At 43.3% G+C, this 72,089-nt stretch overlaps 2 protein-coding genes and 1 pseudogene across 3 annotated transcripts; 2 read left to right on the plus strand and 1 right to left on the minus strand.

Moving 5' to 3' along the window:
- Nucleotides 1–3,060: 3,060 nt before the first annotated feature.
- On the plus strand, nucleotides 3,061–20,878 carry LOC115173564 (fermitin family homolog 1-like). 2 transcript variants are annotated; one of them, XM_029731821.1, is made up of 15 exons: nucleotides 3,061–3,164; nucleotides 6,364–6,522; nucleotides 9,007–9,240; nucleotides 9,778–9,915; nucleotides 10,749–10,935; nucleotides 11,098–11,200; nucleotides 11,336–11,443; nucleotides 12,618–12,746; nucleotides 12,956–13,005; nucleotides 13,308–13,539; nucleotides 13,662–13,738; nucleotides 13,830–13,977; nucleotides 14,224–14,348; nucleotides 14,563–14,704; nucleotides 20,087–20,878. In XM_029731821.1, exons 2-15 carry the CDS (start codon nucleotides 6,372–6,374, stop codon nucleotides 20,258–20,260), a joined length of 1,998 nt encoding a protein of 665 aa, XP_029587681.1. In that variant the 5' UTR covers nucleotides 3,061–3,164; nucleotides 6,364–6,371; the 3' UTR covers nucleotides 20,261–20,878. The 2 variants fall into 2 exon arrangements, with proteins under 2 accessions (XP_029587681.1, XP_029587760.1); XM_029731900.1 differs by lacking the exons at nucleotides 14,563–14,704; nucleotides 20,087–20,878 and having other exon boundaries at nucleotides 13,830–13,961; nucleotides 14,224–14,264.
- Nucleotides 20,879–21,309: 431 nt separating this feature from the next.
- Nucleotides 21,310–34,017, plus strand: LOC115201015 (tRNA (adenine(58)-N(1))-methyltransferase non-catalytic subunit TRM6-like; annotated as a pseudogene).
- Nucleotides 34,018–34,379: 362 nt separating this feature from the next.
- On the minus strand, nucleotides 34,380–43,802 carry chgb (chromogranin B). The gene is made up of 7 exons (XM_029732005.1): nucleotides 43,568–43,802; nucleotides 43,239–43,285; nucleotides 42,995–43,088; nucleotides 40,311–41,907; nucleotides 40,013–40,145; nucleotides 38,874–38,981; nucleotides 34,380–34,837 (listed from the first exon to the last, which is right to left on the minus strand). The coding sequence occupies exons 1-7, from the start codon at nucleotides 43,614–43,616 to the stop codon at nucleotides 34,754–34,756; spliced, it is 2,112 nt and encodes a 703-aa protein (XP_029587865.1). The 5' UTR covers nucleotides 43,617–43,802; the 3' UTR covers nucleotides 34,380–34,753.
- Between the last annotated feature and the right edge of the window lie 28,287 nt (nucleotides 43,803–72,089).

Consider the following 72,089-nt stretch of genomic DNA (forward strand, 5'->3'; position numbering starts at 1 on the left):
CCTACAAGGTCGCCTCCACACACCAGGTGTGAAAAATGCTACAAAAACATTGTCTTTCATGCCAGCCGCGTTGGTGACCAAAAAAGTGTCAGCATTTGCCCCCAAACTCATAATTTGACTTGAACTGTGCTGGGTTGGTTGCAGCTCTGCAAGCTGTTAAGTTTTTGATGTATCATTTTCAAGTGCACATGTTCCATGTTATCCTAGTCACTGTGGAGGAATGTGGAGTTAATGGACAATGAACTTATTGAAGAGAGAGAGAGAGGAGAGAGAGAGAGAGAGAGAGAGAGAGAGAGAGAGAGAGAGGGGAGAGAGAGAGAGAGAGAGAGAGAGAGGGGAGAGAGAGAGAGAGAGAGAGAGAGAGGGGAGAGAGAGAGAGAGAGAGAGAGAGAGAGAGAGAGAGAGAGAGAGAGAGAGAGAGAGAGAGAGAGAGAGAGAGAGAGAGAGTAAGTACTTTACCTATTTGCACATCGTTACAACACTGTAACGACATAATATGACATTTGAAATGTCTATATTCTTTTGGAACTTCTGTGAGTGTAATGTTTACTGTACATTTTTGTTGTTTATTTCACTTTTGTTTATTATCTACTTTATTTGCTTTGGCAATGTCAATATGTGTTTCCCATGCCAATAAAGCCCTTAAATTGAATTGAGAGCGAGAGAGAGCGAGAGAGAGAGAGCGAGAGAGAGAGAGAGCGAGAGAGAGAGCGAGAGAGAGAGCGAGAGAGAGAGAGAGAGAGAGAGAGAGAGAGAGAGAGAGAGAGAGAGAGAGAGAGAGAGAGAGAGAGAGAGCGCGAGAGAGGGCCTTCCTAGTTTGTTTCAGAATTATATAGTAGCTCCCTCTGCTGGTCACACCACCACATCGTAACATAATACTACATGGAACTCCTCACTTGAAAGCCTTGTTCTTTTTAGAGGATCAACCACATCACTCATGGCTTTGAACTGCTTATATTCACTAAGTAGTAGTTTGGACTGCCCGGCATGACTGACTGACTGACTCACTGCTTTATAAGTTTGAGGGGGAGAGAAACTCTTTGATCCACTCCCATTTAGGATCCTCCAACTCACTGATGGCTTTATAATATAGTGGTAAGTATTACATGGATGCCATCTGAGTGACTGTAGATTCTCAGCATGAGGCTTTTGCTCCAGCCCTGCTCTAACACATTTGATTCAGCTTATCACGGTCCAAATGTGCAGATGATTAGTAGTATCAGGTGTTTTAGAGGGGGCAGGAGCAAAAGCCTGCATTCCTCAGTAGTTCTGTAGGAGGAGGGTTGGCCACTCCTGTATGCTGTCAAGCCACCACAAGTATCCAGTGGATGGCAGGCTTGAGTCATTATTACCTATGTAGTCCTACTATTCAATTACTCTTCTGTGTTTCAATGACTGGAGTTTCTAAATGTGTATATTCTTACGTAACATGTTGGACAGTAACTTTAGTTTTGTGAATGGATGTGTAATGCCACTACATCAATCAATCAATCAATAAATAGGCTATATTACATATTGTAAGTGTAGTGTTATAACTCATACTGTACAGATTTACACATGGAGACAGGATGTTATTAAAGTAAGGGAAGATGCGCTGACTGTCTGATTTATAAAACTCAGACTAGCCTAAATAGGTAGGTTAGGCTACATGTGCTTCTTCCTCACACCTATTGCAAATTATAGTCAGCCTTTGAGAAGTAAACAAGATTATAAAATACACTATGGCCAAAAGTATGTGGACACCTGCTCGTCGAACATCTCATTCCAAAATCATGGGCATTAATAAGGAGTTGGTGCCCCCTTTGCTGCTATAACAGCCTCCACTCTTCTGGGAAGGCTTTCCACTTGATGTTGGTATATTACTCCGGGGACTTTCTTCCATCAGCCACAAGAGCATTAGTGAGGTCGGGCACTGATGTTGGGCGATTAGGCCTGGCTCGCAGTTGTCGTTCCAATTCATCCCAAAGGTGTTAGATGGAGTTGAGGTCAGGGCTGTGGGCAGGCCAGTCAAGTTCTTCCACACCAATCTCAACAAACCATTTCTGTATGGACCTTGCTTTGTGCACTGGTGCATTATCATGCTGAAACAGGAAAGGGCTTTCCCCAAACTGTTGTCACAAAGTTGGAAGCACAGAAGCATCTAGAATGTCATTGTATGCTGTAGCGTTAAGATTTCCCTTCACTGGAACTAAGGGGCCGAGCCCAAACCATGAAAAACAGACCCAGACCATTATTCCTCCTCCACCAAACTTTACAGTTGGCACTATGCATTTGGGCAGGTAGCGTTTTCCTGGCATCCTCCAAACACAGATTCGTCCCTGCGTACTGCCAGATGGCGAAGTGTGATTTATCACTCCAGAGAAGACATTTCCACTGCTCCAGGAGTCCAATGGCGGTGAGCTTTACACCACTCCAGCTGACGCTTGGCATTGCACATGGTAATCTTATGCTTGTGTGCGGCTGCTCTGCCATGGAAACCCTTTTCATGAAGCTCCCGACTGACAGTTCTTGTGCTGATGTTGCTTCCAGAGGCAGTTTGGAACACGGTAGTGAGTGTTGCAATCGAGAACAGACGATTTTTACACGCTTCAGCACTCGGTGGTCCCGTTCTGTGAGCTTGTGTGGCCTGATGTAAAAAGGGCTTTAAAATAAATTTGATTGTGGCCTACCACTTCACTGAGCCTTTGTTGCTCCTAGAGGTTTCCACTTCACAATAACAGTGCTTACAGTTGACCGGGGCAGCTTTAGTAGGGCATAAATTTGATGAACTGACTTGTTGGAAAGGTGGCATCCTTTGACGGTGCCACGTTGAAAGTCACTGAGTTCTTCAGTATCGGCCATTCTACTGCCAATGTTTGTCTATGGAGATTGCTGTGTGCTTGATTTTATACACCTGTCAGCAACAGGTGTGTGTGAAATAGCCGAATCCACTAATTTGAAGGGGTTGTGTAGTTGTTGGTAGTTTTAAGAGTAATACAGACAGCAGAACTTCATGCTACTGAGACATTTTACAAGACAAGGCTGAAACTTCTAGGCTAGCCTACTTCCTTAACTGTGTGTATGGGGCGGGTACCTGTCCTGAGCGAACGGGACAGCAGACCGCATAAGACCGCACCACACACCACAGAAAAAAAAGAGAGAAGAGGTTTCAAACTTTTATCAAGGTGAGTTTTCTAACATACCTGTGTTCTGTTACGGTTTTAGCACGAGAATAGAGATTGTAGCCTACACATGGCTGAGGTTTCGGTTGCGGCTCATTCGCAGTTGAGCCTTTGACTAGGTCAATCAGGTGAGCTAGTTCAGGGCTACAACAAAATTGTGAAACGTCTGGGGGTCCCGAGGAGGTTTGAGAAACAACTGGGCTAGTATACAATCTAGCCTTTCGTTTATAATGTAAGCCTTCATTACACATTTGTTATGGCATGTGCTACTGAATTTAACCTACTCTATTATAAATCGACATATGAGTCCTTGGATATATTTTTATTCATATTTCACCATAGATGTTTCTCAGAACAGTTTTATGAGAGCTAAATACGTTTTTTGTTCCAGATTTCCTCTTGCGAATAAAAATAAGACTTATTTAATAACCAGGTTTCCAACGAAACGTTTTATGCGCGTAAAGTAGATATCGGTAAAAAAAATATATATATATATGTAATGACAGGCCTGATGGAAACAGAAACTTTTTCGGTAAACTTTCCAAATATGCTAGACAAGGTGGGATCTTTTTGTGTCGGTAAAATGAATTATGCTCCCACTACGACGTCGGAAAAGCATGCAGTGTATTAGGCTACAGATGAAATAGATGATTAACTTTACACGGTGGTGGAAGTGCAAGGTGATGAGCGTGGTGATCCTTTCCAATAAATATCGAAGTTCTTATTCTGGTGACATGTTAATCGATGCTTGGCAAATAAAAACTCTTGCTCGTCCATAATAATAATCTCATCATGTATAAGTGCGCAGAGCACGGGCCATTACCAGTGGGCACACTCGCTATATAACGCAACATTTTTTGGTGAGAAAACCATCAGTATAGTTGAAAATGGGATGAAAATCCGTTTAACTTGTATTTTGTAGTTGGTACGTGGGTATTTTATGTGCCCAATGTCGTCGCGCACAACCTTTTACCGGCAACAAGTACAGTTGATGAAACATCTCTGGAGGGAAAATGCGCATATGTTTTATGCAGATTTTAAAATATGTCGACAACTGCATGGAAACCAAACTATTGGTGCTAAGCAAACATGAAATCTGGGTTAAATATTAATGTGGTATATTTGCGAAGTACACTGTATATCATAACTATGCAGCATCTTGGTTTAAAAAAAAAACTTGGTCGACCAAGTCGTCTGTTTTTTCAACCAATTGATTGGTCGACATTTTAAAACTTGTATTTTCCCATATATAAGTTGAGTTTGGACATTTTGTTACGTTACAGTCTGCGTTAACACTTTACAATGTAGAGCACTTTGAATTGAAGAAACTGCTGTATACAGTGCATTCAGAAAGTATTCAGACCCCTTGACTTTTCCACATTTTGTTACATTACAGCCTTACTCTAATTTAATTGTTTTTTTTCGCTCATCAATCTACACAATATATCATAATGACAAAGCAAAAACAGGTAGATTGTTTTGCAAATTTATGATAAAAAACAGAAATCACATTTCCATAAGTATTGTGACCCTTTACTCAGTACTTTGTTGAAGCACGTAAGGCAGTGGTTTACAGCCTCGAGTCTTCTTGTGTATGATGCTACAAGCTTGGCACACCTGTGTTTTGGGAGTTTTTCCCATTCTTCTCTGCATATCCTCGCAAGCTATGTCAGATTAGATGGGGAGCATCGCTGCACAGCTATTTTCAGGTCTCTCCAGAAATGTTTGATTGGACACTCAAAGACATTCAGAGACTTGTCCCAAAGCCACTCCTGCGTTGTCTTGGCTGTGTGCTTAGGGTCATTGTCCTGTTGGAAGGTGAACCTTCACCCCAGTTTGAGGTCCTGAGCACTCTGGAGTAGGTTTTCGTCAAGGATCTCTCTGTACTTTGCTCCGTTCGTTTTTCCCTCGATCCTGACTAGTCTCCCAGTCCCTGCCACTAAAAAACATCCCCACAACATGCTGCCACCACCATACTTCACCATAGGGATGGGGTCAGGTTTCCTCCAGACGTGACGCTTGGCATTCAGGCCAAAGAGTTCAATGTTGGTTTCATCAGACCAGAGAATCTTGTTTCTCATGGTCTGAGAGTCTTTAGGTGCCTTTTGGCAAACTCCAAGCGGGCTGTCATGTGCCTTTTACTGAGGAGTGGCTTCAGTCTAGCCACTCTACGATAAAGGCCTGATTGGTGGAGTGCTGCAGAGATGTTTGCCCTTCTGGAAGGTTTCTCCCATCTCCACAGAGGAACTCTGGAGCTCTTTCAGATTGACCATTGGGTTCTTGGTCACCTCCCTGACCAAGGCCCTTCCCCCCCGATTGCTCAGTTTGGCCAGGCGGCCAGCTCTAGGAGGAGCCTTGGTGGTTCCAAACGTCATCCATTTAAGAATGATGGAGGCCATTGGGTTCTTGGGGACCTTCAATGCTGCAGACATTTTTGGTACCCTTCCCCAGATCTGTGCCTCGACACAGTCCTGTCTTGGAGCTCTACAGACAATTCCTTCGACCTCATGGCTTGGTTTTTCCTCTGACATGCACTCTTAACTGTCGGACCTTATATAGACAGGTGTGTGCCTTTCCAAATCATATCCAATCAATTGAATTTACCACAGGTGGACTCCAATCAAGTAGTAGAAACATCTCAAGGATGATCAATGGAAACAGGATGCACCTGAGCTCAATTTCGAGTCTCAAAGCAAAGGGTCTGAATAAAATGTCTAAAAACCTGTTTCTGCTTTGACATTATGGGGTATTGTGTGTAGATTGATGGGGGGGGAATGTATTTAATCAATTTTAGAATACGGCTGTAACGTAACAACATTTCCAAAAGGGGAAAGGGTCTGAATACTTTCTGAAAGCACTGTATATAGTAGATTGTTTTTCACGTATGTTGTGTCTATATATGGAAAAATACACATTTAAAAAATTCAACCAATCGATGAACAGACAACTTTTGGTTGACCAAGATTTGTTTTAGTTGGGGACAGCCCTACTATATAGAGAATAGGGTGCTATATATATTTTAGTCAGTTAGTACTGCAGATGAGACTGAACATGCCATTTCGCTGACCTGTCTCTTCAGTCAGTGTTTTGGGGAAGCCACAGCAGGATCAGTCGCTCAATCATATTTTATTTATTCAACACTTTTCACAAATACAATTGTTAATAAGTCCTCTATCTCTCACCTAAACTCCCTGCCCTCCAGGCAGGGTCATGATAAACACGGCAGAGTATGGCAACATGTCGTGGGAGCTGTCAGTCCAGGTGGACCAGAGAGATGGAGATGAGGGTATGAGGTTTAAATTCAGAGTCAAGGGAGACCTGCACATTGGAGGACTCATGCTCAAACTGGTGGAGAAGATCAGTAAGTCTCTCTCTCTTTCATTCTCTTTTCCAACCCTCTCTGTCTCTCTCTCTCTCTCTGTCTCCCCCCTCTCTCAGACACAGTACTAGCCTGGAGAACACACCCTTGTTTGCCCTACATTCATCTATAGTGCTGAGTAGTATTGTTATCCCACAATGCTTCAGTACCACAGCCAGAGGGGCTGAAGTCCACCACTTTATCGCATGTTTATTCACCTGGGAGAAATCTCAAAAGACACCCTATTCTCTGTGTAGTGCGCTACCTTTGACAATTATTACATCTACAATATGAGTGTCCTACATGGAGAATAGGTTGTGATTTAAGACACACCCTGTCTTCATTCAGGAGGATTAGACACTATGGAATTCCCCTAGTGTAAGACAGTATGAAAGTGACCTAAGCCTTGGTTTATTTCACATAGATACAAGGAGGTAAGGGGGTGAATGACAACATGTACTTTATATGACTAAGCCATATACAGTTGAAGTCGGAAGTTTACATACACCTTAGCCAAATATATTTAAACTCAGTTTTTCACAATTCCTGACATTTAATCCTAGTAAAAGTTCCCTGTCCTAGGTCAGTTAGAATCACCACTTTATTTTAAGAATGTGAAATGTGAGAATAATAGTAGAGAGAATGATTTATTTCAGCTTTTATTTCTTTTATCACATTCCCAGTGGGTCAGAAGTTACATACACTCAATTAGTATATGGTAGCATTGTCTTTAAATTGTTTAACTTGGGTCAAACATTTTGGGTAGCCTTCCACAAGCTTCCCACAATAAGTTGGGTGAATTTTGGCCCAATTTTCCTGACAGAGCTGGTGTAACTGAGTCAGGTTTCCAGGCCTCCTTGCTCGCACACGCATTTTCAGTTCTGCCCACACATTTTCTATAGGATTGAGGTCAGGGCTTTGTGATGGCCACTCCAATACCTTGACTTTGTTGTCCTTAAGCCATTTTTCCACAACTTTGGAAGTATGCTTGGGGTCATTGTCCATTTGGAATACCCATTTGCGACCAAGCTTTAACTTCCTGACTGATATCTTGAGATGTTGCTTTAATATATCCACATAATTTTCTTCCTCATTTCCATTTCCTTCCTCATGATGCCATCTATTTTGTGAAGTGCACCAGTCCCTCTTGCAGCAAAGCACCCCCACAACATGATGCTGCCACCCCCGTGCTTCACGGTTGGGATGGTGTTCTTCGTCTTGCAAGCATCCCCCTTTTTCCTCCAAACATAACGATGGTCATTATGGCCAAACAGTTCTATTTTTGTTTCATCAGGCCAGAGGACATTTCTCCAAAAAGTACGATCTTTGTCCCCATGTGCAGTTGCAAACCGTAGTCTGGCTTTTTTATGGCGGTTTTGGAGCAGTGGCTTCTTCCTTGCTGAGAGGCCTTTCAGGTTATGTCGATATAGGACTCGTTTTACTGAGGATATAGATACTTTTGTACATGTTTCCTCCAGCATCTTCACAAGGTCCTTTGCTATTGTTCTGGGATTGATTAGCACTTTTCTCACCAAAGTACGTTCATCTCTATGCGACAGAACGCGTCTCCTTCCTGAGTGGTATGACTGCTGCGTGGTCCCATGGTGTTTACAGTTGCATACTATTGTTTGTACAGATAAATGTGGTACCTTTAGGCGTTTGGAAATTGCTCCCAAGGATCAACCAGACTTGTGGAGGTCTACAAGTTTTCTTCTGAGGTCTTGGCTGATTTATTTGGATTTTTCCATGATGTCAAGCAAAGAGGCACTGAGTTTGAAGGTAGGCCTTGAAATACATCCACAATCACACCTCCAATTGACACAAATTATGTCAATTAGCCTATCAGAAGCTTCTAAAGCCATGACATCATTTTCTGGAATTTTCCAATCTGTTTAAAGGCACAGTCAACTTAGTGTATGTAAACTTCTGACCCACTGGAATTGTGATATAGGGAATTATAAGTGAAATAATCTGTCTGTAAACAATTGTTGGAAAAATGTCATGCACAAAGTAGATGTCCTAACCGACATGCCAAAGCTATAGTTTGTTAACAAGAAATTTGTGGAGTGGTTGAAAACGGGTTTTAATGACTCCAACCTAAGTGTATGTAAACTTCCGACCTCAATGGTCAGTCATCAGACTGGAGCGGCACAGCGGGGGTCTGGGTTTAGCCATGATAATGCCACAACATGATGTCATTCACAATCATCAAGCCTAACCCCTCTGCTTCCTGTGAGGACTTTTTATGCCTGTTGCAGGTGGTTTGTTTGGAGTGAACTTTTGCACAGAAGCTTTCTTGTATAGTTACTAACCTAAATATAATCCATGCTGAAATTGTCAAGTTATTAGACGAGAGAATATCGGTTTTAATTGAGGATAATACATACAGCTGTACATGTTTAATGGCAATGTTTGTGCCTTGTGAAAATACTGTCCTTTTACCCAACCATAAATCCTCTCTTTCTCTCATCTCCATCTCTCCGTCAGAGGCCCCTCAGGACTGGTCAGACCATGCTCTGTGGTGGAAGCAGAGGAGCTGTTGGCTGCTGAAGACCCACTGGACCCTGGACAAGTATGGTGTCCAGACAGATGCTGACCTACGATACACTCCCCAGCACAAACCCCTGTGCCTGCAGCTGCCCAACATGAAAACGGTCAAACTCACCGTCAGCTACTCTGCCGTCGTCTTCAAGACCGTCGTAAAGATCTGCAGAGCACTCAGTGAGTACCCTACCCAGGTATGAGGCCCTATCCTCACCCCCTAGCCCCTAGTCCCTAAGCACTAGTCCCTTTGCACTAGTGTACTGTAGATCTGAAAGGATTGGATCAGTGTTTAATATAGTCAAGTTCCCATTACTGATTGGTGGCAAGGAAAATGTTTGTCATATTGTTTATACTTCTCCAGGCTTCTCACATCTTCACCGGGACTGAGGGGTGTAGGGGCTAGGACCTAATGGTTAGGGATTTAAATCTAGGTATAAGGATTTGGGGTTTAGGGGTCTAAGGAAGTGATTCTCAAACCTCTCCTCGGAGACAGCCGGCCCTTCCATGCATTTATCTATTCCAGAGCCAGCACACCTTATTCAACTTGTTAACTAATCATCAAGCCCTTGAATAGATGAATTGGGTGAGCTAGTTCAGCTCTACAACAAAATTGGGAAACGTCTGGGGGTCCCCGAGGATACATTTGAGAACCACTGGTCTAGGGGCTAGGGTTTAGGGGCAGGAACTCTCCTTGACGTCCTCCCTCTCCTCTAGACATCAGGAGGCCAGAGGAGCTGTCCCTGCTGAAGCCTCCAGATGACCTGCCCAAGAAGAAGAAGATGAAGAAAGACAAGAACCCAGCGCTGGAAGAAATCTTAGACATGGACATCTTCAATGGCTCTGGGGGAACAGGTGAGAGAAGCAGAGTTAGAATCATGTGTTAATCATGTTATTAGACATGGATATTTTCAGTAGACGGTCAGATTCTTCCCGGCTGTTTTCATGTAAAGACTTTTCAACCAAGTTAGCCATATCCTAGGTGACTGCCTGTTTCTGCTTTACCCAACCCCATTGTTGTTGTCTCTCTGTCAATATACCTTTATTGAATCACAGAAACCATCAGGCCCTCAGGCTAAGTTATCCGCATGGTGAAGTTAGCCTGGCGTAAACTTTCCTCATATCTCGAAGGTCATCTTCAATCATGCTGTGAAGGGATTTCATTCATCACCATGGCAACACAGTCAAGGTTTAGAACCTCAGGCTAACTCAAAGTGGATCATTTCTGACTTGTATGTCTCACACCACCAGACTCAGGCCACATTGTGGCTTCTGTAGACTTCTGAAACAATCTAAGAAGGAATGGACAATGGATAATTCTGAGGATGTAAAAGAATAGAGCGATCATGACGGATATCTGAAAGAATAGTACAGTACGCTGCAATGTTCTCAAGGCTGAAACGCAGACACACACACTTTCTGAGTCTGTTTGAATAGCTACAGTATAGAGCAGCTGACTGATTCCAACTCATAAAATCAGCCTCATTTTGACTGTAGTTCTGAACCATTTCAAAGGAGTTTAACAAATGAAGACCGGCCCATTTCTCCCATAATGCTGCTGGTCCAGGATCAGGTCCCCTTGATATAATCTTATTCGTTATGATCTAAAAGGCAGAACTGATTCTAGATCAGCACTCTCATTATGAATATGGTCCCTGAACTGTGTCTCCTCCACCTGACCCCTCCAGGCAGTCCCTTGTACAGTAAGACCATGGTGCCCACTTATGACCCAGAGAACGGGACTCCAGCCTCGGCCACCAGCTTATGGTTTGGGGACAACCCCCTGACCTCCAGCCAGCCCAACCTGCCCCCTGCAGAGCTGGCCAAGATGTACCAGCAGTTGTCCATGGTGGACAAAGCCATCATCAACGCAGGGTAAGAGTTACTCAGAAACAAAAACCTTGAGATGAACCAGACTATGGCTGTACAGGTAGAATAGTTACTAGTTGTTGGCTTTGCTATGCTGGAAGGCAGTTATCTGTTTCTTCCCTGAACACTTCCTGGTTTACTGTGATAGGCTGCTGATGTGATTGACAGGTGGCTGGACTCCTCCCGCTCCTTGATGGAACAGGGCATCGGAGAACATGACAGACTGCAGCTACGCTTCAAATACCACTGCTTCTTCGACCTCAACCCAAAGGTAACACTAACCCCTAACCTTAAACCTAAGTGAGTGTTTGAATAACACTGAACCTCAACCCGAAGGTGAGACTAACTGTAACCATAACACCACCTCTAACCATAACATTGACTGATTTATTGATTTGTGTTTCAGTATGATGCTGTGAGGATAACCCAGCTGTATGAACAGGCTCGCTGGTCCATCCTACTGGAGGAGATCAACTGCACTGAGGAGGAGATGCTCATGTTCGCCTCCTTACAGGTACACACACACACACACACACGCACACACTATTATCCATCTGGTTTGGTGTCTCAGTCCCAAAGGAGGCATGATGGGAAAGAGGACAATCCCACAGGAGGCAGTCTGGTTATCCTCCTGAACTCCTCTGGGTGAGAAAATATAAATTACATAAAAGTATTAAGTGAAAAACATATTGCATTTTAACTGTTCTTCATCTCTGACCGATTTATTCTCAACTGATCTATAAAAATGATTAAATCCCTGAGATGGTTATTGCTCTCAACTGCATAGTTACTGGAATCACAAGGCTCTCTCTGTCTTCTTCCAGTCTTGTGTCATCGTCTGGCCTCAAGTGTTGAACTAAAAACTGTTTCTGGGTTCAGACCTGCCTTTTACACAGCTAAAAACTGGGTATATTTAGGTTTTCAAACTTGTCTTATCTACCGTGTATTGTAGTCTTATCTACCGTGTATTGTAGTCTTATCTACCGTGTATTGTTGTAACGGTCGTTGTACATCATGGACCAAGGCGCAGCGGGTTGAGTGCTCATCTTAACTTTAATAGAACACGTAACAATCAAAACAAGAAACCGATCGAACGAACAGTGTTGCAGGCTAACACACAGCAGTACAACAACAACTTCCCACAAAGGGACAGGTGAAAACAGGGCAACTTAAGTATGACTCTCAATCAGCAACAACAATGTACAGCTGTTCCTGATTGAGAGCCATACCAGGCCAACAAAGAAATACACAATATAGAAAAACATAGAAATACAAAACAAGAACATTACCCAAAAACCCCGGAACACATAAATCAAACACCCATCTTACATAAATACATATCCCATTAAACCCCGAACCACATAAAACAAATACCCCCTGCCACGTCCTGACCAAACTACAATAACCAATAACCCCTTATACTGGTCAGGACGTGACAATTGTATTCTTATCTACTGTGTATTGTATTCTTATCTACCGTTTATTGTATTCTTATCTACTGTGTATTGTATTTTTATCTACTGTGTATTGTATTTTTATCTACTATGTATTGTATTCTTATCTACTATGTATTGTACTCTTATTTACTGTGTATTGTATTCTTATCTCCTGTTGCTCTTAGTATGATATATCCCCCAATTCCCATCATTATGTGATGATTATTAATGATTATGTTAATATTGTTTCAGTATCACATATGTAAGATGACCATGTCCACGGAACCTCTGGACTTCTCCAATGAACCGGAGATAGATGAAGTAGAGGCTGCCTTATCCAATCTAGAGGTCACACTTGGAGGAAAAACAGACAGAATATTGGTAAGTGGAGTTTTTATTAATATAAACGATTCATATTCTTTACATACAGTATAAATGATGAACAAGTGTGTGTGTTTTCAACAGTTTCAGAGGGTGCAACACCTGTATTTAAGCAAGGGTTGATGGGTTGTCTGCTTCGATTGCATGTCTCAACATGATGATGTCACTAAGTCACAGGATAATTGACAGTTGCTCCCCCCCCCCTCCAGGAAGACATCACAGACGTTCCAAAGCTGGCAGACTCCCTTAAGCTGTTCAGGTGAATCCTAAAGGCCCCTGTATATGGCCAGAAACACACATTAATAGGGTACTGTATACTGTAACTCTATCTGTGTAACAAATGGAAACATGGGTTTTAGAAACCTAGAATGGTAAGTCGTAGAAGTAAAATTCCATTACACTTTACAGAAGGAAAGGTTAATATGCTACACTGTAGATAGTCCATGACACAGACAGTTCACACAGCAACGTGCAACAGTGTGACTGTGTGGGGACACAACCTGTTCACATTTTTTCCTCAAATCGTTTTTATTTCTTTTTTGGTTTTGTTTCGTACCCCAGGCCTAAAAGGTTGGCATTGCGTTCGTATAAGGAGTACTGGTTCGTGTTTAAAGACACCACCATCTCCTACTACAAGAACAAAGAGACAGCTAGTGGTGAGCCCATAGAACAGCTGCATCTCAGAGGATGTGAGGTGGTCCCTGATGTCAACGTGACGGACAAGAAGTTTGGCATCAAGCTGCTGCTCCCAGTGGCTGATGGGATGAGTGAGGTCTACATCCTCTGTGACAACGTAAGATGCAATTTGTTATTGAACCAAATTATTATAATATTTTTTTTTGGGGGGGGGGGCACCAAGAACATGACTCCATTGTTCCCCTTACATATTGTGATGATATTCCTGTTTTTATCCAGGAGACGCAGTATGCCAAGTGGAAGGCAGCGTGTACTCTGGCCTCCAAGGGCAAGACCATGGCTTACAGCTCCTACAGGTCACACGTTCTTACTTAATCCTTCCCATGCCTTACCACATTAATAGGGTTCTGACTGTAAACTGACTAGGAGAAACTGGGATTGGTCTAGGTCGGAGGTGAAGAACATCCAGTCGTTCCTGCAGATGAAGAGTCTGGCGCCCCCCCCTGGTCAGTCTGCTCCAGACCTGGACACCATGGAGATGAACGCTGAGTGCTTTGTCTCTCCTAGATACACCAAGAGGTACAAGACCAAACAGGTGGGGGTCTATCTGCAATATAGGGTGATGATCAATCAAACATGCTTCAGTGTTTGTGAGCCACAGACAGGGAGAGGATGTCATCAGAGCTCCAGTGGTTTTATAATCTCAGACTAACAATAATCTGTCGACATCCAGATCATTCTATTCCATTCTCTTACCCTCTCAGTATTTGTTAAAGGACTGACATAATGTCTGTGTAAAGTAGCCTAAATGTCCCTGTTCTGACTCCTGTCTGCTGTCCAGCTGACAGCGAGGATCCTGGAGGCCCATCAGAACATTGCCAGTCTCTCTCTCAATGAAGCTAAAATGCGCTTCATCCATGCCTGGCAGTCCCTGGCTGAGTTTGGTATCAAATACTACATTGTCAGGTACGTAAATGTGACCGACCAGGTTCAAACACCTCAAGGCTGTGTTAGCCTGCTGAGATAACGCCTTAGCCTTAGGCGTTAGCTCAGCGAGCTAATGTAAATCTTCAGGTCCCAGGTAAAGTTACTTATCACACAATCATGGTGTGTGTGTGTGTGTGTGTGTGTGTGTGTGTGTGTGTGTGTGTGTGTGTGTGTGTGTGTGTGTTCGTTCCAGGTTCCGAGGCAGTAAGAAGAATGAGCTGATGGGTATCTCCTATAACCGTCTGATCCGTATTGACATGTCCACTGGCCTGCCTGTCACCACCTGGAGATTCGCCAACATGAAACAGTGGAATGTCAACTGGGAGATCAGACAGGTAAATGGCTCTAGATTGATTGATTGATTGATTGCTTTTTACAGATTAGAAAGCAAGGATAAAAGTTGTCTTTGTAATAAGAGAAACCAGTTTTTTACTGAAAATATACTTAGCCTTGCAAAAGTATTCAGACCCCTTAGATGTATTCACATTTTATTTTGTTACAAAGTGGGATTAAAATTAATTTGATTGTCATTTTTTTCCAACAATCTACTTAAAATACTCTGTAATCTCAAAGTGGAAGAGAAAATGAAGAACTAAAATATAGACGTTGTGTAATCAATCAGCCCCTCTGTTCAGGCAAGCCTAAATTAGTTCAGGAGTTACATTTCACTTAACAAATGACTTACAAAATGACATGGACTCACTCTGTGTTAAATAATAGGAGTTTACTTTTTTATGACTAACTCTTCCACTTGTCCCCCATACATACAACATCTGTAAGGTCCCTCAGGCAAGTTTTGAATTTCAAGCACAGATTCAATTACAAAGACCATGGAGCTTTTCGAAAGCCTCATAAAGAAGGGCAGTGATTTGTAGATGGGTGACAATAACAAATCAGACATTGAATATCTCTTTAAGCATTATGGTCAAGTTAATAATTATGTTGTGGATTATACATAAACCACCCAGACACATCAAAGATACAGTTGTTCTTCTGAATTGAGCTGCAGGACAGGAAGGAAACTGCTCAGGGATGTTAGCATGAGGCCATTGGTGATTTTAAAACAGTTACAGAGTTCAATGGCCATAATGGAAGAAAACAGAGGATGGATTAACAACATTGTAGTGAATCCACCAGAGTGAAAAGAAGAATACAAATATACAGAATAAAAATATTCCAAAACATGCATATTGTCTACAACAAGGCACTAAAGTAATACTGCAACAAAAAAACATGGCAAAGCCTTATATTTGGGGCAAATCCAACACAACATATCACTGAGTAATTGCCTCCTTATTTTCAAGCATTGTGGTGGATGCATCATGATATGGGTATGCTTGACATCGGCAAATACTGGGGAATTCTTCAGGATAAAAATAAATGGAATGGAGCTAAGCACAGGCAAAATCCTAGAGGAAAACCTACTTCAGTCTGCTTTACACCAGACACTGGGAGAGGAATTCACCTTTTAGCAGGATAATAACCTACAACACAAGGCCAAAACAACACTGGAGTTGTTTACCAAGAAGACAGTGAATGTTCCTGAGTGGCCGAGTTACAGTTTGGACTTAAATCTGCTTGTAAATCTGGCAAGACTGGAAATTGGTGTCTAGCCATGGTCCCAAACATCTTGACAGAGCTTGAAGAATTATGAATCTACAGTCGTGGCCAAACGTTTTGAGAATGACCCAAATATAAAATTTCACAAAGTTTGCTGCTTCAGTGTCTTTAGATTTTTTTGTCAGATGTTACTATGGAATACTGAAGTATAATTACAAGCATTTCATAAGTGTCAAAGGCTTTTATTGACAATTACATGAAGTTGATGCAGAGTCAATATTTGCAGTGTTGACCCTTCTTTTTCAAGACCTCTGCAATCCGCCCTGGCATGCTGTCAATTAACTTATGGGCCACATCCTGACTGATGGCAGCCCATTCTTGCATAATCAATGCTTGGAGTTTGTCAGAATTTGTGGGTTTTTGTTTGTCCACCCGCCTCTTGAGGATTGACCACAAGTTCTCAATGTGATTAAGGTCTGGGGAGTTACCTGGCCATTCAACCAAAATATTGATGTTTTGATCCCCAAACCACTTAGTTATCACTTTTGCCTTATAGCAAGGTGCTCCATCATGCTGGAAAAGGCATTGTTCGTCACCAAACTGTTCCTGGATGGTTGGGAGAAGTTGCTCTCGGAGGATGTGTTGGTACCATTCTTTATTCATGCCTGTGTTCTTAGGCAAAATTGTGAGTGAGCCCACTCCCTTGGCTGAGAAGCAACCCCACTGTCACGTCCTGACCATAGTACGATGTTATTTTCTATGGTAGAGTAGTACAGGGCGTGACAGGGGGTGTTTTGTGTTTTTCTATGGTTTTTTGGGGGGGGTGATCTCCAATTAGAGGCAGCTGGTCCTCGTTGTCTCTAATTGGAGATCATACTTAAGTAGTGTTTTTTTCCACCTGTGTTTGTGGGTAGTTGTCTTCTGTTTAGTTTATGTACCTGACAGAACTGTGCACTTTCGTTTTCGCTTTGTTATTTTTTCTTTAGTGTTCTGAGTTCAAATATATATTCATCATGAGCAGTCAACACGTTGCGCTTTGGTCCCCTCTCTACGACAGCCGTTACACCCACACATGAATGGTCTCAGCATGCTTTAGTGTTGGCATGACAGAGGACTGATGGTAGCGCTCACCTTGTCTTCTCCGGAAAAGCTTTTTTTCCGGATGCCCCAAACAATCGGAAAGGGGATTCATCAGAGAAAATGACTTTACCCCAGTCCTCAGCAGTCCAATCCCTGTACCTTTGGCAGAATATCAGTCTGTCCCTGATGTTTTTCCTGGAGAGAAGTGGCTTCTTTGCCACTCCTTCTTCACACCAGGCCATCCTCCCAAGTCTTCGCCTCACTGTGAATGCAGATGCACTCACACCTGCCTGCTGCCATTCCTGAGCAAGCTCTGTACTGGTGGTGCCCCGATCCCGTAGCTGAATCAACTTTAGGAGACGGTCCTGGCGCTTGCTGGACTTTCTTGGGCGCCCTGAAGCCTTCTTCACAACAATTGAACCTCTCTCCTTGAAGTTCTTGATGATCCGATAAATGGTTGATCTTACTGGCAGCAATATCCTTGCCTGTGAAGCCCTTTTTATGCAAAGCAATGATGATGGCACGTGTTTCCTTGTGTAACCAATGTGAAATGGCTAGTAAGTTAGCGGTGGTGCGCGCTAATAGCGTTTCAATCGGGTGACGTCACTCGCTCTGAGACTTGAAGTAGTTGTTCCCCTTGCTCTGCAAGGGCCGTGGCTTTTGTGGCGCGATGGGTAACGATGCTTCGTGGGTGTCAGTTGTTGATGTGTGCAGAGGGTCCCTGGTTTAAGCCCAGGTTGGGGCGAGGAGAGGGACGGAAGCTATACTGTTATACTTGCAGGTAACCATGATTGACAGAGGAAGAACAATGATTCCAAGCACCACCCTCCTTTTGAAGCTTCCAGTCTGTTATTTGAACTCAATCAGCATGACAGAGTGATCTCCAGCCTTGTCCTCGTCAACAATCACACCTGTGTTAACGAGAGAATCACTGACGTGATGTCGCAGGTCCTTTTGTGGCAGGGCTGAAATGCAGTGGAAATGTTTTTGGGGATTCAGTTAATTTGCATGGCAAAGAGGGACATTGCAATTAATTGCAATTCATCTGATCACTCTTCATAACATTCTGGATTATATGCAAATTGCCATCATACAAACTGATGCAGCAGACTTTGTGAAAATGTATATTTGTGTCATTCTCAAAACTTTTGGCCACGGCTGTAGGTGTGGAAAGCTCTTAGAGACTTACCCAAGAAGACTCACAGCTGTAATCACTGCCAAAGGTGTTTCTAACATGTATCGACCCGGGGAGTTGAATACTTATGCAACGACTTCATTTAATTTATATATATACACTGCTCAAAAAAATAAAGGGAACACTTAAACAACACAATGTAACTCCAAGTCAATCACACTTCTGTGAAATCAAACTGTCCACTTAGGAAGCAACACTGATTGACAATACATTTCACATGCTGTTGTGCAAATGGAATAGACAACAAATGGAAATTATAGGCAATTAGCAAGACACCCCCAATAAAGGAGTGGTTCTGCAGGTGGGGACCACAGACCACATCTCAGTTCCTATGCTTCCTGGCTGATGTTTTGGTCACTTTTGAATGCCGGCGGTGCTTTCACTCTAGTGGTAGCATGAGACGGAGTCTACAACCCACACAAGTGGCTCAGGTAGTGCAGCTCATCCAGGATGGCACATCAATGCGAGCTGTGGCAGGAAGGTTTGCTGTGTCTGTCAGCGTAGTGTCCAGAGCATGGAGGTGCTACCAGGAGACAGGCCAGTACATCAGGAGATGTGGAGGAGGCCGTAGGAGGGCAACAACCCAGCAGCAGGACCGCTACCTCCGCCTTTGTGCAAGGAGGAGCAGGAGAAGCACTGCCAGAGCCCTGCAAAATGACCTCCAGCAGGCCACAAATGTGCATGTGTCTGCTCAAACGGTCAGAAACAGACTCCATGAGGGTGGTATGAGGGCCCGACGTCCACAGGTAGGGTTGTGCTTACAGCCCAACACCGTGCAGGACGTTTGGCATTTGCCAGAGAACACCAAGATTGGCAAATTTGCCACTGGCGCCCTGTGCTCTTCACAGATGAAAGCAGGTTCACACTGAGCACGTGACAGACGTGACAGAGTCTGGAGACGCCGTGGAGAACGTTCTGCTGCCTGCAACATCCTCCAGCATGACCGGTTTGGCGGTGGGTCAGTCATGGTGTGGGGTGGCATTTCTTTGGGGGGCCGCACAGCCCTCCATGTGCTCGCCAGAGGTAGCCTGACTGCCATTAGGTACCGAGATGAGATCCTCAGACCCCTTGTGAGGCCATATGCTGGTGTGGTTGGCCCTGGGTTCCTCCTAATGCAAGACAATGCTAGACCTCATGTGGCTGGAGTGTGTCAGCAGTTCCTGCAAGAGGAAGGCATTGATGCTATGGACTGGCCCGCCCGTTCCCCAGACCTGAATACAATTGAGCACATCTGGGACATCATGTCTCGCTCCATCCACCAACGCCACATTGCACCACAGACTGTCCAGAAGTTGGCGGATGCTTTAGTCCAGGTCTGGGAGGAGATCCCTCAGGAGACCATCCGCCACCTCATCAGGAGCATGCCCAGGCGTTGTAGGGAGGTCATACAGGCACGCGGAGGCCACACACACTACTGAGCCTCATTTTGACTTGTTTTAAGGACATTACATCAAAGTTGGATCAGCCTGTAGTGTGGTTTTCCACTTTAATTTTGAGTGTGACTCCAAATCCAGACCTCCATGGGTTGATAAATTGGATTTCCATTGATTCTTTTTGTGTGATTTTGTTGTCAGCACATTCAACTATGTAAAGAAAAAAGTATTTAATAAGATTATTTCTTTCATTCAGATCTAGGATGTGTTGTTTAAGTGTTCCCTTTATTTTTTTGAGCAGTATATATAAAATATTACAAATGTTCTTCCACTTTGACACTACAGAGTATTTTGTGTAGATTGTTGACATAAAATGACAAATATATTTTAATCCCACTTTGTAACACAATAAAATGTGAAGAAATCCAAGCGTTATGAATACTTTTGCAAGGTACTATATCTATAAAGTACATGAATCAGTATTAATCCATACTGTTTAATGTCTTCAGGTGGCCATAGATTTTGACCAGAATGTGTCGATAGCCTTCTCCTGTGTGAGCTGTGACTGTAAGGTGGTCCATGAGTACATAGGAGGATACATCTTCCTCTCAACACGCTCCAAAGACCAGAACGAGACACTGGATGAGGAACTCTTCCACAAACTCACTGGAGGGCAGGAATGAACCTGGGACATCAGCTTTCACTTAGTGCTGCTGGCAAGAAATAATTGAAATGCATTGTTGATATGGTTTTGCAAACTACATCAATTATTTGTTCATATTGTAAATTGCAGAGAAAAGTCAAACGTCTTTGTCACTATATTTCATCCCGAGACCATCTCTACAGGATGGGTAGACCATCTCTACAGGATGGGTAGACCATCTCTACAGGATGGGTAGACCATCTCTACAGGATGGGTAGACCATCTTTACAAGGCCACTTTGTCTGACGGTTAGGCCTGGCCTACCGCTTTGATTGCATGGTCCATCTGCAGAGACAGCAATTCATTCAGCACATGGGCTGTACATCTTGTCACTTGTTTGACTTTGTGTAGCCCAGTCTTTGAATTCAATGTTGTAGGCTACTTTCACAATCAATATACGTTCATTGCCCTGTTTTATACATATTACTTGTATGATGTTTTAGAATGTAACTCTTGCAATTTTATTACAAGTCCAAAATATATTTATGAGATAGTTCTGGTGGTGGGTTATTATTGTGTTGAACGAGACATTTATTTTCAGAGAAAACACTGGAGTTTCTGCTGACTGAGATGCAGTGAAATAAACTTGAGAAACATGTTTTGGTCAGTTGTTTTCTCTGTAATGGTGATTCCCTGGGAGCAATTCATGTCCCCATAGAACTGTCTTTCCAGCCTTTACATCAGTTTTAACCCCATGTGAGACTTTCCCTCTGTGCTCTCAGATTTACCTATCAGAACCTAGAAAATCCTATCATTTCTCTACCATTGGAGGATACGCTTTACAAACAGCAAATAAGCCAATCAGAGCCGAGTACGGTGAGTGATTGATTTTTCTGCTATTGACTAATCGTCCTGAATGCTAAGGAAACGTAAGCTAGCACGTGGGTTAGATAATTCCATAGGCGACCTCCAAAAAATACTTGATTTCAGTACTTTACTGTTATCTTTGGTGATTAAAAACTCATATTATTGGGTCAAAAGTCGAATTTACTATTCAGCTGGCTATCAAGCCAGAAGACAAGCTTTCTAATGACGGACAATGAAGACGATGACTCCCAGCACAGAGTGAATGAGGGTGACTGCGTTGTACTGAAACGGGGAGACATCTACAAAGCTGTGCGGATTCAAAAGAAAAAATGTGTCGTTTCACGACTGTGCTCATGCACAATCACACTATCTATTGGTCTGCATTAGCTAACAATGCTTGACAGCCAGGTCAAACATTTGCCTGTACTTCTAACATGCAAGCTATGCCTTGTTGATTAGTATTGCACTCTTGCCATCATTGCTTTCTAGAAAACTAGGAGTAGGATACTCAGCCAGGTAACTTAACATTCATTTGTAGAAGAGAATGTCATGAGCTTGAAGTTGGATGACATATTTGCAGTTGTGTAGTGTTGTGGATCATAGTGGACTCACTGTGGGTTTATTGAAGTGATCTTACATGTCTTGCAACCCCAGGAAAACAGTCTTTGAGAAGCAGTGGTTCTTCCTGGACAATGCAGTAGGGGAGTTGTATGGGACCACCTTTGAAGTTGTGACTGGTGGGACACTACAGCCACGGAAACCTAAATCAAATCAAATGTATTTATATAGCCCTTCTTACATCAGCTGATATCTCAAAGTGCTGTACATAAACCCAGCTTAAAGGCCAAAACCTAGGAAGAAACCTAGAGAGGAACCAGGCTGTGAGGGGTGGCCAGTCCTCTTCTGGCTGTGCCGGGTGGAGATTATAACAGAACATGGCCAAGATGTTCAAATGTTCATAAATGACCAGCGTGGTCAAATAATAATAATCACAGTAGTTGTCGAGGGTGCAACAAGTCAGCACCTCAAGAGTAAATGTCAGTTGGCTTCATAGCCGATCATTGAGAGTATCTCTACTGCTCCTGCTGTCTCTAGAGAGTTGAAAACAGCAGGTCTGGGACAGGTAGCACGTCCGGTGAACAGGTCAGGGTTCCATAGCCGCAGGCAGAACAGTTGAAACTGGAGCAGCAGCACGGCCAGGTGGACTGGGGACAGCAAGGAGTCATCATGCCAGGTAGTCCTGAGGCATGGTCCTAGGGCTCAGATCCTCCGAGAGAGAGAGAGAGAGAGAGAGAGAGAAAGAAAGAAAGAAAGAATTAGAGAGAGCATACTTAAATTCACACAGAACACCGGATAAGACAGGAGAAATACTCCAGTAATAACAGACTGACCCTAGCCCCCTGACACATAAACTACTGCAGCATAAATACTGGAGGCTGAGACAGGAGGGGTCAGGAGACACTGTGGCCCCGTCCGATGATACCCCCGGACAGGGCCAAACAGGCAAGATATAACCCCACCCACTTTGCCAAAGCACAGCCCCCACACCACCAGAGGGATATCTTTAACCACCAACTAAACACATTGAGAGCTCTGCAGGTACCTACCTACCAAACAAAAACTATTTCCATTCTCTAATTCAGATATGGATTCAGTTGTCTAGGTGCAGAGTTGATGTCTGTTTCTTGTGTCTGTGCGTCCCTGTAGATGCCAAGGAAGCAGGGTCAGACAGGAACATTCAGGACGATTGGAAATCACAGAACCTCACCAGAGATGACATTGAGACTCTCAAAGAGCAAGGTCTGAAGGGACAGGTACATGTTCTTCTGGACATATGTAGATTAGTTGTCATTTCTCCCTCAGTGGATCAAAAATATATATTAATCAATTTTAAACGACACGTCTATATGCGTACTGTGCTGTGTAAATAGTTTGTTTAGAATTGCTTTACACAAAGTACCACAACAGTACCGGTAGTAACTTGAGTATGAATTTATTGTGAAAGTTTTGTGTATGTTGAAGATGCTCCTCTTTCCCATCTCTCCACTCCTCAGGAAATAGTCCAGCAGCTGATAGAGAACAGTAGGACGTTCAGGGACAAGACTGAGTTTGCACAAGAGAAATACATAAAGAAAAAAAAGAAAAATTGAGTCTGAGGAATGTAGGCCTGTACACTCCAGGACCAGTGTTAGTGATGAATGAAATGGGCTTTGTGGGTTCTGAATGTCTTGTGTTCTGTTCCCTCCAGGTATGAGAACAGTGTGATGGTTCTAAGGTCCTCTTGACGTATCCTGGCTATGATGTATCACGGCAGAGAACCAGGGAAGATATGGTGAGTTAGATGACCAAAGGGACAGTCACTCGTAGGGCCTGATGGTTTTCCTGGCTAGGTCACACGGTCAGGAAAACCTCTGCCCAAATGATGTTGTTACTGAGATAAGATTGTCTTCGTGTTATTGTAACCCAGACTGTCTGCCTCTTCTCTTCCAGCTGCCTGCGGTACGACACCCTAGCCCAGATGTTAACTCTGGGCAACATCCATGCAGGCAGTAAGGTGCTGGTGTTTGAGACCTGTGCTGGACTGGTGCTGGGGGCCGTCATGGAGAGGATGGGAGGTAACTGGACTATAGAAATACCATGTCTGGAAATATGGATAGAGCTGTCATGACCTGCATATTCTTTATATAGTGCAGTACGTTTGACCAGAGCCTCAAATGTAGTGCACTATATAGGGAATAGGGTGCCATATCGAACGCACACATGATGCCTTATTCTGCATGACTTATGAATCATGTCTGCTCTGTAGCAAGCTGTTTTGTTCCCTGTCTATGTTGACCATGCTCTGACTGCTGTAGTCTGAGTCGCCATTCACAATTTCCCAACCGTTGAGGACTCTGGATAAGAGCGTCTGCTAAATGACTTAAATGTACATGTAAATGAAAACACGGGGAGTTCTCATGGACCGCAAGCAAAAAAGCCTCCATTTACATGTTGATTATGAGTGAATTTCACACTACTTTTGTATTATAATTGGATTGTAAGGCTTGTTTGAATGTCTTGCTTAAAGGTGCTACACAGGATTTCTTAGAATTTTTGCATTGTAATTTTATAAAATGTCCATAATATATCTGCAGTAATAGTGGAATGATAGTGTTTCACAATATTACTGACCCGCCAATGTTGTGATTGGCTGTGATATTCGCCTATCGATTTCTCCCGCCAGAGCACCATCTGTGGTCAAAATGGGAAAGCTGTTCTGACTTTGACTGTGTTATCAAGTGGAAATCAGTGGAAAGTGGAAAAAGTGGCCAATGTAGAAATCCAGAATGCAAAAATTCTACACTGCTCGCTCAATTTCAGTTTATGTGATATGACAAGCACTGAATAGTGTAGGGCAGGGATCTTTGATCGGGGTGGGGGCCACAGAAAATCATATTGCAACCAAAACATCTTAGTGGTCCCCCTATTCACAGAGGAGATATATATGTATATATATGTTTTTTTTTACATTTTAGAGTACATTTTGTGCAAATCTACACATTTTATCATGGGGTGTAGAGCAAATGTTGCTGCAATGCTACACATTTTGTTAAAATCAATGGAGGGCCCCCGGCTGGTAATTCGGCCATGATAACAAGTCTGTATAGCAGGCCGCTAAACTTACTTGGCAATCTAAAAATGTTTTGCTGACATGGGCTAATCACTGACTGACATAACAATAGTAAAACTGCTGATGCACAACCACATTTGCACCTTGTGAAGTCTACTTTTTTTGGGGGGGGGGTTGATCCGAGGGCCTTCAAAAGAGGGGCCGCCAGTTGCCCGTCCCTGGTGTAGGGAATCATTTTAAAAGTATTTTTTACAGCTGTTTTAAGCTGGTGGACCAAAACCGAAAGTAAAAGGCTCAAGAGTGAGTCTCCGCCATGTTACGAGGAAATGAGATGTGAAGGGAGAGATGTGGTTTAAATGCAGCCTAGTGCCGTTGCAATTCACCTAGCTTCCACATAGAATTTCTGCCCTATGTGTAGCACCATTAATATAATGTTTGTCATCTTTGCCAATCAACTGCATTATAATAAAAAATGACTTCAACTTGAACCAGTACAGTGACACCTTTCCAACAAATGTCTGCCCTGCTAGAGCTGCCCCAGTCAACTGTAAGTGCTGTTATTGTGAAGTGGAATCGTCAAGGAGCAACAACGGCTCAGCCGCGAAGTGGTAGGCCACACAAGCTCACAGAACGGGACCGCAGAGTGCTGTAGTGCGTAACAATCGTCTGTCCTCACTTGCAACGCTCACTACTGAGTTCTAAACTTCTTCTGGAAGCAACGTCAGCGCAATAACTGTTTGTCGGAAGCTTCATGAAATGGGTTTCCATGGCAGAGCAGCCGCACACAAGCCTAAGATCACCATGTGCAATGTCAAGCGTCAGCTGGAGTGGTGTAAAGCTCACCGCCATTGGACTCCTGAAGCAGTGGAAATGTGTTCTCTGGAGTGAGAAATCACGCTTCACCATCTGGCAATCCGACGGACGAATCTGGGTTTGGCAGATGCCAGGAGAATGCTACCTGCCTGAATGCAGAGTGCCAACTGTAAAGTTTGGTGGAGGAGGAATAATGGTCTGGAGCTGTTTTTCATGGTTCGGACAAGGCCAGTGAAGGGAAATCTTAACGCCACAGCATACATACATTCTAGATGATTCTGTGCTTCCAACTTTGTTTCAACAGTTTGGGGAAGGCCTTTTCCTGTTTCAGCATGACAATGCCCCTGTGCACAAAGCGAGGTCTGTACAGAAATGGTTTGTTGAGATCGGTGTGGAAGAACTTGACTGGCCGGGCACAGAGCCCGGACCTGAACTTCATCGAACACCTTTGGGCTGAATTGGAACGCCAACTGCGTACCAGGCCTCATCGCCCAACATCAGTGCCTGACCTCACTAATGCTCTTGTGGCTGAATGGAAGCAAGTCCCCGCAGCAATGTTCCAACATCTAGGGGAAAGCCTTCCCAGAGGAGTGGAGGCTGTTGTAGCAGCAAAGGTGGGATCAACTCCATATTAATGACCATGATTTTGGAATGAGATGTTCGACAAGCAGGTGTCCACATACACTACATAACCACAAGGATTTCAACAGTCAACATTTTATGTCAATTCTCTCCGAACGTCCTGTAATGTTGCGTTCATCTGGAGACACCGGAACAGAATCCTCCATCTTGTGTCTCTCTCCTCTCTCCTCCAGGCTATGGGTCAGTGGTGCAGATGTACCCAGGAGGAGGTCCTGTGAGGGTGGGGGTAGAGAGCTTTGGGTCCCCCTCCCACTTCCACGATACACTCCATGAGTTTCCCATCTGTCACGTCAACGCACTGCTGGCAGGGACACTGGACACGGAGGCCAAAGACATAGATGCAGGTGTGTGGAATATAATCCTTTGACAGACCAACAATGCTATACTGTCTCATCTATTGAATTGATTGATGTATTGTCACAACTCTAGATGCTGGACAGGCCAATGGAGACAAGTCCAACCTGACCCAGAGAAAGCAGAAGGCAATGGGGGCAGCCCAGACACAGAGGACCAGAGCATGGAGACTAGTACCAGGTCAGACCCTGCCGAGGACAAGGAGGGAGAGGAAAAACGGAGAGAGATCAGAGTATGACAACACATAGTTAAGCAGAAAGTTGTCTCTGTTATTTGTCACACTTCCTGGTGCTTGTGTGCTCCAAAGATTTCAATGGTGTACAATTGAAGAGCAGCTGTATGTTGTGTTTCAGGCCCAGGAGAAGAAGGCGAAGATGGAGGAGAAGAGGAAGAAACTGCTGCTGCAGGTGTGCCGGAGGAGAGAAACACTGACGGGGGAGTCTGTTGTTTTGTCTCGCTCTCACCTCCCCACATAAGGTCTCTGTTTTAATGACACTAAGTTAGAGTGAACTCTAAACCATGAATGTGCTGTTAATAGACATGTATAAGCAGTAATAAAGAGTATAACAGCTTTTTGGCACTAAGATTACATACCACTGACACATGAGTTAGTTTCTGCTCTGTTGGTATTGTCTTGCACTGTCTGAAATCAGTCAAACATGTCAAAGTTAACATCTTCATGTCAACACAAGGAACAAAACAGGAGTATTTAGCAGTAATCTTGATCCGAAGTGAGATAGGTGTGAGATGTCTAGTTAAAGATGTTGGTGCTACAGCAGATGTCATCTGATCCTGTGTTTATTGATAGGTTTGTCGAGGATTGGGGAAACTCATGTTTCCAGGTAGTCTACATCCCTAGTATGTCTCTACACCTGAGTTCCAATACTTTCAACAGGCCTTCCATCCTCCCTCATTTGAAGTACTCACTAATCTCACCAAATTGGTTAGGTGAAAGAGTTCTACTGTCTAGTTCTACAGTATAATATCTCTGGTTCTTCTCCTCAGGTTGGTGATAGCCAGTCGGTTCCACCCCTGTCTAGTTCTACTGTCTAGTTCTACTGTCTAGTTCTACTGTCCAGTTCTACTGTCTAGTTCTACTGTCTAGTTCTACTGTCTAGTTCTACTGTCCAGTTCTACTGTCTAGTTCTACTGTCTAGTTCTACTGTCCAGTTCTACTGTCTAGTTCTACTGTCTAGTTCTACTGTCCAGTTCTACTGTCTAGTTCTACTGTCTAGTTCTACTGTCCAGTTCTACTGTCTAGTTCTACTGTCCAGTTCTACTGTCTAGTTCTACAGTATAATATCTCTGGTTCTTCTCCTCAGGTTGGTGATAGCCAGTCGGTTCCACCCCTGTCTAGTTCTACTGTCTAGTTCTACTGTCCAGTTCTACTGTCCAGTTCTACTGTCTAGTTCTACTGTCCAGTTCTACTGTCTAGTTCTACAGTATAATATCTCTGGTTCTTCTCCTCAGGTTGGTGATAGCCAGTCGGTTCCACCCCTGTCTAGTTCTACTGTCTAGTTCTACAGTATAATATCTCTGGTTCTTCTCCTCAGGTTAGTGGTAGCCAGTCGGTTCCACCCCTGTCTAGTTCTACTGTCCAGTTCTACTGTCCAGTTCTACTGTCTAGTTCTACTGTCTAGTTCTACTGTCTAGTTCTACTGTCCAGTTCTACTGTCTAGTTCTACAGTATAATATCTCTGGTTCTTCTCCTCAGGTTGGTGATAGCCAGTCGGTTCCACCCCTGTCTAGTTCTACTGTCTAGTTCTACTGTCCAGTTCTACTGTCCAGTTCTACTGTCTAGTTCTACTGTCCAGTTCTACTGTCTAGTTCTACTGTCCAGTTCTACTGTCTAGTTCTACTGTCTAGTTCTACTGTCCAGTTCTACTGTCTAGTTCTACTGTCTAGTTCTACTGTCCAGTTCTACTGTCTAGTTCTACTGTCCAGTTCTACTGTCTAGTTCTACTGTCTAGTTCTACTGTCCAGTTCTACTGTCTAGTTCTACTGTCCAGTTCTACTGTCTAGTTCTACTGTCTAGTTCTACTGTCTAGTTCTACTGTCCAGTTCTACTGTCTAGTTCTACAGTATAATATCTCTGGTTCTTCTCCTCAGGTTGGTGATAGCCAGTCGGTTCCACCCCTGTCTAGTTCTACTGTCCAGTTCTACTGTCCAGTTCTACTGTCTAGTTCTACTGTCTAGTTCTACTGTCTAGTTCTACTGTCCAGTTCTACTGTCTAGTTCTACTGTCTAGTTCTACTGTCCAGTTCTACTGTCTAGTTCTACTGTCTAGTTCTACTGTCTAGTTCTACAGTATAATATCTCTGGTTCTTCTCCTCAGGTTGGTGATAGCCAGTCAGTTCCACCCCTGTCTAGTTCTACTGTCTAGTTCTACTGTCCAGTTCTACTGTCTAGTTCTACTGTCCAGTTCTACTGTCTAGTTCAACTGTCTAGTTCTACTGTCCAGTTCTACTGTCCAGTTCTACTGTCTAGTTCTACTGTCTAGTTCTACTGTCCAGTTCTACTGTCTAGTTCTACTGTCTAGTTCTACTGTCTGGTTCTACTGTCTAGTTCTACTGTCTAGTTCTACTGTCTAGTTCTACTGTCTAGTTCTTCTGTCTAGTTCTACTGTATAGTTCTACAGTATAATATCTCTGGTTCTTCTCCTCAGGTTGGTGATAGCCAGTCGGTTCCACCCCTGCCTAGTTCTACTGTCTAGTTCTACTGTCCAGTTCTACTGTCTAGTTCTACTGTCCAGTTCTACTGTCTAGTTCTACTGTCTGGTTCTACTGTCTAGTTCTACTGTCCAGTTCTACAGTATAATATCTCTGGTTCTTCTCCTCAGGTTGGTGATAGCCAGTCGGTTCCACCCCTGTCTAGTTCTACTGTCTAGTTCTACTGTCTAGATCTACTGTCCAGTTCTACAGTATAATATCTCTGGTTTTTCTCCTCAGGTTGGTGATAGCCAGTCGGTTCCACCCCTGTCTAGTTTTTACATTTACATTTTAGTCATTTTAGCAGACGCCCTTATCCAGAGCGACTTACAGTAGTGAATGCATACGTTTCATTTCATTTCATACATTATTTTTCTGTGCTGGCCCCCCGTGGGTTCTACTGTCTAGTTCTACTGTCTAGTTCTACTGTCTGGTTCTACTGTCTAGTTCTACTGTCTAGTTCTACTGTCTAGTTCTACTGTCCAGTTCTACTGTCTAGTTCTACTGTCCAGTTCTACTGTCCAGTTCTACTGTCCAGTTCTACTGTCTAGTTCTACTGTCTAGTTCTACTGTCTGGTTCTACTGTCTAGTTCTACTGTCTAGTTCTACAGTATAATGTCTCTGGTTCTTCTCCTCAGGTTGGTGATAGCCAGTCGGTTCCACCCCTGTCTAGTTCTACTGTCCAGTTCTACTGTCCAGTTCTACTGGGCCTCATCAAGTTCCTCACCCCCTCCAGACCCTTTGTAGTGTACTCTCAATACAAAGAGGTACAGTGAGGGAAAAAAGTATTTGATCCCCTGCTGATTTTGTACGTTTGCCCACTGACAAAGAAATTATCAGTCTATAATTTTAATGGTAGGTTTATTTGAACAGTGAGAGAGAATAACAACAAACATATCCAGAAAAACGCATGTCAAAAATGTTATAAAAGGATTTGCATTTTAATGAGGGAAAGAAGTATTTGACCCCTCTGCAAAACATGACTCAGTACTTGATGGCAAAACCCTTGTTGGCAATCACAGAGGTCAGAAGTTTCTTGTAGTTGGCCACCAGGTTTGCACACATCTCAGGAGGGATTTTGTCCCACTCCTCTTTGCAGATCTTCTCCAAGTCATTAAGGTTTTGAGGCTGACGTTTGGCAACTCGAACCTTCAGCTCCCTCCACAGATTTTCTATGGGATTAAGGTCTGGAGACTGGCTAGGCCACTCCAGGACCTTAATGTGCTTCTTCTTGAGCCACTCCTTCGTTGCCTTGGCCGTGTGTTTTGGGTCATTGTCATGCTGGAATGCCCATCCACGACCCATTTTCAATGCCCTGGCTGGGGGAAGGAGGTTCTCACCCAAGATTTGACAGTACATGGCCCCGTCAAATGATGCGGTGAAGTTGTCCTGTCCCCTTAGCAGAAAAACACCCCCAAAGCATAATGTTTCCACCTCCATGTTTGACGGTGGAGATGGTGTTCTTGGGGTCATAGGCAGCATTCCTCCTCCTCCAAACACGGCGAGTTGAGTTGATGTCAAAGAGCTCCATTTTGGACTCATCTGACCACAACACTTTCACCAGTTGTCCTCTGAATCATTCAGATGTTCATTGGCAAACTTCAGACGGGCATGTATATGTATTCTTGAGCAGGGGGACCTTGCGGGCGCTGCAGGATTTAAGTCCTTCACGGCGTAGTGTGTTACCAATTGTTTTCTTGGTGACTATGGTCCCAGCTGCCTTGAGATCATTGACAAGATCCTCCCGTGTAGTTCTGGGCTGATTCCTCACCGTTCTCATGATCATTGCAACTCCACGAGGTGCGATCTTGCATGGAGCCCCAGGCCGACGGAGATTGACAGTTCTTTTGTGTTTCTTCCATTTGCGAATAATCGCACCAAATGTTGTCACCTTCTCACCAAGCTGCTTGGCGATGGTCTTGTAGCCCATTCCAGCCTTGTGTAGGTCTACAATCTAGTCCCTGATATCCTTGGAGAGCTCTTTGGTCTTGGCCATGGTGGAGAGTTTGGAATTTGATTGATTGATTGCTTCTGTGGACAGGTGTCTTTTTTACAGGTAACAAGCTGCGGTTAGGAGCACTCCCTTTAAGAGTGTGCTCCTAATCTCAGCTCATTACCTGTATAAAAGACACCTGGGAGCCAGAAATCTTTCTGATTGAGAGGGTGTCAAATACTTATTTCCCGCATTAAAATGCAAATCAATTTATAACATTTTTAACATGCGTTTTTCTGGATATTTTTGTTGGTATTCTGTCTCTCACTGTTCAAATAAACTTACCATTAAAACTACAGACTGATCCTTTCTTTATCAGTGGGCAAACGTACAAAATCAGCAGGGGATCAAATACTTTTTCCCCCACTGTATGCATCTGAGTGTTCTCTAGTATGCTTCCTAGTGTGCTCTAGTGTGTGTGTGTTGTGTATTTAATAAGCATGTTACTGTTATTATTCTTTCTGGTAGACCCTAGTGTACTGCCATGTTCACCGCTGTCGTGTTCACCCCTGTCGTGTTCACCGCTGTCGTGTTCACCCCTGTCGTGTTCACCCCTGTCGTGTTCACCCCTGCCGTGTTCACCCCTGCCGTGTTCACCCCTGTCGTGTTCACCCCTGTCGTGTTCACCCCTGCCGTGTTCACCCCTGCCGTGTTCACCCCTGTCGTGTTCACCGCTGCCGTGTTCACCCCTGTCGTGTTCACCTCTGTCGTGTTCACCTCTGTCGTGTTCACAGCTGTCGTGTTCACCGTTGTCGTGTTCACCGCTGTCGTGTTCACCACTGTCGTGTTCACCCCTGTCGTGTTCACCCCTGTCGTGTTCACCCCTGCCGTGTTCACCTGTCGTGTTCACCGCTGTCGTGTTCACCGCTGTCGTGTTCACCTCTGTCGTGTTCACCCCTGTCGTGTTCACCCCTGCCGTGTTCACCTGTCGTGTTCACCGCTGTCGTGTTCACCCCTGTCGTGTTCACACCTGTCGTGTTCACCCCTGCCGTGTTCACCCCTGTCGTGTTCACCCCTGTCGTGTTCACCCCTGCCGTGTTCACCCCTGCCGTGTTCACCCCTGTCGTGTTCACCGCTGCCGTGTTCACCCCTGTCGTGTTCACCTCTGTCGTGTTCACCTCTGTCGTGTTCACAGCTGTCGTGTTCACCGTTGTCGTGTTCACCGCTGTCGTGTTCACCACTGTCGTGTTCACCCCTGTCGTGTTCACCCCTGTCGTGTTCACCCCTGCCGTGTTCACCTGTCGTGTTCACCGCTGTCGTGTTCACCGCTGTCGTGTTCACCTCTGTCGTGTTCACCCCTGTCGTGTTCACCCCTGCCGTGTTCACCTGTCGTGTTCACCGCTGTCGTGTTCACCCCTGTCGTGTTCACACCTGTCGTGTTCACCGCTGCCGTGTTCACCTGTCGTGTTCACCGCTGTCGTGTTCACCGCTGTCGTGTTCACCTCTGTCGTGTTCACCCCTGTCGTGTTCACCCCTGTCGTGTTCACCCCTGTCGTGTTCACCCCTGTCGTGTTCACCGCTGTCGTGTTCACCCCTGTCGTGTTCACCCCTGTCGTGTTCACCTGTCGTGTTCACCCCTGTCGTGTTCACCGTTGTCGTGTTCACCCCTGCCGTGTTCACCGCTGTCGTGTTCACCGCTGTCGTGTTCACCCCTGTCGTGTTCACCCCTGTCGTGTTCACCGCTGCCGTGTTCCCCTGTCGTGTTCACCGCTGTCGTGTTCACCCCTGTCGTGTTCACCCCTGTCGTGTTCACCGTTGTCGTGTTCACCCCTGCCGTGTTCACCGCTGTCGTGTTCACCGCTGTCGTGTTCACCCCTGTCGTGTTCACCCCTGTCGTGTTCACCGCTGCCGTGTTCCCCTGTCGTGTTCACCGCTGTCGTGTTCACCCCTGTCGTGTTCACCCCTATCGTGTTCACCCCTGCCGTGTTCACCGCTGTCGTGTTCCCCTGTCGTGTTCACCGCTGCCGTGTTCCCCTGTCGTGTTCACCCCTGTCGTGTTCACCCCTGTCGTGTTCACCGCTGTCGTGTTCACCCCTGTCGTGTTCACCGCTGTCGTGTTCCCCTGTCGTGTTCACCGCTGCCGTGTTCCCCTGTCGTGTTCACCCCTGTCGTGTTCACCCCTGTCGTGTTCACCCCTGTCGTGTTCACCTCTGTCGTGTTGTTATTAAACTCTTGTCATTTCTGTCTCTTTCTGTCTGTCTCTTTCTGTCTGTCTCTTTCTGTCTGTCTCTCTCCCACAGCCTCTGATAGATTGCTATACAAAGCTCAGGGAACAAGGCGGAGCGGTCAGCCTGAGACTCACCGACTCCTGGATCAGACATTACCAGGTATAAGCCTCATCAAACTGTACAACTGTCTCTGTGGAAGCGTCCATGTTTGTAATACCAGAGCTTCCTCTGACCTCACTGTCTCTGTGGAAGCGTCCATGTTTGTAATACCAGAGCTACCTCTGACCTCACTGTCTCTGTGGAAGCGTCCATGTTTGTAATACCAGAGCTACCTCTGACCTCACTGTCTCTGTGGAAGCGTCCATGTTTGTAATACCAGAACTACCTCTGACCTCACTGTCTCTGTGGAAGCGTCCATGTTTGTAATACCAGAGCTACCTCTGACCTCACTGTCTCTGTGTGTAGGTGTTGCCTAACAGGACGCACCCTGTGCTGCTGATGAGTGGGGGCGGGGGTTACCTCCTCTCCGGGACGACCGTTACTACGGATACGACTAAAGCTAAGACAGGCTCAACTACAGCAGAAGAGCCGGCCACAAAGAGACTGAAACTCAGAGACCACAGAGGGATGACAGACTATTGAGGGGTGCCCAGAGTTTGTCTAATTTAAATCATTGATGACTTGATTTACATGTACTTGTGGAGGTGGGGATAGAATCACTGAAATGTCTCTCCCTCCTCCTGCTACCAGTTATAAACGATCATGGCTGTTATTCAGCCCTGGAGCTGCTCTCCAAAGCTCTAAGCTCCCAAATGTAGCATTTTGTTTGTATTTTATACTTTTTTAGCAGAAAGTGCCATGATGTAAAGCAGCCATTTGCTATCACAGCCTCCTTACTGTGCTGCATTAGTGTGAATTTCAATAAATACAGTGCTGTTAAAATACTATTACTCTTGATAACCAACTGTGTTCCTGAGGTATTAAAATCCTGAGATACGTGTTAGTTTTGGTCCCAGAATAATTAATTTTATTAAATGCAGACTGAACAAACAAACAACCATTCAAAAGTTTGAACAAAACTGTGATGCGTACTTTAAATATATAGATATCCGGACAAATTAGCAAAGCATCTACTTTATCTTTATACTATTATATTATACTATTAACTAAACAGTCTCTTTTGAGAACATCAACATTTTACAGGTACAAAGGTTAACACAGCAGAATTTGCAGCAAGGCTCTTGAATGTTAATGTTTTTTTTGTCCGGAACGCTGACAGGTCAGTCTACAGCTCTCTCTTTTTAGTCTTTTGTTACTATCTCAGTGTGCTAGCCTTGTGTATCTTAGCATTCCTGTCTGCATGCCTCTGCTTGTCTATCTAGTCACTCCTGTTCTCATGCATCTTCTGAGATATCTTCTGTAGCTCCATGTCCATAGCTGCTATGTTCTCCAGCTCCTTCTCCTGAAAACACACACACAGAGAGAGCGTTATTACTGCTAAATACACTGAACAAAAATATAAACGCAACATGTAAAGTGTTGGTCCCATGTTTCATGAGCTGAAATAAAAGATCCCTGAAATTTTCCATACGCACAAAAAACTAAGTTCTCACATTTCCTGCACAAATTAGTTTACATCCCTGTTCGCGAGCATTTCTCCTTTGCCAAGATAATCCATCCACCTGACAGGTGTGGCGTATCAAGAAGCTGATTAAACAGCATGATCATTTCACAGGTGCACGTTGTGCTGGGGGACAATAAAAGGACACTAAAATGTGCAGTTTTGTCACGCAACGCAATGCCACAGATGTCTCAAGTTTTGAGGGAGCGTGCAATTGGCATGCTGACTGCAGGAATGTCCACCAGAGCTGTTGCCAGAGAATTGAATGTTAATTTCTCTACCATAAGCCGTTTGAGAGAATTCGGCAGTAGGTCCAACCGGCCTCACAACCGTAACCACCTCCAGCCCAGGACCTCCACATCCGGCTTCTTCACCTGTGGGATCGTGTGAGACCAGCTACCCGGACAGCTGATGAAACTGGGTTCGCACAACCAAAGAATTTCTGCACAAACTGTTGTCTCAGGGAAGCTCATCTGTGTGCTCGTTGTCCTCACCAGGGTCTTGACCTGACTGCAGTTCGGCATCGTAACCCACTAGTGGACAAATGCTGACCTTTGATGGCCACTGGCATGCTGGAGAAGTGTGCTCTTCACGGATGAATCCCGGTTTCACCTTTACCGGGCAGATGGCAAACAGTGGGTATGACGTCGTGTGGGAAATGTTTTCTGATATTAATGTTGTGAACAGAGTACCCCATGGTGGGGTTATGGTATGGGCAGGTATAAAACTACGGACATGAACACAATTGCATTTTCTCAATGGTAATTTGAATGCATAAAGATACCGTGACGAGATCCTGAGGTCCATTGTCGTGCCATTCATCCGCCGCCATCACCTCATGTTTCAGCATGATAATGCACATCCTCATGTCACAAGGATCTGTACACAATACCTGGAAACTGAAGATGTCCCAGTTCTTCCATGGCCTGCATACTCACCAGACATGTCACTCGTGGAGCATGTTTGGGATGCTCTGGATCAACCTGTACGACGGCGTGTTCCAGTTCCCGCCAATATCCAGCAACTTCACACAGCCATTGAAGAGGAGTGGGATAAGATTCCACGCACCACAATCAACAGCCTGATCAATTCTATGCAAAGGAGATGTGTCGCGCTGCATGAGGCAAATGGTGGTCACACCAGATACTGACTGGTTTTCTGATCCACAGCTACCTTTTTTTAAGGTCTCTGTGACCAACAGATGCATATCTGTATTCCCAGTCATCTAAATCCATAGATGAGGGACACATTTATTTATTTCAATTGACTGATTCCGTTATATGAATTGTAACTCAGTAAAATCTTTGAAATTGTTAAATGTTGCATTTCTATTTTTGTTCAGTGTAGCTTAATTTTGGCCTCCATCCAAGGAAGAAAGAACACATAGGCATTTATTCTGTAAAAGTACAAGCCCTTCAATTAAACCCCTTGCTCCTGGAATCTGAATTCCCCCCTTAATTAGCCACTGCTTTCCCTGGATCTTAATACAGTCAATAGTGTAGATATTCCCACTACCGGATTCCCATTGTAGGGGATGCTGCTGCAGTGTAGTCTGAAGACTGTCAGGATGAAAAATAATACCCTAGAGTCATCCATGCTCCCCCCTCCCCGTTGCATTTCCTGGCTCCAGAGCAGGTGGTATGATGCGAGTTTATTCCCGGGCCAGCCACTATCAGCTCTAACAGGGGTGGGTTGTGAGGCGATGTAATAACTTAGGTTTTGGTGCAATCGCTGCTGCAGCCATGAAAACCATGCGAGGGAGAGAGGAAAAAGAACAGCCTTTTTCTCTGCAGCTAGAAGCACATTCTCTAAATTTGTGATTTTATTGCTTTCAGATGAATCCCACAGTGCAGAGGACACCATTTCTTTAAGGGACACATCTCTTGTTTAGCCTACTATCTCTCATCACTGTGAAGACTGTCAGTGCCAAAGAACAATGAGTTGCAGAATAATATATTCATTACATTATTAATTTGCTTAGTGAGCCACCACCACTATCTAGGAAGACATGCCTGGAGTCAAAGAGGGCTTTTCTCTGTAGGCATTTGTACCTGCGCTCATTCACACACAGGCTGTTTCCATTCTAGAATATCAAGGCTCATTTTGAGTTGTGAAGCCTCAACCCGAGCCAGGTCTCCTAGAGATAAACATATGGCTTCTGCATGGTTATGTAACAGAGAGGGTAGAGTCTCTTCTCACAGCAGACTACAGAGAGGGTAGAGTCTCTTCCCTGCAGACTACAGAGAGGGTAGAGTCTCTTCCCATAGCAGACTACAGAGAGGGTAGAGTCTCTTCCCTGCAGACTACAGAGAGGGTAGAGTCTCTTCCCTGCAGACTACAGAGAGGGTAGAGTCTCTTCCCTGCAGACTACAGAGAGGGTAGAGTCTCTTCCCTGCAGACTACAGAGAGGGTAGAGTCTCTTCCCTGCAGACTACAGAGAGGGTAGAGTCTCTTCCCTGCAGACTACAGAGAGGGTAGAGTCTCTTCCCTGCAGACTACAGAGAGGGTAGAGTCTCTTCCCTGCAGACTACAGAGAGGGTAGAGTCTCTTCCCTGCAGACTACAGAGAGGGTAGAGTCTCTTCCCTGCAGACTACAGAGAGGGTAGAGTCTCTTCCCATAGCAGATTACAGAGTGGGTAGAGTCTCTTCCCTGCAGATTACAGAGAGGGTAGAGTCTCTTCCCTGCAGACTACAGAGAGGGTAGAGTCTCTTCCCTGCAGACTACAGAGAGGTTAGAGTCTCTTCCCTGCAGACTACAGAGAGGGTAGAGTCTCTTCCCTGCAGACTACAGAGAGGGTAGAGTCTCTTCCCTGCAGACTACAGAGAGGGTAGAGTCTCTTCCCTGCAGACTACAGAGAGGGTAGAGTCTCTTCCCTGCAGACTACAGAGAGGGTAGAGTCTCTTCCCTGCAGACTACAGAGAGGGTAGAGTCTCTTCCCTGCAGACTACAGAGAGGGTAGAGTCTCTTCCCTGCAGACTACAGAGAGGGTAGAGTCTCTTCCCTGCAGATTACAGAGAGGTTAGAGTCTCTTCCCATAGCAGATTACAGAGTGGGTAGAGTCTCTTCCCTGCAGACTACAGAGAGGGTAGAGTCTCTTCCCTGCAGACTACAGAGTGGGTAGAGTCTCTTCCCTGCAGACTACAGAGAGGGTAGAGTCTCTTCCCTGCAGACTACAGAGTGGGTAGAGTCTCTTCCCTGCAGACTACAGAGAGGGTAGAGTCTCTTCCCTGCAGACTACAGAGAGGGTAGAGTCTCTTCCCTGCAGACTACAGAGTGGGTAGAGTCTCTTCCCTGCAGACTACAGAGTGGGTAGAGTCTCTTCCCTGCAGACTACAGAGAGGGTAGAGTCTCTTCCCTGCAGACTACAGAGAGGTTAGAGTCTCTTCCCATAGCAGATTACAGAGTGGGTAGAGTCTCTTCCCATAGCAGATTACAGAGAGGTTAGAGTCTCTTCCCATAGCAGATTACAGAGTGGGTAGAGTCTCTTCCCTGCAGACTACAGAGAGGGTAGAGTCTCTTCCCTGCAGACTACAGAGAGGGTAGAGTCTCTTCCCTGCAGATTACAGAGAGGTTAGAGTCTCTTCCCATAGCAGATTACAGAGTGGGTAGAGTCTCTTCCCTGCAGACTACAGAGGGCAACATCCAATATTGGACTGGTTCATAATTTTCATGGCTTGAAAAAGGTTTTCTTACTTCAATATAAAGCAGGATTGTGGTGTCTGTCTAAGAGCATGAAACATCCAAAACCTTGTGATATGTTATCTTTCAAGATATATTTTCTGAGAAGTTGAAGAGGAAGCTTATGATATAGTAATTCACCATTGAATTGTTCTGTGTCATGTTTCATAAAGGTTATTTGTGATGTTCAAATGTTACCTCCTCTGGGTTTAGAGATACGCTCCTCTTCTTTTCCTCGTCCGCCGGCTCTGATTGGCTGGCCAGCTGGTGATTCTTATAGGTCAGCAACTTCGCCAGTTCCTCCATCTTAGCCAATCAAATCACATCACACTTTAGTGTATTAAAACATTTCTGTACTATTAAAAATCAAATTGGAAACAATTGATAAGCATAATGATAGATTAATATAGATCCCGCTTTAAATGACGTGCAGCTTATAAAGGTTTCATAAAGCCTTCATAAAGCCTTCATGAACACTACATACATGTGCCACAAATCAAACATCTATAACTATGTCATACTCTATAAAGGGTTCATAAATGTGACATAACCACCAATGTCAAATATGACATAAACCTGTGCTTTATAAAAGGTGCCATAAGCATCGCTTAATAAAGGCTTTATAAATCATATTAAATTGAGGCTTCACAAAGCATTTATAACCATCTTGGTAGAGCATTGCAACGCCAGGATAGCGGGTTCGATTCCCGGGACCACCCATACATACAAATGTATGCACGTATGACTAAGTCGCTTTGGATAAAAGCGTCTGCTAAATTGTAAATGTTATATTACTCTAAAACATTTCTAGGATGGCCCACCCTCTTTCCCTAATGAAGGTTTATGTGTTGGTCCACTAGATCTTCCGTGGATTTGGACAGAGTCTTGGAAGGAGATTCTATGTAACGTGACAAACATGACTTCCTTCAGCACATGTCACCCTTTATAAAGCACATGTTAATATCACATTTCACATCGGTGATTATGCCACACAGTTATGCCACGTGTATTAACCCTTTATAAAGCGCATGTTAATATCACATTTCACATCGGTGATTATGCCACACAGTTATGCCACGTGTATTAACCCTTTATAAAGCATGACATACAGTTATAGATGCTGTGTAACACATTTATGTAGCGCTTATAAAGGCATTGTGAAGGCTTTATGAAGCCTTTATGGACTGAACATCATATAAAGAGGGACCTTAATATATAAACGATTAAAGAACAATAAAAGTGATTGAAAAAAATGATTAAATAGCTCAAACTATACAAACTAATACAGCAGTAGTCCAGTCTAAACATGTAGGTTATAATAGGTTGTACATAGAAACCTTATGCAATGGTGTGTGTGGGTCTATGCTTCTCTTCCACCAGGCGGGGTGGTAGTATCCTCTGTAAGCCCAGGGAGAACGTTTCTCATACACCTCGCCCTCCCCCAGGAGACGACTCTTCTCTGCCAGGTACCTGTCACACAAACACCAGCACAACCTATACTCAGTGTCGGTTTCCCGGACACAGATTAAGCCTAGTCCTTGGTCTCAAAAGCATGTGTCTAAAATGTCCGTTGGTAAAAATTGTTATGGTTGAAGATTTATAGCCTGGAAAAAAGATGAATGTATAGATACACACCTCAGAGCCTCCTGCCTATCCCTCTGTCTCTCATCCTCCTCGGTGTCGCCATCCCTCTTCTCCTCCTCATGTTCGTCCGAATCGCTCCTTCGTTCCTCGTCTTCCTCCTCTGAGGAATCCCCATTACGTTTGTGATGCTTCTTGTGGTGGTACCTGTGAGTTGGTTTCCAAATCCTCTTCTCTCTCTCATCCTCCTCTCTCTTCTCCTTTCCATCACCCAGACTCCAGGACTCTTGGCTGCGTTCTTCATCTGGCTCCTCTCTCCCTTCTTCTGAAAGCTCCTCATCACGTTTGGGGTGTTTTTTGTGGTGGTATCTGTGTGTGGGCTTCCAGATTCTCTTCTCTCTATCCTCTTCCTCCTCTTCCTCTGACTCTACTGATCTCTTTTCCTCTGATTCCTCGTCCGATGAGTCAGCACCTCGTTTGTGGTGTTTCTTGTGGTGATATCTGTGTGTGGGTTTCCAAATTCTCTTCTCTTTCTCCTCCTCCTCCTCTTCCTCTGAAGGATCTTCACTGCGTTTGTGGTGCTTCTTGTGGTGGTACCGATGGGTGGGTTTCCAAATCCTCTTCTTTCTTTCCTCATCATCCTCCTCTCTCTTTTCTTTCTCATCGCCCAGACTCCAGGACTCTTGGCTGCGCTCTTCGTCTTCTTCATCTCGTTTGTGGTGTTTCTTTGGGGTGTACCGATAGGTAGGCCTATACCTCTTCTCCTTCTCATCGCCCAGGCTCCAGGATTCCTGACTACGTTCCTCTTCTGGCTCTTCTCTCTCTTCTTCTAAACCCTCTTCATCTCGTTTGGGGTGTTTTTTGGGGGTGTACCGATAGGTAGGCCTATACCTCTTCTCCTTCTCATCGCCCAGGCTCCAGGATTCCTGACTACGTTCCTCTTCTGGCTCTTCTCTCTCTTCTTCTAAACCCTCTTCATCTCGTTTGTGGTGTTTCTTTGGGGTGTACCGATAGGTAGGCCTATACCTCTTCTCCTTCTCATCGCCCAGGCTCCAGGATTCCTGACTACGTTCCTCTTCTGGCTCTTCTCTCTCTTCTTCTAAACCCTCTTCATCTCGTTTGTGGTGTTTCTTTGGGGTGTACCGATAGGTAGGCCTATACCTCTTCTCCTTCTCATCGCCCAGGCTCCAGGATTCCTGACTACGTTCCTCTTCTGGCTCTTCTCTCTCTTCTTCTAAACCCTCTTCATCTCGTTTGTGGTGTTTCTTTGGGGTGTACCGATAGGTAGGCCTATATCTCTTCTCCTTCTCATCGCCCAGGCTCCAGGATTCCTGACTATGTTCTTCATCTGGCTCTTCTCTCACTTCTTCAGAAACCTCCTCATCACGTTTGTGATTGGGTTTCTTATGATGATACCTGTGCGTTGGTTTCCAAATCCTTTTCTCTTTCTCATAGTTGAGGTCCCATGACTCCTGGCTGCGATCTTCGTCCCCCGGTGTCTCTCTCTTCTCCTCCACAGACTTCAGGAGGGCCTCGATGTCTTTCACGTCGGCCCCTGGTGCCTCAGGCTCAGGTTCATGTTCTTTGCCCTCCTCTTCATGGGTCAGCACCTCATCACCTTTCTTCTCCACAGGAGCAGCATGTTGGGCACCTGTAGAGGGGGTGGAAGAAGAGACACTCAAAGGGCATTCAATAGTGTGTTGACAATATCAGTGTCTACTACTTTATCCTTGTCTCATGTTGTCCAACTCAAGCCCCACTCTGCAAGTTCCCCCTCAATTCAAACAGTACAGAGACAGAAGAGCTACTCGGAGGCACTGGCACTTTTTTCCAGCACTGCACTGACACCTGATTCAACTAATCAGCTACTCATAGACCCTTGATTAGTTCATTTTGGTGACCATTGTAAAATGGTTCACAACAATATATGGAAAAAGCCCAGGCATTATTTGTCTCCCATAGTAGCATATTTAAATTCAGCTAAGTAGAATTTCCATCAATACAGAAGCAAATGCTAATTTAGGTTTCTCTATTCATATCTCCTCAACTGGTTGCCAGGTTGTAGCTCTATATCTCTGGTCTCTGAAGCCCCACCGAGCTGAAGCCCCACTGAGTCCTATGACCTACAGCAGTAACCCTGTGTAATATTACTGTCAAGCGAGAGGGTCCACTCCCGTCAATGACTCCCATTGTTAGGGCGGAGACAAGACCATCTCCTCATTATATACAGTACTGGTATCTCTGGTTGTACTCATTCTTTCACCATCTCTGCCTCCAGTCAACACGGGGCTGCATCTCAATAGTCTAAAGTGGCTTCATCTGCTCATCTCCTTTCCTTCATTTCCATTGACATTACAGAGAAAGACAGGCAAAAGTGATTTATTGGTAGCATCATGGCAGACCAACATTTTACATTTTATTCATTTAGCAGATGCTCTTATGCAAGCAACTTACAGTTAGTACATTAATATTAAAATAGCTAGTTGGGACAACCACATTTTTCCTCGAAAAAGTAGCTATCAGCAAAGTCAGTGCTGGTGGCGGGGCGGGGGATGGGTGAGTCAAGTGCACGTGTTAGTTTATGAAAGACAAGTGCAAGGTTCATTAACCCCAGTCTTGTAAACAAACACTGACATTTTGCTTTCACCGTTTATGAAATGATATAATGCTATCTTTTCAAATTCCTTCCTATATGCTGCCTTTGAAATACAACAATTAGTCATGTAAAGACTACTTGCCTGCTTTGAGAATATCTTTGCATTCGTGATCCAGAGGGTGAGAGTCAGGTTTGGTCAACGCCTTGGACAGGACCTCAACCAAGCACCGTGTTACCTGGAAAACAGTAACAAAAACCTGTCACGACTCTCATTAAAAACCTGTCACGACTCTCATTAAAGCATACAGTGCAATTTCCGTTATATAATTATGCTATTTCTTTTTAATCTGAGTTATGCAACAAGAGACAGAAAACATTTCGCGTACCACATCCTCTCGCTGTCGTTCTTTTCCAACGGGAAGTGATAGATTTTCTGAAAATTCGTGAGAAAATGGGTCAGAGTGTGGTTCTGTGTTGAAAAACACTTCTCCATAACTATATATTACATTCCATTTAGTTTTGCAAAATAAATATGTGATATTGATGAGCAATTATAAAAACATTACTCAAGAAGATTAACAGAGAAAATGCTCCATACAATGCATGACTGACTACTGCGTGCAACTCTCTCTCTCAAGCAGTGTCGCTCTCCGTGGTGCTGAAACGCGCTACAGTACACGCACAACGAAACACATTGAATTTACCAATAGCTTACCTGCAAAGAAATACGCAACCACAGCAAAAACAAACACAAGTTTCATCATGGAAGACTTAGATTATCTCCCCGTAGAAATGACCTAAGAAAGAGCTGATAAATAAAGCAAAAAGTCTAAACACATCACCGCCAAGCCAGCTCCCGTTCTCCATCCGTGTGTGTAGGAGCGGTTGTGTGGGTTCTGCTGCGGTAGCTGGACTCTTGTAGTCTGAGAAGTAGAGGGAGGCACACCATATATCAGGAGTGAACTGGAAGAGGTGTAGGAGGGATGTGGACGTCACCTACGTCATTATTAGATTATATCGTAGTCAAAAAGGCAATAGCCTACAGCAAGACGTCAACAGTTATTTAATAAAGTTGTTTGATGAATGCAACAACTGGCATCCCAATTCTAAGCTGTGTCAGTGGATTTACATCAGGCTAGTGGTCAGCAACACAGAATTGGGTGCAAAACAAGAAGTTTAATTTTATTAAAGAAAGGTTCAGGCCACGAAATAAAGAAACCATTTCATCTCTCCAGAACATTTCAAAGTGTCATGTAAGTAGCTATCAGCAAAGTTAGTATTGCTTTCACAGCTGGGGAAGCCACAATAGAATAAATAAATCTATGTTCAATATGACACTATCATTTCACAATCCTTATTACATGTGTGCAAAGCTGTCATCAAGGGAAAGGATGGCTACCTTGAAGAATCGCAAACATCAAATATATTTTGATTTGTTTAACACTTTTTTGGTTACTACATGATTCCATATGTATTATTTCATTATTTTGATGTCCTCACTATTATTCTACAATGTAGAAAATAGTCAAAATAAAGAAAAACCCTGGGATGAGTAGGTGTGTCCACTTTTGACTGGTACTGTATGTCCTATACGCTTCAGAGACACTATGTTCAGTATATAGCCAACCATCTGTGAATAATTCATCAGAACATGCCAGTAAGCAGTAAAAATTCCATGGGAGACACTAGTGCAGTAGGCAGGGTTTATAATATGTGTGGAATGCCTGTTAACTGAATTAATCCATTGATTTTCTCATATCTCATTCCGTTTCATCTAATATTCTATAAATTAGACGACCAAACAAACTAGTGCAATTTTTTCACAAATAAACAGGAAGTCATGCTCAGGGCTATCAGGAGAGATAATGTTGTGAAAACACCAGCGCATTTAACAGAGAAGCATAAATGATTCAGAGCTGGTTGGAGGGAGAATGAGTGGGGGCTCGTAGTGATACTGTTTTGCTGGATATCTGATGATGATCTCTTGGTTTTCAATAGTTGAAGCCTCCTTTTTGACATATACTAACGGTTCTGCCAAGTCTGAATATATATGGCACCGATATTACATGTTAAATTAATATCTAGGGCTTAAGATAGGGGTGAGAGAGAGAGAGAGAGAGTTAGTTGGTGGGGGAAAATAGAGAGAGAGAAAGAGTTGGTGGGGGAGAAAGAGAAAAACACAGAGAGAGAGAGAGAGAGTTGGTGGGGGAGAAAGAGAAAAACAGATGGAGAGTGAGAAAGAGAGAGAGAAAGAGAGAGAGAGTTGGTGGGGGAGAATGAGAAAAACAGAGAGAGAGGGAGAGAGTTGGTGGGGGGAGAAAGAAAAAACAGAGAGAGAGAGAGAGAAAGACAGAGAGAGAGAAAGAAAGAGAGAGAGAGCGTTGGTGGGGGAGAAAGAGAAAAACAGAGAGAGAGAGAGAGAGTTGGTGGGGGGAGAAAGAAAAACAGGGAGAGAGAGAGTTGGTGGGGGGAGAAAGAGAAAAAAAGAGAGAGAGAGAGTTGGTGGGGGAAGAAAGAGAAAAACAGAGAGAGAGAGAGAGAGAGAGAGAGTTGGTGGGGGGAGAAAGAGAAAAACAGAGAGAGAGTTGGTGGGGGAAGAAAGAGAAAAACAGAGAGAGAGAGAGTTGGTGGGGGGAGAAAGAGAAAAACAGAGAGAGAGTTGGTGGGGGAAGAAAGAGAAAAACAGAGAGATGTATATGAGTGTGAATGAAGTCTATTGCTATGCCTCTAGAGGTTCCCATGCGGGATCTTACCAGCTCAGATGCAATGAATTATAAATGCATCATGCTCCCCAAAGGCTGTGTGTGTGTGTCAAATCAAATCAAATGTATTTGTCACACACATGGTTAGCAGGTGTTAATGCAAGTGTAGCGAAATGCTTGTGCTTCTAGTTCCGACCATGCAGTAATATCTAACAAGTAATATAACCTGCCAATTTCACAACAACTACCTTATACACACAAGTGTAAAGGAATGAAAACGAATATGTACATAAAAATATATAAATGAGTGATGGCCAAACGGCATAGGCAAGATGTAATAGATGGTATAGAGTACAGTATATACATATGAGATGAGTCATGTAGGGTATGAAAATATATAAAGCAGCATTGTTTAAGGTGGCTAGTGATACATTACATCAAGATGGCAAGATGCAGTAGATGGTATAGAGTACAGTATATACATATGAGATGAGTAATGTAGGGTATGGAAACATTATATAAAGTGGCATTGTTTAAAGTGGCTAGTGATACATCTAATTACATCAAGATGGCAAGATGCAGTAGATGGTGTGGCGTACAGTATATACATATGAGATGAATAATGTAGGTTATGTAAACATTATCTAATATAAATAATATAAAGTGGCAAGTGATAAATTGATTATATCAATTTTCCCATTATTAAAGTGGCTTGAGTTGAGTCAGTATGTTGGCAGCAGCCACTCAATGTTAGTGATGGCTGTTTAACAGTCTGATGGCCTTGAGACAGAAGCTGTTTTTCAGTCTCTCGGTTCCAGCTTTGATGCACCTGTACTGACCTCGCCCTCTGGATGTTAGCGGGGTGAACAGGCAGTGGCTCGGGTGGTTGCTGTCCTTGATGATCTTTTTGGCCTTTCTGTGACATCGGGTGGTGTAGGTGTCCTGCAGGGCAGGTAGTTTGCACCCGGTGATGCGTTGTGCAGACCTCACTACCCTCTGGAGAGCCTTCCGGTTATGGGCGGAGCAGTTGCTGTACCAGGTGGTGATACAGCCCGACAGGATGCTCTCGATTGTGCATCTGTAAAAGTTTGTGAGTGTTTTTGGTGACAAGCCGAATTTCTTCAGCCTCCTGAGGTTGAAGAGGCGCTGCTGTGTCTTCTTCACCACGCTGTCTGTGTGGGTGGACCATTTCAGTTTGTCTGTGATGTGTACGCCGAGGAACTTAAAACTCTCCACCCTCTCCACTACTGTCCCGTCGATGTGGATAGGGGGCAGCTCCCTCTGCTGTTTCCTGAAGTCCACGATCATCTCTTTTGTTTTGTTGACATTGAGTGTGAGGTTATTTTCCTGACACCACACTCCGAGGGCCCTCACCTACTCCCTGTAGGCCGTCTCATCGTTGTTGGTAATCAAGCCTACCACTGTAGTGTCGTCTGCAAACTTGATGCCTTGATGGCCACACAGTCGTGGATGAACAGGGAGTACAGAACGCACCCTTGTGGGGACCCAGTGTTGAGGATCAGCGGGGTGGAGATGTTGTTACCTACCCTCACCACCTGGGGGCGGCCCGTCAGGAAGTCCAGGACCCAGTTGCACAGGGCGGGGTCGAGACCCAGGGTCTCGAGCTTAATGACGAGTTTGGAGGGTACTATGGTATTAAATGCTGAGCTGTAATCGATGAACAGCATTCTTACATAGGTATTCCTCTTGTCCAGATGGGTTAGGGCAGTGTGATGGGGATTGCGTCGTCTGTGGACCTATTGGGGCGGTAAGCAAATTGGAGTGGGTCTAGGGTGTCAGGTAGAGTGGAGGTGATATGGTCCTTGACTAGTCTCTCAAAGCACTTCATGATGACGGAAGTGAGTGCTACAGGGCGGTAGTCATTTAGCTCAGTTACCTTAGCTTTCTTGGGAACAGGAACAATGGTGGCCCTCTTGAAGCATGTGGGGACAGCAGACTGGGATAAGGGTTGATTGAATATGTCTGATAACACACCAGCCAGCTGGTCTGCGCATGCTCTGAGGACGCGGCTAGGGATGCCGTCTGGGCCAGCAGCCTTGCGAGGGATAACACGTTTAAATGTTTTACTCACGTTGGCTGCAGTGAAGGAGAGCCCGCAGGTTTTGGTAGCGGGCCATGTTAGTGGCACTGTACTGTCCTCAAAGCGAGCAAAAAAGTTGTTTAGTCTGTCTGGGAGCAAGGCATCGTGATCCGCGACGGGGCTGATTTTTCTTTTGTAGTCCGTGATTGACTGTAGACCCTGCCACATACCTCTCGTGTCTGAGCCGTTGAATTGCGACTCCACTTTGACTCTGTACTGATGCTTAGCTTGTTTGATTGCCTTGCGGAGGGAATAGCTGCACTGTTTATATTCGGTCATGTTTCCGGTCACTTTGCCCTGATTAAAAGCAGTGGTTCGCGCGTTCAGTTTTGCGCGAATGCTGCCATCAATCCACGGTTTCTGGTTGGGGAATGTTTTAATAGACGCTGTTGGTACGACATCACCGATGCACTTGTTAATGAACTCGCACACCGAGTCAGCGTATTCGTCAATGTTGTTGTTCGCAGCAATGCGGAACATGTCCCAGTCCACGTGATCGAAGCAATCTTGAAGCGTGGAATCCGATTGGTCGGACCAGCGTTGAACAGACCTGAGGGCGGGAGCGTGTGCATCCGTGCCTGTGTGTGTGTGAGTGTGTGTGCACACGCCTCCATGTTAGCATGTTCTCCCCGTGCACAGATCATCGTTAATACTTCATCCATCCATAAATAGTGAAGGGGGATTGGGATAGGAACCCAAAGCATTCAGACAGGCACTGTCAACAAGCTTCTGAACTGTCCCCGTGTACGGCAACCAACTCTGGCGTTTCATCCCATTAACATGCAAGGACAAAAAGCACCAGGAACAAGAAAGGAACCATGAAAGCCTAATGGAGCTTTGATCGTTATGCCGACGATACATTACACTTGGTTCATCTCCGACTCAAGAGGGATAAAGAAGATGATGCATCAGGCAACTACAACAATGGAAGAGTCTGTGTAGTGATGTTGGTCAAAAGATTCATTGTTGTTTGTTTTTGTGTGAGCTCTCAGCTGAGTGCACTTTTTGTTGTAATTATTGTAATTATTCATGTAGGCCTTTTAGCTCCCTCAGAGAACATTCAGCTCGTTCAGAAAACATTCAGCTCCCTTAGAACACATTCAGCTCCCTCAGAGAACATTCAGCTCCCTTAGAAAACATTAATCTCCCTCAGAGAACATTCAGCTCGTTCAGAAAACATTCAACTCCCTTAGAAAACATTCAGCTCGTTCAGAAAACATTCAGCTCGTTCAGAAAACATTCAGCTCCCTTAGAAAACATTCAGCTCCCTCAGAGAACATTCAGCTCCCTCAGAGAACATTCAGCTCCCTTAGAAAACATTCATCTCCCTTAGAAAACATTCAGCTCGTTCAGAAAACATTCAGCTCGTTCAGAAAACATTCAGCTCCCTCAGAAAACATTCAGCTCGTTCAGAAAACATTCAGCTCGTTCAGAGAACATTCTTCTCCCTTAGAAAACATTCTGCTCCCTTAGCAAACATTCAGCTCTCTCAGAAAACATTCTGCTCCCTCAGAGAACATTCAGCTCATTCAGAGAACATTCTGCTCCCTTAGCAAACATTCTGCTCCCTTAGAAAACACTCAGCTCCCTCAGAAAATGTTCAGCTCCCTCAGAAAACATTCTGCTCCCTCAGAAAACATTCATCTCCCACAGAAAACATTCAGCCACAGTACAAGCACATCTACATTTATCTGCAAATAACCATGGAAGCACCACATTGAGCCTGCAAGGGGGCAAAACCTTGATTACTAATCCGATAAAATGATTACTTAGAGAACCTAGAATTAATCCCTCTGCAATACTAGGGTCTCTTCTCAGATACAGTTGAATCAACAGTTGCTAGCGAGGGATGAGGGGGAGGTGGGGGAGGAGAGAGACAAGGGAGGAGACAAATTGGGAGTAGGGTCATTATGACCTGTGCAGGTGTGATTTCAAAGCTCTCTGATTACTTATGCATTCAGGAAACTGATGATTGGAGCGGGCCGCTTTGTCTCTGTGTCTTTGTAGTGCCCACTGCTATTGTTTCTCCACTCCCACACCAGATGACTACAATCCCCACGATCCTAGAATCACCATTGTAACTTAGGATGCCTTATCAATATACTCCACATCAGGACCCGTCTGTATGCTAGCAACAGGCCATCAGCAGAGACCAAGCTGGCACACATTCACCTCAAGGGGATTCAGATAATAATAATTTTACAGCAGTTGGGCAAAGCTCAATGAATATGTAGGCTAGACTAGACTAGCCGATGCCTGATTACAATAGTTTCTGTTAATTACTAGCTGATCCTTCCATCTCATCTCTGTGTCATTCAGTTCTCCCGGTTAGAAATGAGCATTGCCCTTGGAATATATTATGGACAGACACAAATGAGACTGCAGAAATCTGGTTCTCTTTTGCATTTGAATCACAATCTCTCTCTCTCTCTCTAAATATAAATACTATTGGAAAATGATAATGGTGTATCTGTGACACACAGTCCTATATGTAGGTCTGTGTGAACAAGAGAAAGTGAGAAGTGCCTATGGTGAGTGAATATGTTTTTTTGCAGAATCACTCATTGACAGGGCAATGGGTTCTAATGCAAAGCAGCTTAATCACTGGGCCTGGGCAAGAATTGTGAGAGCTAACTGAAGAAACTCTGCTAACAAGTTCTTTAGGGAGATGAGAGCGTGGGGGAAGAAATGTATGAATATCAAATGAACAGAACAGAAGAGATAACAGCTCCCTGTAACACTGAAAGTATTTTCTGGGTGAATAACACAGAAAAACAAACTTAGGAAATACACAGTAGATATCACAACACATAATAACCCACTGGCAAAAACTGGTTGAATCTATGTTGTTTCCATGTCATTTTAACAAAACAAATCTATGTGATGATGTTGAATCAATGTGGAAAACTGATTGGATTTGCAAAAAGTCATTAAAGTAAGGGAATTCTGTCTTTCTTCCACGCAACTTTGAACCTTTTGTGTTGAAGTTAGTTCAGAACTAGATGTTGAGCTGGCATCTGTGCCCAGTGGTAACATCTTTGGTTGTATTCTCCTAATAATGTTATACATATTGTCTCTCTCATATAATGTATGAATCTCTTGTCTTGCATGGTGTTTAACTTACGACATGATTCCAATAGTCATAAGACTAAAAATATAATTTGTCTCCCTCTATTCTAGTGAAATAGGGTTTGTCTTTAAAGGGGAAATCTGCAAACGATTGGATATGCCACTAGGGAAACCTACAGTGAAGGAAAAAAGTATTTGGTCCCCTGCTGATTTTGTATGTTTGCCCACTGTCAAAGAAATTATCAGTCTATAATTTTAATGGTAGGTTTATTCGAACAGTGAGAGACAGAATAACAACAACAAAAATCCAGAAAAACGCATGTTAAAAATGTTATAAAATAATGCGCAACCTATGATGCGCATGAAACAAGTTTTCTTGACATTTTGATTAAGAGGGAGGGTGGCGGTTTAAGTACGGATCTATACAAGAAGCCGACGGACAGGAATTCCCTGTTACGCGGAGACACTTTCCACCCTACACCCCTAAAAAAGAGCCTCCCCATTAGCCAATACAGTCGCATACGCAGGATTTGTAGTACAAAGAGTGTGTATGACAAACAAGCCAACTATCTGGATGAGCATTTCAGACAGCGGGGCTATCCAGAAGAATGCTGCATGACACAAGGGAACGTTATAAAAATATGGCCTAGGATGACAGCCTCAAGCCCAAATCTCCACACCCTCCTGACCAATGCGTGCAATGCTTCCTTCAATACTCCCCACCTGGTAAACATTAAAAAACACTGCTTACAATTACATTGTTTACAAAGAAAGGAGTAAAACAAAGGCATATTTGGGGTTTTGATTGGGTAGACAGTTAAACTAAGCTCATGAGTCATTTCTAAGTTATATTCTTCAAGAATAAAGGGCTATTTATCATTCATTTAAAAGTAAATAAATGGATGTAGCAATCACAGATTGCTCCTTTAAGGTATTTGTGAGATGGTTTTAGATGGAAACACACTATATATACAAAAGTATATGGACTGGGGCAGCTCTGCCCCGCTAGAGCTGCCCCAGTCAACTGTAAGTGCTGTTATTGTAAAGTGGAAACGTCAAGGAGCAACAACGAATCAACCGCAAAGTGGTAGGTCACACAAGTTCACAGAACAGGACTGCCGGGTCTTGAAGCGCATAGCTCATAATAATCACCTGTCCTCGGTTGCCACACTCACTACCAAGTTCCAAATTTCCTCTGGAAGCAAATGTCAGCACAAGAACTTTTAGTCGGGAGCTTCATGAAATGGGTTTCCATGGCAGAGCAGTAGCACACAAGTCTAAGATCACCATGCGTAATGCCAAGCGTCGGCTGGAGTGGTGTAAAGCTTGATGCCATTGGACTCTGGAGCATTGGAAGCATGTTCTCTGGAGTGATGAATCACTCTTCACCATCTGTCAGTCAGACGGACGAATCTCGGTTTGGCAGATGCCAGGAGAACGCTACCTGCCCGAATGCATAGTGCCAACTGTAAAGATTGGTGGAGGAGGAATAATGGTCTGGGGCAGTTTTTCATGGTTTGGGCTAGGCCCCTTAGTTCCAGTGAAGGGAAATCTTAACGCTACAGCATACAATGACATTCTAGACGAGTCTGTGCTTCCAAATTTGTGGCAACAGTTTGGGGAAGGCCCTTTTCTGTTTCAGCATGGCAATGTCCCTGTGCACAAAGCCAGGTCCATACAGAAATGGTTTGTCAAGATCGGTATGAGTGGCCTGCACAAAGCCTGACCTCAACCCCCTTGAACACCTTTGGGATGAATTGGAATGCCGACTGCGAGCCAGGCCTAATTGCCCAACATCAGTGGCCGACCTCACTTACGCTCTTGTGGCTGAATGGAAGTCCCCGCAGCAATGTTCCAACATCTAGTGGAAAACCTTCCCAGAAGAGTGGAGGCTGTTATAACAGCAAAGGGGGGACCAACTTCATATTAATGCCCATGATTTTGGAATGAGACGTTCGACGAGCAGGTGTCCACATACTTTTGGTCATGTGGTGTACTAATTAATACTTGAAAAGAGTTGAAAAGGAGATAAAAATCTAGTGCTGAATACATAATAGAGTGACATAACTAGGACAAATATCAAAGGAAGTGTATTTCTTCATCCGTTCCAGGAGCTAATGCATCCTAGTTCAATACTGTACTGTATAGTGCTCAATGTTTTCTTTGTCAAAGCTTACAGTAATCCTCTTCGTTAATGCTTGACATCCAATGCAACAAGCCTCCGGGGTATATTCTACACAATTATCTTTCTCTGGCCACTGATCTATTTATATATCTATGCCTCTACCTCTTGAAGACAGATACTGCCATTTACCGTAATTACATCGACATTATCATTTCCCCAAGGCAGCATTATAATTATGCTGGCCCCTATGGGTGAACTCATCAGCAGAGAAGCAGAATAGAAGGTCTTTCCATTGTAGTTTCAAATGAAGAGATTATGATAGTGCCTTTAGGACAACAGTAGCTATCATAAGAGTGAGGTCATTCCTTCACCCAGTCCATATAGATATGCCCCCTCTACACTGAGCTTCTGTAGTTTGAAAGCCTTCTAAACATTAATGGGGAATGTGTAGCTGTGTTACATCTAAACGTGCTCTCCTTCCCTGGGCTTTCATAACGCTAACATCGGTATAAATCTCAAAGTGTTAACGCAATATAGCAGCCTTATAAACACAACGCTGTCTGGCCAGCAGGAATCAATATCCCCAGCCAATTTAACTGTCCCCTGATTGGTTAATCAACAACTGAACCAGGGCCACAATTAGCTTAGTAAAAGGCAATTATAGCCTCATAGGCTTGTGTTGTATTCGATCTTGATCTTACGGACTGTGAAGAGACACACACACGCATATGCACACCCTACACACACTCTACACACAGCCACACATTGTCATTTTGTAATGTGGTACATTTTATACTGTAAATGTGTAGTAATGGAGCAATGTACATACTGCACAATGTCTGGTTTGATGTACTGTTTTATTTATGATGTCCGTTATTGTTTTACATTGATGTATTGTTTTATTCCTGTTTGGACCCAAGGAAGAGTAGCTGCTGCCTTGTCAGCAGCTAATGGGGGTCCTAATAAAAACACAGTACTAAAATACTACGCCTGAATAGTTTTGGAAAGGAGGAAATTGATCTGATTCTTTGTCTGGACTCCGTGTGCTTTCACTAAACCACATTTTCTCTGTGAAAAAATAGACTAACTTTATTCCACAAATACTTTAGTGGGTTGTCAGAAAAGGAATGACTATCTTTCAGAAAACTAGTAGAATATCAGAATCCTACCTTCCTTCTTCAGCACATTTTTTGTTTTACAGACACACAGAAAAGATAAATGCTATAAACGTAATATACTTGTTAATCAGATGCACAAGCGCAGGGGTTGGAACAGCTTTTATTTCTTTCATCACATTCCCAGTGGGTCAGAAGTTTACATACACTCAATTAGTATTTTGTAGCATTGCCTTTAAATTGTTTAACTTGGGTCAAACGTTTCGGGTAGCATTCCACAAGCTTCCCACAATAAATTGGGTGAATTTTGGCCCATTCCTCCTGACAGAGCTGGTGTAACTGAGTCAGGTTTGTAGGTCTCCTTGCTCCACATGCTTTTTCAGTTATGCCCACACATTTTCTATAGAATTGAGGTCAGGGCTTTGTGATGGCCATTCCAATACCTTGACTTTGTTGTCATTAAGCCATTTTTCCACAACTTTGAAAGTATTCTTGGGGTCATTGTCCATTTGGAAGACCCATTTGCGACCAAGCTTTAACTTCCTGACTGATGTCTTGAGATGTTGCTTCAATATATCTACATCATTTTTCCTCCTCATGATGCCATTTTGGAAGTGCACCAGTCCCTCCTGCAGCAAAGCACCCCCACAACATGATGCTGTCACCCCCGTGCTTCCCGGTTGGGATGGTGTTCTTCGGCTTGCAAGCCTCCCCCTTCTTCCTCCAAACATAACGATGGTCATTATGGCCAAACAGTTCTATTTTTGTTTCATCAGACCAGAGGACATTTCTCCAAAAAGTACGATCTTTGTCCCCATGTGCATTTGCAAACCGTAGTCTGGCTTTTTTATGGCGGTTTTGGAGCAGTGGCCTCTGCCTTGCTCGATATAGGACTCGTTTTACTGTGGATATAGATCATTTTTTTCCTGTTTCCTCCAGCATTTTCACATGGTCCTTTGCTGTTGTTCTGTGATTGATTTGCACTTTTCGCACCAAAGTACGTTCATCTCTAGGAGACAGAACACATCTCCTTCCTGAGCGGTATGATGGCTGCGTGGTCCCATGGTGTTTATACTTGTGTACTATTGTTTGTACAGATAAACGTGGTACCTTCAGGCATTTGGAAATTGCTCCCAAGGATGAACCAGACTTGTGGAGGTCTACAATTCTTTTTCTGAGGTCTTGGCTGATTTCTTTTGATTTTCCCATGATGTTAAGCGAAGAGGCACTGAGTTTGAAGGTAGGCCTTGAAATACATCCACTAGTACCCTTCCAATTGACTCAAATGATGTCAATTAGCCTATCAGAAGCTCCTAAAGCCATGACATCATTTTCTGGAATTTCCCAAGTGTTTAAAGGCACAGTCAACTTAGTGTATGTAAACTTCTGACCCACTAGAATTGTGATAGAGGGAATTATATGTGAAATAATCTGTATGTAAACAATTGTTGGAAAAATTACTTGTGTCATGCACAAAGTAGATGTTCTCACCGACTTGCCAAAACTATAGTTCATTAACAAGAAATTTGTGAAGTGGCTGAAAAACGAGTTTTAATGACTCCAACCTAAGTGTATGTAAACTTCCGACTTCCAACTGTAGCTTGTAACCCAGAAACTCATTTGGTTGATTCAGAGGCAGCTAAGTTGAAAAGAGTTTGGCAGATATTTCATAGCTCATTTTCAAGCAAAAAAAACATGCTGTTGAAATTTTGGTACAGAAAAAGTAAAGTTTTGTCATGTTAAAGCAACATAAGGATGAGGAAGGAAGAATGATTTGTATTGAGGATCTGTAAATGGTAGTAAGGTTAAAATGTTTAATATTTATGCACCAAACAAGGAGGATCCTGGGTTTTTCCAAAGGTTATTAAGGTTATGGATGTACGCGGAAGCTCTGGAACTGGAGCAGCTATCTGAGACTTTTAATAAGGCTGTCACGTCCTGACCAGTAAAAGGGGTTGTTTGTTATTATAGTTTGGTCAGGGCGTAACAGGGGGTGTTTGTTTATTGTGTTTCGGGGTTTTTTGGTTAACTTCTATGGGCTACGTGGGATGCTAACGTCCCACCTGTGGGACACAGCCAGTGAAATATCAGGGCGGCAAATTCAAAAACAACAAAATGTTATAATTCAACTATTTTACACCATTTTAAAGATACACTTCTCCTTGATGTAACCACATTGTCCGATTTCAAAAAGGCTTTACAGCGAAAGCAAAACATTAGATTATGTTAGGAGAGTACATAGACAAAAATAATCACACAGCCATTTTCCAAGCAAGGACATGTTTCAATAAAACCCAAAACACAGCTAAATGAAGCACTAACCTTTGACGATCTTCATCAGATGACATTATGTTACACAATACATGTATGTTTTGTTCGATAAAGTTCATATTTATATCCAAACACAGCATTTTACATTGGCGTGTGATGTTCAGAATATGTAATCCCACCAAAACCGCCGGTGAATGTGCACATCAATTTACAAAAATACTCATCATAAACGTTGTCAAAATATATAACAATTATTTAAAGAATTATAGATAGACTACTCCTGGATGCAACCGCTTTGTCAGATTTTAAAATAGCTTTACGGAGAAAGCACATTTTTCAATATTCTGAGTACATAGCTCAGCCATCACAGAGAGCTATTTTGACACCCACCAAGTTCGGGGCAACCTAAACTCAGAATTAGTATTAGAAATATTCTCTTACCTTTGCTGATCTTTGTCAGAATGCACTCCCAGGACTGCTACTTCCATAAGAAATGTTGTTTTTGTTCGAAATAATACATGTCCAAATACCTTGTGCGTTCAGAGCACTATCCAAAGGCATAACTTGCGAGCGCGGTACCAGAGACAAAAAGTCCAAATGTTCCATTACCGTACTTAGAAGCATGTCAAACGCTGTTTAAAATCAATCTTTATGGTATTTTTAGCGTAAAATTGCGATAATATTCCAACCGGACAATAGCGTATTCATTCAAGGAAAAAAAGAAGGAACGGCGCGCTCGCTGGATCGAGCATATCCAATCCCTTTGTCCACAGGCAGCCCACTCAGGAACTGAGCTCCTATTATCTGCCCAGTAACAGGAGAAGGCTGAAACAACTTTCTGAAGGCTTTTGACAGCCAATGGAAGCCTTAGGAAGTGCAACGTAACCCCACAGATACTGTAGTTTCGAAAGGGACTAGAAAAAAGAACTACAATTCTCAGATCCTCCACTTCCTGGTTGACTTTTTCTCAGGTTTTTGCCTGCCATATGAGTTCTGTTATACTCACAGACACCATTCAAACAGTTTTAGAAACTTCAGAGTGTTTTCTATCCAAATCTACTAATAATATGCATATTCTAGTTTCTGGGCCAGAGTAGTAACCTGTTTAAATTGGGTATGTTTTTCATCCGGCTGTGAAAATACTGCCGATGTGGAACCGACAGAGACAGCCCACAGTCCGGAACCGACAGAGACGGCCCACAGTCCGGAACCAACAGAGAAGGCCCACAGTCCGGAACCGACAGAGACGGCCCACAGTCCGGAACCGACAGAGACGGCCCACAGTCCGGAACCGACAGAGTCGCCCTACAGTCCGGAACCGGCGCAGCCAGAGTTGCCCTACAGTCCGGAACCGGCACAGCCAGAGTTGCCCTACAGTCTGGAACCGGCGCAGCCAGAGTCGCCCTACAGTCCGGAACTGGCGCAGCCATTATCGCCCTCCAGTCCGGAGCTCCCAGAGTCCCCCTCCAGTCCGGAACTTCAGCGGGGGTGGACAGGTTATGTTGGGGACTAAGGCCGGAGCCTGAGCCACCTCCATAGTAGGAAGATTGGGGAGGGGGGGTGTAGCACAAGAACCGTCCGTGACGGTGGCCACCCTCCCTTCCCTCCCTTTAGTTTGGGATTATTTTTGTTTTGGGGTTTATTTTTGTGTTTTTTGTTTGAGGTGCATCCGGGGTCTGCACCTTTGGGGAGGGGGGGGGGGTACTGTCACATCCTGACCAGTAAAAGGGGTTGTTTGTTATTATAGTTTGGTCAGGGCGTGGCAGGGGGTGTTTGTTTAGTGTGTTTCTTTTTTTTGTTAATGTTCTATGTTAGTATATTTCTATGTTCGTTCTAGTTTTTCTATTTCTATGTTTAGTTTATTGGGTTGACCTTCAATTGGAGGCAGCTGTTCCTCGTTGCCTTTAATTGAAGGTCCTATTTAGTAGGGGTGTTTTTCCACAGGTTTTTGTGGGTAGTTGTTCCGTGTGTAGCTGTGTGCCTCACAGGACTGTTTTTCGTCGTTGTTTTGTATTAAGTGTTTATTTTGGTTTTCTTAGAAATAAAAGGAAGATGAGCATGCACATTCCCGCTGTGTTTTGGTCTACTCCATACGACGAACGTGACAAAGGCAGTAATTTAATGAATTCTCAAGAAGGATAGAGACCCCACAGACCCAGGGAGTTTTCGCCCTATCAGTTTAAACCTTTTCCCTAAATGCTGAGAAGGCATTTGATAGCGTGGTGGAGTGGGGCTTTTTGACATATACCCTTGAAAGGTTTGGCTTTGGCCCTGGATTTATCAAGTGGGTTAAGGTATTATAGATGATCTCACAAATATCTGGTTATAAGATTAACTGGAAGAAGTCAGAGGCTATGCCTGTATCCAAATGATGAGTATAAGACTGAACAACGAACTACAGAATATCAGGCAAATTAATATGATGCCACAACTACAAAAAAATTAAGAATATTCTTGATAAATGGAGGTTGCTCTTGCGTTATGGGTCAAAATAAATACTGTTTAAATGGTTGTGTCCATGATGCTCCCTGTGACCATTTCTCCCTTACTATTTAAGCAGTGCAATCAAAAGATTAAGGATTATCTTTTGGATGGGAAAAAAACGGAATAAATGTGAACAAGTTATATGCTCCAAGGGATAGAGGAGGACTAGCATTACCCAATGTGGAATCATACAACATATCATGTGAAGTAGCCAAATTGGCCAAACTGGGGCAATTATAATTCCCATTTGGGATGGACTTAGATTGAGAGGTCTATCACGGCCCCATTTACGCCTATTGAGGCCTTATTACAAAACATTGTGCAGAGGCAGCCAACATCCTACAATATTCCCGAGAGGTATGGATAAAGATTACTAAAATGCTTGGAATTTCCCAGTATAAACAAAAATATTCTTCCATATGGCACAATTCATCAGTTTGCATAGGAAAACATTAATTTATCTGGGAGGTATGGCTTAGACAAGGCCTGCAGGGCATTAGGCGATCTATATGAGAGAAGAGTGATAATGTCCTATCTGGACCTGAAGGAAATATTTAATTTGCCAGATAAGGGATATTTCTGGAAATACTTACAACTAAGGAGCTGCATGGGGTCTCTTATGAGTAGTAACCTCCAGAGAGATGAAAACGTGTTAGAACAATATTTCATGTCACCAGGAATATCCCATTCCACTTCAGTGTTTTATAAAAGAGTCTCGTATGCACAATATGGAAGCTGTAATAATTGAAGGTTGATTTGGCAGAGGGATCTTAATTGTGACATTGAGGAGGATGTATGAAAAAATATTGTTTCCCATGTAAAGTGGTGTATGAGGGATACAAAGGGTAGATTTACACATTATACGATTGTTCATATACAATAGGACCCCAGTTAGATTAAATAACATGGGTTTATTGCAAAATAATTTATGCTGGAAATGCAAGGGTGAAGTAGGTACCTTTCGGCATGCTATATGGGGATGTCCCATGGTGCTCGCTTTCTGGAAGGAGGTTCTTAAAAAGCTTGAAGAATGTTTGGAACAGCCTATCCCAGAGTCCCCACAGCTGTGCTTATTAGTGGATATATCTATTTTACCACCAGGTGTTAGCAAAGAAGAGTTTGGTCTTGCCTCAGTGGGTTTTCTTACAGCGGCTAGACTCATAGTAAGCAACTGGAAGAGTGCAGATAGTCCAAAGTCAACAGATTGGCTCAAACTCATGATGGAGACTGCGTCTTATGAATCAATGATAGCAAAATTAAAGGAGAGGAAAGGAACATTTTGTATGGTATAGGAACACTTTTTGAGTTACACTACCATTCAAACGTTTGGGGTCACTTAGAAATGTCCTTTTTTTCCATGAAAACATACATGAAAGGAGTTGCAAAATGAATAGGAAATATAGTCAAGAAGTTGACAAGGTTATAAATAATGATTTTCCTTCAAACTTTGCTTTCGTCAAATAATCCTCAATTTGCAGCAATTACAGCATTGCAGACCTTTGGCATTCTAGTTGTCAATTTGTTTAGGTAATCTGAAGAGATTTCACCCCATGCTTCCTGAAGCTCCTCCCACAAGTTGGATTGGCTTGATGGGCACTTACGTACCGTACGGTCAAGCTGCTCCCACAACAGCTCAATAGGGTTGAGATCCGGTGACTGTGCTGGCCACTCCATTATAGAGGCGTCTGTTTCTCAAACTAGACACTCTAATGTACTTGTCCTCTTTTGCTCGGTTGTACACCGGGGCCTCCCACTCTTCTTTCTATTCTGGTTAGAGCCAGTTTGCACTGTTCTGTGAAGGGAGTAGTACACAGCGTTGTACGAGATCTTCCGTTTCTTGGCAATTTCTCACATGGAATAGCCTTCATTTCTCAGAACAAGAATAGACTGACGAGTTTCAAAAGAAAGTGCCTTGTTTCTGGCCATTTTGAGCCTGTAATCGAATCCACAAATTCTGATGCTCCAGATATTCAACTAGTCTAAAGGCCAGTTTTATTAATTCTTTAATCAGGACAATAGTTTTCAGCTGTGCTACATAATTGCAAAAGCGTTTTCTAATGATCAATTAGCCTTTTAAAATGATAAACTTGGATTAGCTAACACAACATGCCATTGGAACACAGGAGTGATGGTTTCTGGTAATGGGCCTCTGTATGCCTACAGTATGTAGATATTCCATAAAAATCATCAATTTCCAGCTACAATAGTCATTTACAACATTAACAATGTCAACACTGGATTTCTGATCAATTTTATGTGATTTTAATGGACAAAAAAATGTGCTTTTCTTTCAAAAACAAGGACATTTCTAAGTGAGCCCAAACTTTTGAACGGTAGTGTATATAAGGGAGTTTTTGTTTATTATGTATTATTACTCTTTTATATTATTATTATGCATTTTTAATATTCCAACCACTGATATATGGTTGAAAGGTGCTGTCTTGTTTGTCGTCTTGTTGGGTGTTGTGTTTTTGATGTTTTTAATGTGATGTAATGGTGTTATGTCATATCGATAGAAAATGTACACTGCTCAAAAAAATAAAGGGAACACAACACAATGTAACTCCAAGTCAATCACACTTCAGTGAAATCAAACTGTCCACTTAGGAAGCAACACTGATTGACAATAAATATCACATGCTGTTGTGCAAATGGAATAGACAACAGGTGGAAATTATAGGCAATTAGCAAGACACCCCCAATAAAGGAGTGGTTCTGCAGGTGGTGACCACATACCACTTCTCAGTTCCTATGCTTCCTGGCTGATGTTTTGGTCACTTTTGAATGCTGGTGGTGCTTTCACTCTAGTGCAGCTCATCCAGAATGGCACATCAATGCGAGCTGTGGCAAGAAGGTTTGCTGTGTCTGTCAGCGTAGTGTCCAGAGCATGGAGGCGCTACCAGGAGACAGGCCAGTACATCAGGAGACGTGGAGGAGGCCGTAGGAGGGCAACAACCCAGCAGGAGGACCGCTACCGCCGCCTTTGTGCAAGGAGGAGCAGGAGGAGCACTGCCAGAGCCCTGTAAAATGACCTCCAGCAGGCCACAAATGTGCATGTGTCTGCTCAAACGGTCAGAAACAGACTCCATGAGGGTGGTATGAGGGCCTGATGTCCACAGGTGGGGGTTGTGCTTACAGCCCAACACCGTGCAGGACGTTTGGCATTTGCCAGAGAACACCAAGATTGGCAAATTCGCCACTGGCGCCCTGTGCTCTTCACAGATGAGAGCAGGTTCACACTGAGCACATGTGACAGACGTGACAGAGTCTGGAGATGCCGTGGAGAACATTCTGCTGCCTGCAACATCCTCCAGCATGACCGGTTTGGCAGTGGGTCAGTCATGGTGTGGGGTGGCATTTCTTTGGGGGGCCGCACAGCCCTCCATGTGCCTGCCAGAGGTAGCCTGACTGCCATTAGGTACCGAGATGAGATCCTCAGACCCCTTGTGAGACCATATGCTGGTGCGGTTGGCCCTGGGTTCCTCCTAATGCAAGACAATGCTAGACCTCATGTGGCTGGAGTGTGTCAGCAGTTCCTGCAAGAGGAAGGCATTGATGCTATGGACTGCCCCTCCCATTCCCCAGACCTGAATCCAATTGAGCACATCTGGGACATCATGTCTCGCTCCATCCACCAACGCCACGTTGCACCACAGACTGTCCAGGAGTTGGCGGATGCTTTAGTCCAGGTCTGGGAGGAGATCCCTCAGGAGACCATCCGCCACCTCATCAGGAGCATGCCCAGGCGTTGTAGGGAGGTCATACAGGCACGTGGAGGCCACACACACTACTGAGCCTCATTTTGACTTGTTTTAAGGACATTACATCAAAGTTGGATCAGCCTGTAGTGTGGTTTTCCACTTTAATTTTGAGTGTGACTCCAAATCCAGACCTCCATGGGTTGATAAATTGGATTTCCATTGATTATTTTTGTGTGATTTTGTTGTCAGCACATTCAACTATGTAAAGAAAAAAATATTTAATAAGATTATTTCATTCATTCAGATCTAGGATGTGTTATTTTAGTGTTCCCTTTATTTTTTTGAGCAGTGTATAAAAAACCTGATTGACACAGTATATGTATTCGATCTGGTAATATAAAATAACCCCAGATCCTCATGGTGATATTAATATCTGCAGCAGTAATTGCTAATGAAGAAAAGCTACCATACTACTATCCATACACTTGAGAGCTATGAGGGCTTTTATCATTACAGGCAATTGCTGCAGTGGTCTTTGTTTGTTTGGTCCTGAGCAGGTCTCTCAGTGTGACCATGCTGACATGTTCCAGTTTACTTTACCTAACCTGACATAATATTTGAGATTTTCATAAAATACAAGCATGGGCTGCTAGCACACAATACTGTTGCTCCTGGATTGCCATTTAGTTGTGTTCACCCTGGGTAGTTAGCTGTGTTGATTCTGCATCGTAACTTAGCCGTGTAGATCCAAGATCATCATTTACCTCCTATTGATACTGGATTGTCATTTGATACTACTGAAAGGAAAGGGGGATACCTAGTCAGTTGTACAACTGAATGCATTCAACTGAAATGTGTCTTCCGCATTTAACCCAACCCCTCTGAATCAGAGAGGTGTGGGGGGCTGCCTTAATCAACATCCACGTCTTCAGCGCCGGGGGAACAGTGGGTTAACTGCCTTGCTCAAGGGCAGAACGCCAGATTTTTACCTTGTCAGCTCGGAGATTCGATCAAGCAACCTTTCGGTTACTGGCCCAATGCTCTAACCACATGGCTACCTGCCGTCCCTGACAGCTCTCAGATCATGCTACGATTAGATATAAAACACATTCACCAAAACCAACACCTTGGGATGGACGACTGATTGATATTGGCACTGTCGTTCACCCTTCTCTGTTTATGAGGAACATTCACAATGACAGATGCCTTTTCAATCTGGCCAAACCACAGGCAGTGGCCTTTCAGCACATTGGGTTAAATTGACATGGATTCTTAAGGGTTTTTATTTTCTCAGGGGCCTGTGGAGATGTGAGTAGACAGGAAAGACAGCAGACCTGTCTCTATGACCTGGAGAGGGTGATGGAAAGAGAGAGAGAGAGAGAGAGAGAGAGAGAGAGAGAGAGAGAGATAGAGAGAGAGAGAGAGAGAGAGACAGAGAAATACAAATATAGGGAAGAGAGAAAGAGTGAGAGAAAGAGGGAGGGAGAGTGTTGGAGAGAGGTAAATTAGATTGTTTTGTTTATCACCTTCTTCCCCCAGGCTGTGGAGATGAATGGGGATGGAGGCAGAGGCAGCACACAGCTTCAACCATTTGGACATGATGTGGTAAAAACCTGACCTTAGATCAGCCCTAATGGGAATATTTATATATGCTAATAATAGGCAATTTGAGTCAACTGTAATGATTCTTCATCCATGTCCTAGTAATAGGCTTGGTGACTGTCTCACAACTCAGAGATTGACACTAACCACTGGAGTCAGGTCTATGGCAATTTCCAAGAACAATCCAGTTTTATCTCCCCTCTCTAAACTTTTAAACAAATTGGAGTTGACGTAGGGTTTGTTTTGTAGCTGGTCCTGTGCTGCAGGACTATAGGCAGGATACACACTGGATGAAGATAGATCTCTAACGGAGAAAGTAGCTAATTTCTACTGACGGCAAGTGCCTCAATAGCCTCTCCTCTGTCAGAGAGAACTGCCTTTCAGGAAACACCAATGTGTGATATCAACATGCTGTGTGGTAGAAGCTAGCTATACAATACCACCATATCAACATGCTGTGTGGTAACAGCTATACAATACCACCATATCAACATGCTGTGTGGTAACAGCTATAAAATACCACCATATCAACATGCTGTGTGGTAACAGCTATACAATACCACCATATCAACATGCTGTGTGGTAACAGACACAAAATTCCAACATATCAACATGCTGTGTGGTAACAGCTATAAAACACTACCATCTCAACATGCTGTGTGGTAACAGCTATAGAAAACAACCATCTCAACATGCTGTGTGGTAACAACTATACAGTACCACCATTTCAACATGCTGTGTGGTAGAAGCTATAAAATACCACCATATCAACATGCTGTGTGGTGTAAGCTAGCTATAAAACACCATCATATCAACATGCTGTGTGGTAACAGCTATAAAATACCATCATATCAACATGCTGTGTGGTAACAGCTATAAAATACCATCATATCAACATACTGTGTGGTAACAGCTACAAAATACCATCATATCAACATACTGTGTGGTAACGGCTACAAAATACCATCATATCAACATGCTGTGTGGTAACAGCTATAAAATACCATCATATCAACATACTGTGTGGTAACAGCTACAAAATACCACCATATCAACATGCTGTGAAGTAACAGCTATAAAATGCCACCATATCAACATGTTGTGTGGTAACAGCTATACAATACCACCACATCAACATGCGGTGTGGTAACAGCTATACAATACCACCATTTCAGCATGCTGTTGGGTAACATTTATACAATTCCACCACATCAACATGCTGTGTGATAGAAGCTACTTATAAATTACTACCATATCAACATGCTGTGTGGTAACAGATATAAAATACTACCATAGCAACATGCTGTGTGGTAACAGCTATACAATACCACCATATCAACATGCTGTGTGGTAACAGCAACAAAATACCACCATATCAACATGCTGTGTGGTAACAGCTATACAATACCACCATATCAACATGCTGTGTCGTAACAGCTATACAATACCACCATATCAACATGCTGTGTGGTAACAGTGAATAAAATGCCACCATATCAACATGCTGTGTGGTAACAGCTATTCAATACCACCATATAAACATGCTGTGTGGTAGAAGCTAGCTATGCAATGCCACCATATCAACATGCTGTGTGGTAGAAGCTAGCTATACAATACCACCATATGAACATGCTGTGTGGTAACAGCTACAAAATACCACCATATCAACATGCTGTGTGGTAACAGCTATACAATACCACCATATCAACATGCTGTGTGGTAACAGACATAACATTCCACCATATCAACATGCTGTGAAGTAACAGCTACAAAATACCACCATATCAACATGCTGTGTGGTAACAGCTACAAAATACCACCATATCATCATGCTGTGTGGTAGAAACTATACAATACCACCATATCATCATGCTGTGTGGTAGAAACTATACAATACCACCATATCAACATGCTGTGAAGTAACAGCTATAAAATGCCACCATATCAACATGCGGTGTGGTAACAGTTCTACAATTCCACCATATCAACATGCTGTGTGATAGAAGCTAGTTATAAATTACTACCATATCAGCATGCTGTGTGGTAACAGCTATAAAATTCCACCATATCAACATGCTGTGTGGTAACAGCTATAAAACACTACCATCTCAACATGCTGTGTGGTAACAGCTATAGAAAACAACCATCTCAACATGCTGTGTGGTAACAACTATACAGTACCACCATTTCAACATGCTGTGTGGTAGAAGCTATAAAATACCACCATATCAACATGCTGTGTGGTGTAAGCTAGCTATAAAACATCATCATATCAACATGCTGTGTGGTAACAGCTATAAAATACCATCATATCAACATGCTGTGTGGTAACAGCTATAAAATACCATCATATCAACATACTGTGTGGTAACAGCTACAAAATACCATCATATCAACATACTGTGTGGTAACGGCTACAAAATACCATCATATCAACATGCTGTGTGGTAACAGCTATAAAATACCATCATATCAACATACTGTGTGGTAACAGCTACAAAATACCACCATATCAACATGCTGTGAAGTAACAGCTATAAAATGCCACCATATCAACATGTTGTGTGGTAACAGCTATACAATACCACCACATCAACATGCGGTGTGGTAACAGCTATACAATACCACCATTTCAGCATGCTGTTGGGTAACATTTATACAATTCCACCACATCAACATGCTGTGTGATAGAAGCTACTTATAAATTACTACCATATCAACATGCTGTGTGGTAACAGATATAAAATACTACCATAGCAACATGCTGTGTGGTAACAGCTATACAATACCACCATATCAACATGCTGTGTGGTAACAGCAACAAAATACCACCATATCAACATGCTGTGTGGTAACAGCTATACAATACCACCATATCAACATGCTGTGTCGTAACAGCTATACAATACCACCATATCAACATGCTGTGTGGTAACAGTGAATAAAATGCCACCATATCAACATGCTGTGTGGTAACAGCTATTCAATACCACCATATAAACATGCTGTGTGGTAGAAGCTAGCTATGCAATGCCACCATATCAACATGCTGTGTGGTAGAAGCTAGCTATACAATACCACCATATGAACATGCTGTGTGGTAACAGCTACAAAATACCACCATATCAACATGCTGTGTGGTAACAGCTATACAATACCACCATATCAACATGCTGTGTGGTAACAGACATAACATTCCACCATATCAACATGCTGTGAAGTAACAGCTACAAAATACCACCATATCAACATGCTGTGTGGTAACAGCTACAAAATACCACCATATCATCATGCTGTGTGGTAGAAACTATACAATACCACCATATCATCATGCTGTGTGGTAGAAACTATACAATACCACCATATCAACATGCTGTGAAGTAACAGCTATAAAATGCCACCATATCAACATGCGGTGTGGTAACAGTTCTACAATTCCACCATATCAACATGCTGTGTGATAGAAGCTAGTTATAAATTACTACCATATCAGCATGCTGTGTGGTAACAGCTATACAATACCACCATTTCAGCATGCTGTTGGGTAACAGTTATACAATTCCACCACATCAACATGCTGTGTGATAGAATCTAGTTATAAATTCCACCACATCAACATGCTGTGTGATAGAAGCTACTTATAAATTCCACCACATCAACATGCTGTGTGATATAATCTAGTTATAAATTACTACCATATCAACATGCTGTCTGGTAACAGCTGTAGAACTCTACCATAACAACATGCTGTGTGGTAACAGCTATACAATATTACCATAACAACATGCTGTGTGGTAACAGCGAATAAAATGCCACCATATCAACATGCTGTGTGGTAACAGCTACAAAATACCACCATATCAACATGCTGTGTGGTAACAGCTATACAATACCACCATATCAACATTCTGTGTGGTAACAGCTATAAAATACTACCATATCAACATGCTGTGTGGTAACAGCTATACAATACCACCATATCAACATGCTGTGAAGTAACAGCTATAAAATGCCACCATATCAACATGCTGTGTGGTAACAGCTATACAATACCACCATTTCAGCATGCTGTTGGGTAACAGTTATACAATACCACCATATCAACATGCTGTGTGGTAACAGCAACAAAATACCACCATATCAACATGCTGTGTGGTAACAGCTATAGAAAACAACCATATCAACATGCTGTGTGGTAACAGCTATAGAACACCACCATATCAACATGCTGTGTGGTAACAGCTATAAAATACCACCATATCAACATGCTGTGTGGTAACAGCTATACAATACTACCATATCAACATGCTGTGTGGTAACAGCTATAGAACACCACCATATCAACATGCTGTGTGGTAACAGCTATAAAATACCACCATATCAACATGCTGTGTGGTAACAGCTATACAATACTACCATATCAACATGCTGTGTGGTAACAGCTACAAAATACCACCATATCATAATGCTGTGTGGTAGAAACTGTACAATACCAACATATCAACATACTGTGTGGCAACAGCTACAAAATACCACCATATCAACATGCTGTGAAGTAACAGCTATAAAATGCCACCATATCAACATGCGGTGTGGTAACAGTTCTACAATTCCACCATATCAACATGCTGTGTGATAGAAGCTAGTTATAAATTACTACCATATCAGCATGCTGTGTGGTAACAGCTATAAAATTCCACCATATCAACATGCTGTGTGGTAACAGCTATACAATACCACCATATGAACATGCTGTGTGGTAACAGCTATAAAATGCCACCATATCAACATGCTGTGTGGTAACAGCTATACAATACTACCATATCAACATGCTGTGTGGTAACAGCTATACAATACCACCATTTCAGCATGCTGTTGGGTAACAGTTATACAATTCCACCACATCAACATGCTGTGTGATAGAATCTAGTTATAAATTACTACCATATCAACATGCTGTCTGGTAACAGCTGTAGAACACTACCATAACAACATGCTATGTGGTAACAGCTATACAATATTACCATAACAACATGCTGTGTGGTAACAGCTATACAATATTACCATAACAACATGCTGTGTGGTAACAGCGAATAAAATGCCACCATATCAACACGCTGTGCGGTAACCGCTATACAATACCACCATATCAACATGCTGTGTGGTAACAGCTATACAATACCACCATATCAACATGCTGTGTGGTAACAGCTATACAATACCACCATATCAACATGCTGTGTGGTAACAGCGAATAAAATGCCACCATATCAACATGCTGTGTGGTAACAGCTATACAATACCACCATATCAACATGCTGTGTGGTAACAGCTACAAAATACCACCATATCAACATGCTGTGTGGTAACAGCTATACAATACCACCATATCAACATTCTGTGTGGTAACAGCTATAAAATGCCACCATATCAACTTGCTGTGTGGTAACAGCTACAAAATACCACCATATCAACATGCTGTGTGGTAGAAGCTAGCTATAAAATACTACCATATCAACATGCTGTGTGGTAACAGCTATAAAATGCCTCCATATCAACATGCTGTGTGGTAACAGCTATACAATTCCACCATATCAACATGCTGTGAAGTAACAGCTATAAAATGCCTCCATATCAACATGCTGTGTGGTAACAGCTATACAATTCCACCATATCATCATAGCTGTTGAGGAAAGGCAGGGTGCTTTACAATCCCCATGGCTCCCTATAATGTCCAGCGGGACTCATGCATCTATCATCCTTTGTTGATAATAGCCCCAGTACCAGAACCCATGATGGAGACTCTCTTTCAATGGATTTTCTTACGTGTTGTTGTTCTGGCAAAATATTATACAAGTGTTTTTGACACTTAGGATAATGTAAAGTGGGACATTAAGTGGGATTTTATATTTGTCTGGGCCTCTCTTGTAGGACTGAATAGAACGAAGGTGTCATGTTAAATGCCTAAACAATAAAGCAGCACAGTTTCTTTACAACATGCTACCAAGGGATAATAGCTTTTCTACATCCCAGCTCCTAACATTTTCATTTCATTTTCTGGTGAAGAGCATCTTCACTTCACTGAGTGTACAAAACATTAGGAAAAAGGGGGTGCAACTCAATATTAAGATGGTGTACATAATGTTTTGTAAACTCAGTGCAAATCACTGCTAAATGCCTGACTGTGCTGCTCAGCAAATTAACCCCAAAAAATCTGCATTACCATAAAAAGTGAAAGATTTGATCTGAAATTTTGTTTTATCAATGAGAAACTATTTTTGCCTAGCCAGTAATTTCCTGCTCTTTACTTCTCACACTTAAAGGGTTAGTTCAACCCAGAGAAAAGTTTGATGAGTTTTCCTCGAGCTCATTTAGCAGGATGTACAGGTAACTGCCAAAATAAAAAAACGTGTCTTAATAGGGTGTTGGGCCAGTACAATCCACCAGAACAGCTTCAATGCACCTTGGCATAGATTCAACAAGTGTCTGGAACTCTATCGGAGGAATACGACCCCATTCTTCCACAAGAAATTCCAACATTTGGTGATGGGGGTGGAAAACGCTCTCATGTACGGCTACAGATTCTCCCATAAGCGTTTAATTGGGTTGAGATCTGGCGACCGAGACACACACACACAAACACACACACACACACACACACACACACACACACACACACACACACACACACACACACACACACACACACACACACACAAACACCGTTTAAACCCCTATGCTTCATTTAAACCCCTCTTTCAGTCACTGGTATCAATACATCAGTCAAATGTATTTATAAGCCTTTTTTACATCAGCAGATGTCACAAAGTGTTATACAGAAACCCAGCCTTAAACCTCAAACATCAAGCAATGCAAATGTAGAAGCAACCTGTTTTCGCTTTGTCATTATGTGGTATTGTGTGTAGATTGATGAGGAAAATGTTTTATTCAATCCATTTCAGAATAAGGATGTAACATAACAAATGTTGTGTATTATGAACATGGTTCAACTTACGCTCACTTTTGAGATATTAAAACAATCTAAACCTATCCGTCCCCCTAAGGTCTAAGGGCCCGGGGTTGTGGTTCTACTAAGCTACCATATGGAATTGTTTTAAGATTGTCATACTAAAGATAATTTAGCTATTTGATTTTGAATTTTAGGACCCCTGTAAGTATATATATATATATTTTTTTTTAATTATTTGATGAAACTTTGAATTAGGCCTTACTGTTAATACCCACAGAAACACATTTAATATATTAATCCACTGCAAAACAGATAAAAAAATCTATCAAAAGGAAGTATGTTTTGAAGTATATGTCCTATATATGAATTATATAAGAAAGATCAGGAAATTATTATATACAGTACCTGTCAAAGGTTTTGACACACCTACTCATTCAAGGACTTTTCTTTATTTTTACAATGTTATACATTGTAGAAAATAGTGAAGACATCAAAACTATGAAATAACACATATGGAATCATGTAGCAACCTAATAAGTGTTAAACAATTGAAAATATATTTATATTTTAGATTCTTCAAAGTAGCCACCCTTTGCCTTGATGACAGCTTTGCACTTTCTTGGAATTCTCTCAACCAGCTTTTTGAGGTAATCACCTGGAATGCATTTCAATTAACAGATGTGCCTTGTTAAAAGTTAATTTGTTGAATTTCTTTCCTTCTTAATGCGATTGAGCAAATCAGTTGTGTTGTGACAAGGTAGGGGTGGTATACAGAAGACAGCTGTGTTTGGGAAAAGATCAAGTCCATATTATGGCAAGAACAGCTCAAAAGGGAAATGACAGTCCATCATTACAATAAGACATGAAGGTCAATCAATCCAGAACATTTCCAGAACTTTGAAAGTTTCTTCAAGTGCAGTCGCAAAAACCATCAAGCTCTACAATGAAACTGGCTCTCATGAGGACCACCACGGAAAAGGAAGACCCAGAGTTACCTCTACTGCAGAGGATAAGTTCAATAGAGATAACTGCACCTCCGATTGCAGCCCAAATAAATGCTTAACAGAGTTCAAATAACAGAGTTCAAATAACAGACA

The sequence above is a fragment of the Salmo trutta genome, chromosome 1 (genome assembly GCF_901001165.1).
Source record: "Salmo trutta chromosome 1, fSalTru1.1, whole genome shotgun sequence".
NCBI classification, from domain to species: domain Eukaryota; kingdom Metazoa; phylum Chordata; class Actinopteri; order Salmoniformes; family Salmonidae; genus Salmo; species Salmo trutta.

What these genes read in the sequence shown, in the direction of transcription:
- chgb (XM_029732005.1), bottom strand. Translation starts at nt 43,616, where the DNA reads ATGATGAAACTTGTGTTTGTTTTTGCTGTGGTTGCGTATTTCTTTGCA. An exon ending in GGTTGCGTATTTCTTTGCAG is followed by an intron (nt 43,286 to 43,567) that starts GTAAGCTATTGG and finishes ACGAATTTTCAG; the next exon opens with AAAATCTATCACTTCCCGTT. An exon ending in AACGACAGCGAGAGGATGTG is followed by an intron (nt 43,089 to 43,238) that starts GTACGCGAAATG and finishes ACTGTTTTCCAG; the next exon opens with GTAACACGGTGCTTGGTTGA.
- LOC115173564 (XM_029731821.1), top strand. Translation starts at nt 6,372, where the DNA reads ATGATAAACACGGCAGAGTATGGCAACATGTCGTGGGAGCTGTCAGTC. An exon ending in ATGGCTTACAGCTCCTACAG is followed by an intron (nt 13,739 to 13,829) that starts GTCACACGTTCT and finishes GGATTGGTCTAG; the next exon opens with GTCGGAGGTGAAGAACATCC. An exon ending in TCAACTGGGAGATCAGACAG is followed by an intron (nt 14,705 to 20,086) that starts GTAAATGGCTCT and finishes TAATGTCTTCAG; the next exon opens with GTGGCCATAGATTTTGACCA.